The 72,089-nt window shown below is 31.2% G+C and overlaps 4 protein-coding genes, 1 long non-coding RNA gene and 1 pseudogene across 6 annotated transcripts; 1 reads left to right on the forward strand and 5 right to left on the reverse strand.

Annotated features, from left to right (window-relative positions):
- Positions 1 to 272: 272 nt before the first annotated feature.
- On the reverse strand, positions 273 to 12,053 carry LOC131666694 (run domain Beclin-1-interacting and cysteine-rich domain-containing protein). Of its 2 annotated transcripts, none has more exons than XM_058939553.1 (14): positions 11,943 to 12,053; positions 11,363 to 11,619; positions 11,058 to 11,209; positions 10,810 to 10,993; positions 3,877 to 4,309; positions 3,311 to 3,798; positions 3,032 to 3,215; positions 2,894 to 2,938; positions 2,525 to 2,730; positions 2,310 to 2,449; positions 2,054 to 2,236; positions 1,695 to 1,877; positions 1,475 to 1,628; positions 273 to 1,402 (listed from the first exon to the last, which is right to left on the reverse strand). In XM_058939553.1, exons 2-14 carry the CDS (start codon positions 11,552 to 11,554, stop codon positions 1,178 to 1,180), a joined length of 2,769 nt encoding a protein of 922 aa, XP_058795536.1. In that variant the 5' UTR covers positions 11,555 to 11,619; positions 11,943 to 12,053; the 3' UTR covers positions 273 to 1,177. The 2 variants fall into 2 exon arrangements, with proteins under 2 accessions (XP_058795536.1, XP_058795535.1); XM_058939552.1 differs by having other exon boundaries at positions 275 to 1,402; positions 2,807 to 2,938.
- A 5,524-nt stretch (positions 12,054 to 17,577) lies between these two features.
- LOC131666741 (protein ENL) lies at positions 17,578 to 28,006 on the reverse strand. The gene is made up of 8 exons (XM_058939620.1): positions 27,333 to 28,006; positions 27,029 to 27,109; positions 26,486 to 26,961; positions 26,099 to 26,364; positions 25,607 to 26,020; positions 22,733 to 23,395; positions 22,399 to 22,669; positions 17,578 to 21,986 (listed from the first exon to the last, which is right to left on the reverse strand). The coding sequence occupies exons 3-8, from the start codon at positions 26,622 to 26,624 to the stop codon at positions 21,544 to 21,546; spliced, it is 2,196 nt and encodes a 731-aa protein (XP_058795603.1). The 5' UTR covers positions 26,625 to 26,961; positions 27,029 to 27,109; positions 27,333 to 28,006; the 3' UTR covers positions 17,578 to 21,543.
- A 775-nt stretch (positions 28,007 to 28,781) lies between these two features.
- Positions 28,782 to 29,638, reverse strand: LOC131666701 (26S proteasome non-ATPase regulatory subunit 8-like; annotated as a pseudogene).
- Positions 29,639 to 32,253: 2,615 nt separating this feature from the next.
- Positions 32,254 to 34,365, reverse strand: LOC131666745 (uncharacterized). The gene is made up of 2 exons (XR_009302128.1): positions 34,302 to 34,365; positions 32,254 to 32,747 (listed from the first exon to the last, which is right to left on the reverse strand). It is a non-coding gene; the product is annotated as an uncharacterized LOC131666745 (long non-coding RNA).
- An 8,644-nt stretch (positions 34,366 to 43,009) lies between these two features.
- LOC131666676 (elongation factor 1-gamma) lies at positions 43,010 to 45,938 on the forward strand. The gene is made up of 8 exons (XM_058939511.1): positions 43,010 to 43,154; positions 43,298 to 43,447; positions 44,213 to 44,276; positions 44,362 to 44,504; positions 44,754 to 45,056; positions 45,132 to 45,422; positions 45,527 to 45,679; positions 45,760 to 45,938. Exons 1-8 carry the CDS (start codon positions 43,035 to 43,037, stop codon positions 45,913 to 45,915), a joined length of 1,380 nt encoding a protein of 459 aa, XP_058795494.1. The 5' UTR covers positions 43,010 to 43,034; the 3' UTR covers positions 45,916 to 45,938.
- Positions 45,939 to 46,258: 320 nt separating this feature from the next.
- Positions 46,259 to 47,537, reverse strand: LOC131666677 (large ribosomal subunit protein mL49). The gene is made up of 3 exons (XM_058939512.1): positions 47,271 to 47,537; positions 46,712 to 46,892; positions 46,259 to 46,561 (listed from the first exon to the last, which is right to left on the reverse strand). The coding sequence occupies exons 1-3, from the start codon at positions 47,376 to 47,378 to the stop codon at positions 46,275 to 46,277; spliced, it is 576 nt and encodes a 191-aa protein (XP_058795495.1). The 5' UTR covers positions 47,379 to 47,537; the 3' UTR covers positions 46,259 to 46,274.
- Positions 47,538 to 72,089: the final 24,552 nt, after the last annotated feature.

The following is a 72,089-nucleotide window of genomic DNA, read 5'->3' on the forward strand; positions in this document are numbered from 1 at the left end:
TCCTTGTTCCTATTCGAAAATTATTATTTCGGAAAAAATGTATATACATAGATATCGATGAGACATTTTAAATTTTGTTTTCGATTTCATTAATGCAGTAAACACGAGGATTATTAGAATTTTCTACAATGTTAATAAAATTCAAATTTCATATCCATAAAATGTTTATTCAATTATAAACATGACATCTTGATGAATAAATAACAAAAAATATATACAAATGTTTCTGGTAAGCCAGGTACGGAGATTAGATTTAAATATTTTTAAGAAAGTGCATAAAATGAGAATCTTAAATATTTATTTCCTACATATCACATTATACGCTTCATTTCAATTGTATTTGAAGGTATTTTTGAATTACTTGAAATTTTACAATGCGTGAGATTCAAAATTAGAAAATAATAAATTCAATGTTAATTAATACTCTGTTTACAATGAGTTTCTGAAAAAAACTTACAAAATAAAATATTTTCGACAAAAAAAAATATACTTTGTATTAAACTAAAAAAATAAAATACTAATTAATGTAAAAAGCGAGCGAACATCTTGTTCATTTATTTGAATTAATACTTTAAAATTCAAAAGTCAAATATCAATACATTGCAGTTAAATTTTGATTAAATATACGCCCGCTTGATATTTTCAAAATTTAGATATGATATTCCTCTATAATAACTTTTTGATCATTTTATTATTTCATGATTACTTATATTCTTGAAATTAGAAATTGACTTTAAAATTTGTACATTTTCATTGCAAAAATTTACTTGATTAACAATAATAAAACTACACTACAGATATTTCATGCACTTTCTCAAACATGACAATGACAATGCAAAAATACTAGTTTTAGATAGTTTTTTCTTAGATTAGTCTAAACATTTGCAATTACAATAACAAATTAGTCTTTTGGTTGCCTTTATAGTCAAGTGTAAATGACGTTCTTTTATAATAAATATTATCAATACTATAAATTAATAAGCAAACACATACAAATTTACAAATAAAACGTGTTGGTTAAACACTGTGTTCATTAAAACATAAGCATAATAGTTTCGTTCTTGAGTAACAGGCATATTTGATCACCAGAATGGAAAAGTTTGTGCTCAGTAACAAATAAAATTTCTGCAAATGCAGTCACATAAAAATAATTCAGCAAGAGATTTTTAGCCCTCAATCATCTTATTTCGGACGACGAATCCTCTTTGGATTCGTGTCGAGCACGCAACCTACTACACCTTTTGCAGTCTACTATTTTTTTTGTATTAGAATCAGGATTGGCGCAAGCTATGTGATAGCAAGTGCCACAATTATCGCACCTTGTTACTTTGTTCATTTCCCATGGATAAATAACATCTTTCGAATTGCACAGTTCACATATGAAGCCTCGAGCTTGACACAACTATAAAATTCACTGGTTTAGTATTTATCGAAGAATACAAATATATAGTATTAATTATAATTTTGATCTTACCACACAATTTGCCACATGATTACAGGATTCTTGAACCAATTTATTCAACTCAGTTGGAAGGATTCCTGTCTTAACCTGCACGAAGTTTTGTATTGAGTAAATGTGAGGTTCCGTTATAATATGACTTGGTTCTTTCTTTAATTCTTGCTGTATACTAAAAAAATGCTTTTGATTAAATGAAATATCAATATTAATATTTAATTAAAAAAAAATAACTCACATTGTAGCGAAGCGGCAGGTTAAAAGGAAATCTTTGAGATAGAATAACTGAGTTCGAAGCAGCCTTGTGCGATCCAATTGCTTTATTCTTCGATATAACGTAGGGTTCAGATCACTCACTTGGAAAAGCGGATCGACTGTCATTTGATCCAAAAGTCTGTAGGAAAAGTTCGAAACGGGATACCTGAAATCGATACAACAATCAAACATTCTAAAAATCACATTTGATTATGATACATTTTGATACTAGCGCTAGAAGGTAATGCAAGCCTCGTGTAGACATTTGTGCTCGAGTGAAGAGGTCACACGAGGATAAAATCACTTTCTTGCATCAATATCGAAATGTACTATTTCACTCACCTATTGAAATCCCACTTGGAAAGAATTCTTCCAGGTATCAAGGACACTTGATTGGTATGACAACCCGTACAAAAATATCTACCTAAATACTCGCAATAACGAAATCTGCTCGCATATTCTACCGCAACTTTCATACCACAGCCGGCACATCGGTAATTTTGTTTTGCTATGAGAATTCGCCGCCTAAAATCGCAGCCATATAGATTAAATATACAGAAAATATCGCGTGATAAGCCTGAATAATGTGATTTCGTACACAGGTGGTGGATGCGCAGTAAATATGATTTGTGGTCGCGGTGGGGCCCACTCGACTGTACCTCGTAAGTGTATTGAATTTCCGTCAATACCTTCGGCGTCATCGGGACTTATAGGCCAACTTTGTGGAAGAGGTAATAGCTAAGAAAAATATTGTTACAGTAATTATTAACTGAAGCTGTTTAAAATGCAAAAAAAAAGAAACTAGCAACTTACACATTGAGGAGCATCCTGTTCAGAAACGAGCCATTGTAATTCACTCGCTCGAGGCAAGTGTTTTTCGCTAAACCTACTGATGAGCGACAAGGCAACACCTTCCGCGGATACCGTATTGTCCGACATGTTTGATTCAGTTGCTTGCTTTGAAGATGATCTGTAAAGGTCAGCTTCGGAGTAAAGCGACGCCATTGACACCAACAAGCCTACAACAATTGCAATCGTATAACCGAGTTTATGTGACGTGAAAAACGAAATAAAAATGAGTAATATTTGAATTACTGGAATGTTTAAGATCAGATAAATTGCGCGTGTCGTTCATTTCATAATCATCCACATCGTCTGTAGAAATACTATCAGATGGCGTACCAGAGGACGTAGACATCGGACTAACGCTCTGATCCGTGGTCGTCGCTAGAAACAAGAATATTCAATGAATCACGGATCAACCCACACTTTGCAGCTAGACCAATTGACAGATTGGCATAAGGCGTAAAAGAAACTCACTGTCGGTTTTGCCGTCGCTCAGAAGATCGCGATTCCAAGTGCTGGCGGCAACTGCGCTTCCTTTTCGTCGCTCTTCCTGCCGTTGGCGCCGTCTCAGCCTTATCCTTTGCTTGAGACTGTTGATTTCCTCGTCGCTTTCCTCGGCGGCTTCATCCGCGAGTCTCAGCTGCTTGTTGCACTTGACCTGTAACGCAAAACAATCGTTGCGCGTACAGCTTATTTAGCCGACTTTCTCGGAAAACACTTGCAGCATTTTCCCGAACAAATTCTCGAACCAACCTGCTCGATAGCAGCAATCATCGCCTCGGAAATACTGAAATGTGCGTTCTCCCTGTCGAGCTCGGCATTTGCTCGAGCGAACTGTGCCGACGACAGAAAACTCGTGAGACTCTGACCCTCCTTAGGCTGAGGAAAGTAACCGGTTGCCATTGGTAAAACGCTACTTCCTCCGTCCTCGATAAAACTCTTCTTTGGCGTTCGTACGTCTTTCTGACCTTCGACCTCGGTGCTCCACGGCCCTGAAAATTCTGGCGCTGATCCACCGAGGAAAGACGATTTCCATTTCGGCTTTATCATTTCGATTTTTATCGAGTCCGTTACACTGTGTCCCGAGCCAAGCGACTTCGTCAGATGTGCGTTGGAGTTCGTCGATGGTTTCGGTGATTCTTCGTAGTTTAAGGTATCAGAACTACCACTATTCCGTTGTGATTTCTTTAATTTTGCTAGTCTCGTCTTTCTCCCCTTTCTCGACAAGAACTTTGGTTTTACTGTAGAGAATGAAATTTTTTTTTTATCGAATGTGCGTATCGCAATGACGCATTCAATTTCAAATAGTCTACACGAACCTGGACTAGTTTTAACTTCAGTAAACGTGGAAGCGCCGATGCTCGTCGTTTCGGTATAATCGACCTTGATCACGTCCGAAAGCTCGATGCTCTGCGCGACCCTCGGCTCTTTCGCGCCAAGCCCCTTTTCCGGCACCCCATTGCCGACGGCTACCACATCGGAACCATTCTCATTTAGATGGGGAAAGCTACTCCAAGCCTTGATGGATGCGTTGCTGCTCGTCTCCTCTTTTATCGCACGTGCGACCAATTCGTTTTTTATCAAGGCAACCGCATCCTTGTGCTCTGCACTGAAATCGTGAGCCGATCTCGACGGAGGAATCTCGTCAACAACCACGACGGGATGTGCACTGCTGCACAAATTCACCGGGTAAGAAGATGAACGACGATGCGCTCGCTTTGGGCTGTCTTTGCTATTCCAGCTCGGTAGAAACTGAAATTGAAAGTTTGGCGTGCTTTAATACGGTCGTTGACAAGTTTCTTCGTTTATTATATCAGAGGAGAAAGTTTTTATACAGGTGCAATGTGTGCAAGCGATTCAATGCGCTGGGTTGACAGTGAATATTAGACATGTCTTCCCCCTTTTACTCTCTATGTTGCAAAATAATATTCAGTCCATTTTCGTAGCTAAATGGAATGATGGGATGATGATTTATTTAATCAACTTACTAATACGGAAACAAGCGTGCGTGGCGCAGAGAAAACGGAGTTGCCAGAAGACCGAGCTGTTGACACTTCTGGAGTTACGATTGACTGTCGGTCAATGCCATCGACCCCGAACAGATTGGCTTGTCTCTCGAAAAAAATTGTGGTGGAAAAGGAAAGTCCCCCGCGAGGGCCACAAGGGCCGAGCTAAAAGGGATGCTTAGGTAGAAATTAGACGACACCCCAATTAACCTTGCTCCGAAATCAATAATAATAGGAGCAAACAATTTAACCACTGGGCGCACGTGGAACAATGGAAGCCTGTCATAGGTGATCATTAGGGTATGACTTGGAGTACCGACGCAACAAAGGCTGTCGACATTAAGCTAAGGGTTTTAATGCCTCATTGACTTTGAGAGAGTTTTTGTCACAGCAATAAACAATTAGTGCAATTGCTGACCCGCTCAGTACTACGTTCCGTATCAAGTAGCTGCCGAGAGCCAAAATAGGCAGAAGAGAAAGCATTTTGCCATACAATGGTTAGCAGCTAACCAATTTTATCATGACTTTACTATTACCAGTAAATGAAAATGTACATATATTTTCAGCTCACAACTTTTATTCGTTATAGTATATAACAATACTAGTGGCGTAATTGAGACTTAATGGCAAAACGAGTTGACACCCAAGCACAGCGAAGGCGGTAACGTCGCGTGCCGTTGAGTATCACTAATGGCACGCGTATCGTTCATCATTTTACAGCGCTGCCCTTAAATCCGCTCTTACGACTCGTCACTCAATAGTTCAAAACGGTGAGGTTATAAATCTAAAACATAGTGCCCTTATCAATTACCTACGCCACTGAAGAGCATTGCTTAAGTGCGGACTTTTAAGTCAGCTAGTTCTATAAATGTTAAGCAGCGTTTGAAAATTGCAGAAACGTTTTTTTCCGAATATGAAACGAAAACGAATGTAATATAAAAATGTAGTATATACTTAATCATAACAAATGAATATATACATTTAATTTACATTTTTTATAAATTTAACATCAACATATACTTATAAAAATAAATAAAAATAAAAAAGTAACAAAAAAGTTATTTATACCACGTTGAAACATTTTATTCACGGTTTGATTGGTTGAGATATGGTCACGTGATATAATGTTATGTGACGGCAAATAAAAGTGTTGGTATAGTTTTGAATTAAGATTTTAGTATTAAAAATTTAATTTATCATAATTGATACGGGTAATTTTGACGATAATGATAGTATAAACAGATTGGCTATAGTGCTATTGTTTTAACAGTCACTTTATGAAACTAGCATCGAGTAAATCGTTTCGTAAAAACAAAAAGTTATGCTTTGAAATTATTCTGATTTTGTTCTATTAATATTTGATAATCTGATTTTTAAATGCGTTAGATTGAAATAAATGTTATAATTTGGTCACAATCTTTATTCAAAGATTAGGATAAATGCTTAATAGCAATATAACCCGTATAGTAGAAAAGAACTAAAAAATTATCTTATGGGAGATTATACCTTTGTTTCTCGTTTGGAAGAGTACATTCCTTAAGAGCGTGTGGCATCATAAACCTTAGTTCGCAGAATTTACATACATTGGGTTCATTTTTTCTAAAATACGTAGATGGATCAGTAAGGGATGTCCAATTCTTAGCCGTGAAATGATTTTTTCTTCTTTACGAGTTAGTGTGTAATCTTGTAATTTTTTGAATATGTCGCCTCTAATAGAGTCAACGTAAGGTTAGAATCTTGCCATTGAGTTTACCAGTTTTGGTACACTTTATTTAATAAATAATTTTGTACATTTTTCTATCAGAAGGGAGAACTGAGTACTTGTATTTCGTTTTTTAGCTGCTTTTCTAAGACTAGGACATATACGCTCATTTGTTTGGAAATGTCAGGATCAGCTAAAGTGATTGCTACGTTTTAATTTATGTTTGTTAAGTGTATAATTTTGCTTTAAATCGAGTGGTTACTTATGTGTGGTTTCCTTAGTTTTTCTATTGTAAATTTCAAGTTAAGGAAGTTCTGTATTTTCCATTTTTTAGTAAGTCAAGAAAACAGAGTAGAGAGATAATCTTATCCTCTGTTTCCGAATAAGATTTATGTAGTGAAATTTACATTTCATCTATCGGAGCAATTATTACGACTCCCGAGCCTGTAGAATCACTGAATCTCTCATCGTAAAAAAGAAATTTATTTTATAACTATACCTTTCATAATCAACAGAATTTGTTCTTATTGTATTTCGATTGGGTTAACTGGCGGCATTTTGAGGAGAATCATCGGTAGATCCATGTTTATCTCTATCAGAGTGTCTTTTGGTTTCTTGAAAAAGATCTTGGCTAAATTTTCCTTTATGACGATTATTTTACATGCTGGGCTTACAAAACTTCCTGATAATTTACAGGTGTACTTAAAGATTAGAGCTTTGCGGTGAAAATTAAGTGGGGGTTAATTTACTTAGGTCAAAATGCTGGTTGTTGGACTTGTGTAGAAAGCTCTTATGATATTTTTAGATCTACATTATAGATTGGATTCAACATATGTGCTAAGCTTGAGGAATCGTAAAGGATGCTTCCATAATTTAGTTTAGGGAAGACTCTATCTTTATAAACATTTAGCAGAACTCTCATGTCACCTCCCTATCCTCTAGCAGTAATCGGTTTAATCAAGTTTAATCTTTGATTAGCTTCTGCTTTTAATTCCTATAGGTGGTATTTCCAGTGTAGTCTTGAGTCAAAGGTGCAACCTAGTATTTTCAATCGATCGGATTCTTTGATTTTAATATTTTTTATTTTTATATGAACAACTGGGAATAGTTTGTTATTTTTTGAAAAATCAATGAGTTCATATTTTGCTTCCGAAAAATTAATACCAAAGTTTTACGAGTATGGGTTTCCCCAATTTGAGCACTATTATTTTCAGCACGGAGCGTTAAAAAACGCAATTAGCATGGGGATGAAATGCGGGAAAATCTATAGGGTTTCTCAAAGAAATATTATTAAGAAATATTTCTCAAGAAATAATTATTCATTTCGTAACTACTAATTTAAAAGTTTTTCATATTTTTTTACGAACTTTTTTACGAACGAGGGAGGGCACCAGCCGAAACTTCCTTTCCTTCTCTTCCTGCTCACATAAACCTACTACACTCGAACTTCCCGCACTTGTGTGAAAAAATAGTGTACGTAACTTGTACGTGAAGTATGTGATATCCCGCACGTGTTACGTAATGTACTATTTTATTAAAAAAACCTTTAATCTCAAAAATGCTAATTACTCATACTCTTACTTTCTATTGGTGGCAACTGTCCGAACTTCATGCACGCGCGTTACCGACCGAGCGAAGCGTGGAATCCTCGCGCGTGCGGGAATCGCCTACTTCCCGCACTTGTATGGTAATGTACTATATTCTTTAACGGATGGTTATAATAATATTTTGATTGGATAGAAAAACTACGCGAGATTTTTGCTAACAATTGAACGGGTTTATTTATCTAAAAGCTTTATTAAAACTCTACGCAGATACAGTTATCGATGATCTGTGAGTGATCAACTTTGATAATCTTTTTATCAATGAAAATGAAATTGCGCGATGTTATAAATAACTTTTACTATCTTTGTTAACCACGCGCAGTTTTTCTATAATTTTTTCGGTCGATTTTCGTTCACTTCCTGCTGATTTCCTTTAGCCTTTAAACGCATAGTTCAAAACTAGAATTTGATAAATTACACTGAAGAGTTTTCTACGTCGTATACAATTAAATAAATTGTTTTAACTTATTTCTTTGACTAAGTAATTTACACTAGTTAAACCCAACACAGTTTCTTATAAAACAATATTAATATACCTTAAAGAATCATCATTTGATTCCTCTGGTTAGTGATTTGATTTCAACATGACTGCAAAGTTAACACCAGAATTTCTTGTATATGACTTTCACAATAATTATCTTGTTGTTCATTTTACAACTATATGAAAGAAAATACTTTTAAAAATAAATGCAATAATGATGTGTAATTTCAAGAGAAACAATAAAGATCACATGCTGACTGAATGTAATATTTAGCAAATTATAACTTTTTTTATATTATAGAATAAATGCTCTTGTTTTGTGATATTTATATATATTATGAAATGAAAATTTGTTTATACATAACAATTACCTATGATTAGAAAGTTCTTATGTAAAGAAAATCATATTAATGTATAAATATTAGGTGCAATAGTTCATAACTAAATACCAATGAATTAGTCATGAAACATATCAAATTGTTTTTATAAAAGTACACACCTAAACCAAGTGAAAAGTGCAATTAAGTTGAAAAATTATCTTTTTTCAGTCCTGGCTAAAAGTAAAACCACTGAAAAATGACATTTTTCGAAACTTTAGTAATTTCTCAAAAACCATAGGTCGCTCGTAAAAGGTACTGGATCTTTCGGGACTAATAGATAATATATTATTTATTTCCCGATCCCAATCCATGGTTATTACATTAATTTTTTCTAATCATGTATATAATTGATAATAAACTCTGTATGCACATTCTCTTATTGCGCCTTTTGTTCACGGTAAACCCATAAGTTTGAATTTAAACGTTTAATATGACGTCACCCACGAGAAATACATTGTCACTAATTTTAAACACTACTAAACGTTTAAATTCAGTAACAATGTATTTTTTATGGGTGACGTCAGAATTGCACACTTAAAACGTTTAAATTTAAACACATAGGATTTTAAGGTTTTGCCATGGTTATTGGTTAAAATTAACAAATAAATGTGGTGTTTACTTTAGCCTTACTAAAATGTAAATAACCACCCATGTAAAAATAAGTCTAGTTATAGTCTGGCTAAAGTTTGGCTTTAGCTACTATGTTGAACTTTTACCAGACTTGGTATTCTTCATATTGGTAAGTCTGAGAAAAAATCTGACTCATTTTACTAAACTTATATTTTTTTGAAAATTCTGAGACACTATTAAAATTTTTTTTGCGCAGTAACCATTTATTAATTTTAAACATTTGGTAAAACTAAATTACTTTCGTTTATGTAAGTGATTTTGCTTCTAATTATTCATGGGTTTCACACCGTGAATTTTTCCAGTCACAAATATCTTAAAGATATCATTAAAATATCTTTAACAGGGATAATAAAATTATTTTAGTCACCAGAGTTACTATGTGAATATAACTTTCAAAGTTGCTAAACTGATGTAGTAATGTGTTTACGGGCATATCTATCTATCGACAATTGCGTAACTATCATAAATACATACTTATCCTCGTTACATTCGGAACAATTTTATAAACATTTACACTGACATACTTTCATATATAGCTTAATTTCTCCAATTTGTATGTTAATATTGAATCTATAATATACATAACGCTTGATTTTATTTTTTCTGAACAATTGTAATTTAGTGATGCTATAAGCAGATATTTCTTATTTAATTTAAAAAAGATATCAATTTGTTTTTCCTCGGAATAGATATTTGACTTTGTTAAAGCATTTAAAACAAAATCGTACGAACGAATATCTATTTTTAGCAGTCCTATGGCGAAAAGTTCTACATTTTGATACTGTGTACTAAATTTTAATCTATTTTGATGATTTCAGTAGCAGAAATATGTTGTGTTGGAAACATATGTATGTTTTGATTAACTGATAATCATAAAAGTTAAAATATAATTAGTTACATGTTAACAATTATATGCCAAAAAAACTTTATTAATTAATCGAAGAGAATATGAATGCCATAAATATTTGATGACTTAAGAATCTTAAAAATTAAATCACATATTGTGAAATTATCATCATTCAATAATTGTAACCATCATTTTCTGGAAAATTGTGTAAATTAATATTATCCCAAGAATAAAATTATTAGTTTCCTTAAATAGTTTATCAGTGACTAACAATAAAGTCAGTTATTTTAATTTTTCTGTAAGATTTATTTCACCATGATGCAATAGAAAACAAATATTAAAGCATACAAATTCCACATATTTCATATGCTATGCTTGATGAGTTCTTTGAAAATTAAATGAACAAAGTACTGATAGTTCAATTTGTTTAATAGTCTCTTTTCTACTATAAATTTGAAAAAAAGCTAATATAGTAAATTAAAAAAATACAAAAGTTTATTTAAAATTTGTGTTTTATTCCAAATTAAAATAAGAAAAAATTCTAACATAATCTTTATTATAAGAAATCTATTAAAGGTTGTAGTAAAAAACATTATTCTTACCAAAGACGGGTCAATTTCAGTCAAGAGAGTTGGCTGATTTTTTTCAACAGCTCTCAAACAAACAAGCGTAGCTTCAGCAAGATTTTCTTGACAAAGAAAGGCCCACGGTTCAAGACAGGAAAGTAAATGCTCTTTATCAGACAAAAGCCATGATAATTTCTGAGATAAAGAATGATCTTCCAAACTGAAATTGATAAAAATTGAATTTGCAGATCATGAATATAGTTTTAATAAATGTAAATAAATACCTTTTATACAACCAGAGTATATCTTTGTGAGAAACTATTCTACTGCACAAATTTGCATGGTAATCATCACAGTCACGTATTGTCGGAGAAGTAGCTAATGAAGGTTGTAACCAATTCAACCCTTGAATAAAAGTCCAAAAATCAGGCTCTCCCTGTTATAAAAAACAATTATATGATATAAAATGATTGTTGAAATGTGAAATTATTTTCTCAACTACAGAATGAAAAATCTAATTGAAAATATGAATCACACTGGTAATCACAATTATGTATTTGAAATCAAGTTGTTAAGTGCAACAACTTACTTTAGTATCAAATATCCTGCAACCATGCTTGAATATTTTCTCCATAACGTTATGCAAGCGATTAAGGCCTCCATAAACATTCCAGACATTGGACACCCCATTAGTCAGGAGGCTTTCAACTGTAGAACGGAGACTCTGTAACAACTGCCATCTCTCTCTGGTGTAATTGTCAATAGTGGCTTCACTGGACATCCTGCTAGATAATGTAGTTGTCCTATCTCTGAGTCATCAGCAATGCAATTTCCTTGGGTAATATCCTATCATCGCGAAACATAACACGTTAAACGAGCACTCAGTTCACAGCAACAGCATCAGTCGTTTGTGTTTACAAATTAAAAATAGGAACGGCATGATGATTGAGCAAGGCTATTACTCATTTGAATTGTATGCACTTTCAGAAATCACCTAGAAAAACGCGTGCCCTCGCGTGCCTGACAATAAGCTAAACAATAGAGAACGAGAGTGAAAAAAAAAGAATGATAACGACCCACTGTCCAGCCGAGTTGCAATATTGCGCGATGATTCTACGATAAAAAACAAAACAAATGCTCGTGGTAAGGTTATCTCGCGGTATGTTTACCTTCGGTTAGGCTGTCAACGATCGTCAACGTGTCTGCGTTCAGTAGCCGGAGAAACGAGCAGTCCATGCATTGTAAACTGAATACATGTACATCGCCGACGACGGCTGTTCCTTCAGGTTCTGTTAAATCAGCTGATCGTCAAATACATATTATGCAGGTAGGCGTTTCACGGCACACACACGTACGCGTCATCTCTACAGTCTCATTCATGATCTGCACTCTCTACTCTTTCGCTCCCCGCGAAACGTTATGTTGCTTGATGCGTGCTAAATGTAGATCTTGCCATCAATTTTGTCGATTTGTTTTTCACTAGTATTAGTTTAAAAGAAATTGGTCAAGATTTTAAAAAAATTATCAATATTTTCGTGATTATACATTTATATATTTAATATACTGTAATAAGTGTACCGGTCTTGGACCGATTCTTTAATTAATAGTTCATTCTCGTGAACCTGCCTTCCAGATGAGAAAACTTATATTTTATATTTGAGCGTATGAACGCGATAAAATAATATGTTAGTTACTTACTTCTTAAATATTTGGTGCAAGCAACTGTCCTAACTGAGTATTTATGACGGATGAAGTTTTTCATCAAGTTGGAAATATATGCTGCAAAACATTTTTTAAGGTAATAAAAATTTCTTTATCACTATAATCATATTCCTCGACGCATATAATTTCTACATCAGTCACAAATTCTTCCAATCATCTTGCAAAAATCGCATAGAAACTTTAATTTATCCACAAGAAACCAATACAAATTAAAAGTTAATAAATGTAACAAAAAAATCGTATTTCAATTAAATTAATGTAACTATCATTTATAATGCAAACTATTAAAAATTTTTCACACAAATTAATTTAAACTAGTCCAAAAAATTGATTTGACTTTATTAGTTCATTGATGCTTAGACAGATGATATATTCGAAAATAGTACGTTGATATCCTATAGCTGTTTGTAAGTCACAAGCAAAATTGCGACTAGTAATTATATAAGATAAATCAGTCAGTGCGTTAACATGTTCAATTCTATAATTTCTAAATTGGCGCATAATTTTTGAAAACGTTATATTATGTGCGTAGGATGTACACTGGAAAACGCAGCAATAACTTTATTCTAATATAAAAAAAATTATAAATTAAATAAAATTATTCTCGACATCACACTTGTATTTTCTCTTCGACGATCATTAAAATAAATTATAAGGCTGTTTGTGATTAAAAACAGTTCTTCGTAGCTCTATACCAATTTTGTCAAAAGTTTAACTTTACACTTTATTGGTCATTGTGATCACAAAGGCTAAATTAACTGGAAACTATCTTTGTTTGAAAGTGAAAGGAAATACGTCTTCATAATATAAAGTTATAGAAAAAAGATACGTCAACTCCACTTTTTAAAAGCGTACAAAACCTCTGGTTTTTCTGACAATTTTCACGACTTTTGTCAGAGATTAAAACCAATATAATCATTGATACCTTTTTAGAGGTTTCCTCTCCTGGAATAGAAAACAATACAATACGTAATCGAACGTCTGAATTATATATATTCACGATATATACAATTCGTTTGAAAAACACAAAACCTCTTTCAAAAAGTTTACAATATTTTTTGTATTTTTTATTCATTGTTTACTCAAATACGTAAAAAACTGGAAAGATAAAACAATAACAAAAAATACCAAATAAAAAAAAACAAAAATAATAAAAAAAAAGACTAAAAAACTTACACAAAAATGTAGAAATAATTGTTTTTCAAGAACAACGAACTTATCAACAATGTCAATGTCTTAAAATTTGGTAAGGATCATTCTCAAATTTTTTTCAGAATTTTTCGACACAATTTTAATTTCTCCAAAAAGTCGGAAAAAAGATTTTTAAAAATGTTTTTAAAAAATGTTGAAAAAATTTTATCATGTTCTTTGACTAATTTTAAGACGATTTGATTTTTAGAACCTTCTTGCAAAAATTGATACTTTAGGAGAAAAACGATTGTGAAGTGTAAAAAAAATTTCATTTCGTTTCATTTTCATTAAAAGTTTAAGGAATTTGTGGCACTTTGTGACCATTTTGATTGAATAGATACATGAAATTTTTATAAAAAAATTTGATTTAAAAATTTGTTGGTCGATAAGCTATGACGGTTCTAAAACACGGATTGCGTTGATTGTAATAATAATAAATAAATTTTCGACTTTTTCATTGCTTTTTCAGAATATGGGCATCTTGACTAATAATAATATATTTCTTTTTCATGAATAACTGCATTCAGCTTTGTGAAAATTCTGGCGGTTCAAAAACACGGATTGCGTTATTTATAATAATAAATTAATTTTTGACTTTTTCATTGCATTTTTAGGATAGGGCATCTTGACTAACAATAATACATTTCTTTTTCATAAATAATTACATTCGGCTTCGCGAAAACCTTGTGGCGGTTTGAAAACACGGATTGTGTCATACGGGAGCTCTCAAATACTTTCAATAATGGAAAATATTAGATAGAAATTGAGAAATTGAAGTTTAAACCATAACATGACATAGCAGCACGAGCACGAACGAGCAAGACATGCCATCGACAGGTCCGCTGTACTATAACTGCAATATTTCAAATTCTGCTTAAAATTTTTCCGATTTGGAAATATCAATTGACTATTTCCAACTAATTACATAGATCAACAAAATTGAACTTGCTTTTGGCAATAGAAACTTGAATATATATTCCAGAAATATTTTCGTGTGAATTTAGCCCTAGAATTGCTCAATCAGGTCAATTCTTTGAAATATCCTAAAATAAAAATGCAAAAAACACTATTTTTCATCATATTTAAGGTTATATAGTAAAGACATTTATTTTCTAAAAATCAATACGTATGATCTTAAAGTGCAAGTTTCCCTCTATTGAATGTCATTAAGTTGGCCGAAATAGCTTTTTCTTATTAAGACGTCGCATATTAAAATTCCTAAGTTTTACAGTTTTTAAATGTTATCGACGCTAATGCATTCTAGAAACCATTTTTATGACTGAATTATAACAGATTTTTATTGGCTGACTGAGATGTGTAAGTTTAATATTTTTAAACTTATAAATATCGAATTTAGGGTGTGTGAATTTTATTTTGTTGGTATATACTTTATGTATTTCTTTCGGTAAAAAAATAGAAAATTCGAAAAGAAACTTGCTACTTTTGAAATTAATAATTATTTAAGCAACTCATTATAACATAGAGATCAATAAACCTATTTTGAATTTAAAATAATAGATTTTATACCTTGCAATTGACGATACCTTGTCGAAAACGGAAAAAAACGATGATTTTCAGATAATCGATATTTTTCACGTTTTGAACCTGCCATTTTGAATTTTGAAAAATTATAAATATCTTTCACATCCTTGTGATTCGTCCATTTGCACTGGACTACGTTAATATGCCCGCGAGCGGCAGGATGCGCGCTCGTTGCATTTATAAGACCGTACAATGACCCGCACATACCAAGCCTCGGAGGCAGGTGTTTGTGGCATGAACCTTTCTAACTTCTCTTATTCATCCCATTCTCTCGTATCGAGCCTGACTATAGCGAATGATACAAAAGTCCTGGAACGGCGGAATAACTTAGCAGGACTGCATTTTAGCGAAAAATGTTTCGAACAAAAGTTATAGGATTTTTCCTTAGCTATCTAGCGATGGCCCCGACCATGACCTTAACCAACCATGACCTTCATGGTCATTGAGAGGTCTAGGTGATTTTTTAAATGGATTCCCGTACTTTTTATCCATGAAATGAGAAGAGCATAACATTTTTGGTTTAGATATGGCCTTGACCACGAACTTCAAGCTGGGGCACCCAGTAAGATAAGAAGACAGTAAGACAAGTTCTCCCAGCAGGTTAAAGTGAGGTGGGAGATCTACCTAGCCAGTTAAGGCATGAATAGGCATGAACCGATCCAATCAAGACAAGATTATGCAATTGCCCAACCAGTTAAAGGAAAGGTTAAGATTCCAACCAGCCACTTAAAGCAAGATGGGGGTCTACCCAGTAAGTTAAGGCAAGATGGAGGATCTAACAACTGAGTTAAGGCAGAGTATTGTATTTATCAGTTAGTTAAGGCAAGGTTATTTATTTATCCAATCAATTAAGGCGAACTTATGAATTCTCCCAACCAGTCAAAGCAACGTTATGTATTAACTCAGCAAATTTAGGCAAGATAGAGGTCTACCCAGCCGGTAATCGCAAGGTCATATATTGACCTAACCAGTTATAGCAAGATAGAGGGTCTACCCAATCAGTTATAGCAACGAAGGGACTACCCAGACAATTCAGTCAAGGTTATGTATTTTTCCAGCCAATTAAGGCAACGTTATGCATTAACCCAGTCAGTTAAGGCATTTTATGGCATTAACCTAGTCATAAGGCAAGGTTAGCAATAACTTAACCAATTACGGCAAGGTTAATCTTTCACCCAGCCAGTTAAAGATAGATGGAGGATCTACCCAATCAATTAAGACAAGGTTAAACATTTACCCGCAGTCAATGAACGCAAGGTTGAGACTATCACTTTATAGCAAGTGTTCAAAATAATTACCGCCAACTTCTTGACAAATTGCCATGCGATCATAAAAGTTTGATACAGCCCTTATATCATGTCCGGTTCAATAGTAACAATTTCGTCCCGTATTCGCTGTTTCGGCCGTTCCGGGACTTTTGGATCACCGAGTATACGCTCAATAACTCAACCAAACATCATTTGAAAGAAATAGAACTAGATTACAATATTTAATCAAGTCGAAAATTTGGCTTGAAAAAAAAAATAGATTATGTACTTAGGCCGGGAAAGTATTGAAAAGTCCATAGCACATCTGGACAATTAAGGATATATCTAAAATACAAATAACTTACTCCTAATATACTATTAGGCAGGGCATAAGAAACGAAAAACTATTCCGACAACTTTGATCAATATCCTCTTTAAAATACTAAAAAATAGTATCCCAATGTAACATAAACGATCTTAGTCGTCTTGACACCGAATGATACTGATTACCTTACCAGCGATAGTAAATTCCTGGCAAAAATACGAGCGCGCGCAAAAAAGAAATCAAAGAAAATAAAAACATTGTATCAGAGATAAATAGAGATACGCTATACCAGAAAAATTGTCATTGAGGGTAAAATTCTACTTTTGATGAAATTCATTATAGCGCTCTTCTTCAGCTCTTTCTCACGAAATCACGCAATCATACTAAAAAATTTGAATTAAAATTATATATTGCTTCTATTCTTTCTTGAGCTCCCAATGCTTGCACATTTAATGAGCACATACCATAGTTTGTTGCAGTGTTATTTTTACGCTCGTCATTATTAATTCTTCATTGTCTTGATCGCCTTTGTTTTGATGAGCGACGTTGTATCTGCATTACTTTTTATTTCTGTTTAACTATACAAAAGCATAACTAGATGGAGTAATTTTGAATATAAATTTTTCATGCTTTATGTTATCCAGATTAATTAAATCATAGAATGTCAGGGTGCCTATATACAAATTGTTATAATGATTTGTTATTTAATATTGATGGAAGAAACGAAAAAGGTAAATATCCAGGTAAAAACTAAGAAGAACTGAATTATTTCACGGATTCGAACTTTATTTGTGTAGGTATATACTTAATTTAATAAATCTTACGTATTAATTTTATAAATTTCATTGCGTATAAACGAATGAATGTTTATTTTCTTCGAATGCGCTAGCCGTGGAAAATTGTTTTTTTTTAATTTTTTTATAGAACAAATGCCGAGAATCTTTTTAAAACTGATGATTTAAAGTCGTATGTATATAATTATATTCATATTATTCGTACATGTAATTAGGTACAATCATTCGTTAATCATTTATACTGTATTTATTGTGTTTAAATACTAAATAAAATAACAAAGAAAAAAAGAAAATAGAAATGAAAAAACACTGTACATTGATCAAGTCTTTCCTCTTTACGCAGACATCATTATGCCATCAGTCGAGAGAAACGTATATACGATAGTTGTTACGTGTATATCGAGCCGAGAATAGACATATCATGACAAAACTCAGCGAAATAACTTTTACATTTTTTCTCCCTTTTTCGTTCAATTTTGCTGTCTTTCAATTTGTTCGTACTTTTACGATTTAATTACCGTAGGATTATAACAGAAATAAATTATCCATCGGTTAGTGGAGACGCAACACAATATCAACGTTAATTATATATAACAACAAACACATACGGTACTCGAAAAGCACACATGCAAATTTGCTTCTAATGCGTATGTCGTCTGTGTTAATTTTTTTCTTTGCACTTCAGTGCGGGTAACATGAGCTAATTTATCTCGCATTACGATAGCATGCACTCAGAAAATAGCTGACAATTTATCCGTTTTATGTATATTTACCTATAGAAATATACAATGAACACAATCATCATATATATAAGCAACGGTAAACGCATTTGGAGATCTATGACATTTTCTAAAAATTAGTTTCTTATTTCTTAAGTACACTACATTGTGTGTTTACGAATGACTTCCACTTATCTGAACATAATTAAAAAGCTCAAAAAAGTAAACACTGTCGAAAAACCTCTCGATTGTTTTCTTTTTTCGTACAAATTTACTGTATACAAAAATTACGACCATTAGAAAATGCATTTCTCCCGATACCTATTTTTTCCGTTTTCTTTTTCTTTTTTTTGGTGCATGCATTAGCACGTGTACTTTTCCGTGTATATACAAGAGAAATTGTATAATGGTGACGCAGAGGAAAACGATCTCAATACGGCTATATTTAATTCTTTGGGAGATCATTCTTCTCATATTCATAATTTAAATTTTTTCGATGCAAGTATAATCTTAATTTAGATTTCGAGCATCATTCATCGCATTCGAATATTTTCCGACGGGTTCTTGCAGCACTGATTGTTTTATCAGTGCTTCATTAAATTCATATTTTATTTTTTGAGATTGATATTTTCGCGTAACTCCAGTATAATTATAGCTCATGACTTGATATTTTTATATTTAAAATGTATATTCGATCATATTTTTGAAATTTTCGGCGTTATAATCCAAATAAAAGATATTTTCAGCAGAGACTATGAATAGATTTCACATGTCTTTTCTCAAAACATCATTTGTAGACTCGTGTATATTTTGAGCTACCGACAACGAAAGTTAAAAAAAAATATATCCCCTAGATAAAGCGCTCAAACATGTAAGATTTTAATGATAGCTACTGATAAATGAATTTTCAAACTTTTTAAATATGCCACCGCTCCTACAACTTTTTCGATACATTTTGGCACATGAGCTTACAATATACTCAATACACATTATTACAGTATTACTCGCTGCCACATTACAGGTATTTTTAAATGGTACAAGATATTGTTGGTTGTACAAGAAATATTCATCTTTGTTTTGTAATAATTTAAAAGTGCCCTGAAAAAATATTTCTGTTTACATAAATTATAAGCTCTATTTATAATAGGCTCATATTTTTCTCGATTTCACATCCTATTTTTTATAAGATCATTTCAGTTATGTTGTTTGATTTCAATATCTATAACGCTCAAAGTTTTTGTTGTAACTTTACCAGATTATATCGAAGTTTTCTCTTAACAGATAATTTACATTAGCTGCTAAAAATTCACTCACAATGAGTAGCGCAAGTATATCCAAAAAGAATTACTAATGAAAGAAAAATTTTATTATAAATATTGAACAATGAAATTTATATTTATTATTATATATCTTTAGTAAAAAGCAATTCTACTTGTATAAGATCGTTTATATTTATAACATTCATGCATGAATCCAATATTAACATAATGCATATGGCATGGGTTCGACATAATATTCTAAAAACAATTATGAAAAAATTATTTTAGCTGCTTGAAAAATTTTCCCTGTGTATCTCATGTTGTACTACTAATATCTTCATCTTGATATTCTGTTTCGTTAAATATTACAAATAATAAGAAATTATCTATGTAACGTACAATTAAAACATGTTTTGAGATTTATTCGACATATGTTTCAAAAATCTGGATGCTTCATTGAAATCATTAAAATGCTCATAATATCTATCTATTTATATATACATTAAAATTTTGATCTATGTTGATGCATTGTTACATCCTTTATGTTTCTTTGTGCATTTAAATGCTTAGGGAACTGCCTTTTATGTTTACACCATGGTTCAATTATCAATCTCACTTATTTTGATTGACGGCAGAAGACTTAGAAAGTTTAGACTCGACAATTCATTACTGGTGTACTATGTCAAAAAAAAATGTTTTCTCAGTATTACTTTAAACGGATAGTAAGAGCTATCAGTATTAATTTTTGTTGTGTGCTAATTAATCTAACATTGTAATTTCAAAAATGTTACGAACATACTGAGAATATTATGAGTTATTTGTCTTACAATAATTTTACATATTTATTATTGTGATGTAGTTCTGTATAAATGTTAATTTCATCGTTGGTATGAAGAAACATCAGTGATAAAATTATTTTTCCTAAATAACATGATGTTATTAATTTAAAAACATTTTTAAAACGAAACTAAATTTTCCCTATTTTGTTTGACATAATATACAAAATAATCAATTCATTCTGTTTAATAAGATCAACAACACTTTTCTAACTATATAAAAGATAGAAGTTTCAAATAATTTTTTTGAGATAATATCACTGTATTTAGTTTTTCGACACTCCGTGCGGAAAGTGCGTTTTTTCCGTACGCTCGGCAAAAAACGTGCGTTAAAAATCGCACTTTCCACACGCCATATTAAAAAATACGGTACGGTGCATGTTCGGGAAAGAGTTTCTCGTCTCGTGTACCTTTCCACCCTCGCTTCGCTCGGGCGTAAACGCTACATGAGACAAGAATCTACTTTCCCGCACTTGTATCGTAATGTACTATTACCCGTTTGTTAAAGAAAAAATCTACTCCGGGATCAAATTTAATAATCTAATAATACGTGTTTTCGATGGGGTGCTGAATGAAATACTGAATACAGAAAAAGTTTGAAAGAAAATTTCGAAGTTAATTACGATAAGCTCTTATTGAATGAATATAATCTGCGCCTTATACACATTTAAATTATTTTGCCCTGCTTTCGATACATATAGCGAACCTCACAATGAATGGACTTAAATGTTTAATTATGGTAAAAGTCTATTTACAAATTTAAACCTATTATAGTGCGTTGAGAATTTTACGATTAAATTTGATAACAAACCAGTGATATGTAATGGAAATCTGTAAGTTCCAATTAAAACTTTGGTTAAACTTGAAATATCAAATTTTTTAGTTTCAACCATATTTTATAAGAAAATGGTAGAAAGTCAAATAAAATTAACGATATTTATTAGATAAAACATACCTGAAAATAAACGTAGATGAAATTAAAAAAAACTTTATTATATAAAATTTATTTTAAAGGTCATTAAGTAACCACTGATTCAGTATCAAAATCAACTCGTAAAGCTTCTATCCACAAAAGCTCTATCTCTCTTTGAATCTCTCTTCGTTAATGAGTTATCGTTTGAGGTTCAGTCGTCGGTCACGAGGCAAAAAACTGTTGCAGTCGCGCGACCGTTCTCCTATCCAGTGCACACAAATCGAAGTCAAAGGTTTTCTTCGTGATTTCGTATTGTCCAGTCTCGGCGATCACTTGCACAACTCTTTGAAGCTCCTGGTTATCCTGCAGAGTCATAATCTTCTGCTGAAGATCTTTCAGCTGAGATACATAGTCTTCGGAAAAGACCGGTGGTTCTTCTGTGTCAACCAGTGTACTGTTGGTCGAATCTGGAGCCACTTGTTCACTGTCGCCCATTGCTGGCTCTATATCCATCGTCATGTCAGCTTCATGTTTTATCTTCGAATGCAGTGCATCGAGGTTCGCCGCTATAGGCGATTGACTTGATGACACTGGTTCTACTAATGGCGAGGTTGAGTGATCACGTTCGGATTTTATTTTCTTGATTGAAACTTCATCGTCCAAGCCTAAAAAAAACATGAAAACAATTATACTCTCAGTCAACTTGAAGGATCATACAATATGATTTTAAATAAATATCGCGCAGGATAATTTCTTTGGCTGTATTGATAGTAGTAATCTAATTTTGTAAGACACATTTTGTAAGACGTCATTATTAGAATCATTTATTTATACAACGCTTTTGCTTATAACCATTAAGTTAAAAAAATATTTTGAGGATAAGAGGTATACAGTTTTGAAAACAGTCCCATTATAATTAGAATAAATTCAACAAAAATATTAGTGTATCGAAATTCAAAGAAAAATTAGTACGTTAAAACGTTTTTTTCTACTCGTCACCTCGGTTTTTATTTATTATATGAAGAAATTCCAAAAGTCATTATGTATTTAATCGAATTGTTATGGAATGAAACTGACCTTTACTTTCACTCCTTCTCTTTCTCTTTTTCTCCTTATCCTCTCGGCTACTCTTTGACTTTTCACGCTTTTTATCGCTCTTATCTTTTTTAGGATCATTAACCGGTGGTGGTGGAGGAGACATAGACCTAAGCATTTCTGACGGAGGAGACGGTGAGACCGATTCTTTTTTCACTGGGTTAGGCGTTCTATTTTTGCTAACTGAATCTTCATCATCGGATCCGGAATCGCTGCTTTCTCGACTTTGTGTCTCGGATACGCGAAGTGTGGCCTAAATATACATAATTAATCATTTTACATAATTACTAGACTCTAATTCATCAATTAAACTTACCGAAGAGGTAGAAGTATGATTGGTAACTTCGTTGTGCTTTTCCATGGAACTTTTTGATTTCTCTCGTTTTTCTTTTTTCTCTCTTTCTCTACTTCCATCTCTTCTATCTTTTTTGTCTCTTTTCTTGTGTTTGTGCTTTGATTTATCTGATTTTTCCCCTTTAGATTCTTTATGTTTTTCGATCTTCTCTGTTTTCACGATTTTTTCTTCCTTGACCTTCTCAACTTCCTTGACCAGCTTTGGCGACTTTCTTTCTTCTTTTGAATATTTCACTTCCAATAATTTCTCTTTTTCTGATTTTTCGAGTTTTTCGATCTTCTTTTCCGAGCTTTTCACGCTTTCTTTATCTCTACTTTTTTCTCTTTCTTTTTCTTTATGCTTCTCTTTCTTCTCTTTATCTCGATCTTCCTTATGTTTCTTCTTATCCTTCTTACGTTCACTTTTACTTTCTTTCTCATTTTTACTTTCGTCTGTATTACTTTTCATACTTTCTTTGGATCTTTCTTTTTCCTTTTCAGGCTCTGTTATTTTTCTACTTTCTTTTTCTTTCAATTTTGAAGACGGTGAAGATGGTCTTTTGGGGATTGGTGGTGGGGTTGTCGGTTTCTTCATCAATGTCGGTGATGAAGAAGGTCTTTTGCTTTCGGAACTATGATGACTTATCTAAAAAATGATAATGTCAATTTTCATTGTAATGTTTGCAATTACATGACTCAGCACTTCAGAAGTCGCAGTCTCAACACCACTCAGAATGGTTAATTCTTTTTTTTTCTCGTTATTTTAGATTCCTGCTGGTAAAATCAGTGAAAAAAAACTAAGCTAGCTATCGCTCACCAACCGGAAAAGTATATTTTTCGTTTTAGAGTGATTGATATGATTCGATGGCTGCATGATCTCAACGTCGTTGGTTGGAGCCATCATAGCTCGAAAATACTATTAATTCTTTTGCTGATTTTGACTTGTAAATAGTCTAGTAAATTATCTAGTAAATAGTCTAGTAAAATTAGTGGTAGCAAAAGAAACTAAATAGTTTCAAATAACCAGTAAGGCACATTTTGAATCTAAAGGGGTTATCGTAATATTTTATTTTTTTACCGATTAAATCCGACTAATGATTGTGTGTGTGTGCGTGTGCGTGTGAATGTGCGTATGTTTTATAATATTTTATTGTAATATTGCATTCAGTTTTTTTAGTAAAAAAATCAGTAACCGTTACAGAAATGTTTGCGTTTCATTTTTTATGAAAAACTCAAGAATATACTAGTGATATCAGACTATCTACAGCCATGATGTTTGTTATTTCGTATATTTTAAAATAAACAATCAACTGTATCATTGACAATTCTGAAGAATAATTTAAATAATGTACTCAATTGCGCTGGATCAATATAGGCCAAGACACAGTGAAAAAATTTTAACGTCTCGTTGGCGGATCTACCAATCTCTTTAGAAAACATTATTCAAACATAAATTTCAATATATTAGCAGATACATATCTAACAGCGCATATAAATTTTTCCAAGGGCATTTTTTTATTGTTTATGACTGAAACACAAAGAAAACGTATTCGCACTATTGATCGAATTTCGCGACTTTAGAACCGTAACTTGTATAAAAAGTGACTATACTGTTCTTGTTTACTTTGTAATATTATTTATGACTAATATAATAAATAGATTCGTTTGATAACTCCGCGATGACAAGTTTGACAAGCCAGTCAATAAAAAAAAAGAGTGAGTACATTATTGAAATTATTCTTAAAAATTATCGTTACGTTGTTATTCTTTTTAAGCGATTTTCTGTAAATATATATATGCGCGCGCGTGTGAGCGTATGTGTGTGCAAACTGTTATTGATTTTCTAAAAAACAAAATGAATACTTAAAACGGTACCAATATAACTGGCATAATACAAAAATAATATAATGTTTATCTGTACATAGAGATATCACTAAATTCTTAATTTTTATTTCATAAAAATCAAATGCAAACATTATTATAATTACTGATTTTTGAATAAAAAAATTTTATGAAATATTACAAAAAACATCAACACATATCAATATGGAAAAATTATTGCGATATTTATCAATAAAGTCGTAATAATTTGTTGAATGATGACTATTATAATAGTATATCATGTAACAAGTGCACTTCAATAATTGCCTAATATTATTTGTTCAGAGTAGACAGTAAAGATAACTTTTCCGCTTATTACAAACTATTTGCGATCGCTTATTATTTTCTACATTGAAAGTAAAAATTACAAAAAGAATAAGTAAATTCACGATTCGTTGATGAAATGACATCTGCAGCGCTCTTATTTTTTGTGACGTAAAACATTTCGGAAATCCATAATATGCTTTCTCGTTTGTTTAAATGCATTCTTGCGCTGTGTGACAATTTATCAATAGAAGTCAAAACCAACAAAAATAAAAATGATGTTTCAAGCTATAACAGCTGTGGCGCGCGAGACCTTATTCACCCACCATACCTGATAAAATGTTGCTTCAATTCAAAATACCCCTTACCGGTTACTAAAAACTAGTTAGTTTCTTTTGTTATCAGTAAATGTACGAGAAATCAATGAAAATTACAATCAGCAAATATCTTTCTAGTATTTTTTAACTATGACAGCTTTAGCCGTAACGTTGAGCGTTATTCAGCCAACGAACACGTAAATCGGTCTGGAAAAGAAAAAAAATACCTTTCCGGTTTTTGGGCAATGGACAATCCTATTTTTTATCACTAATTTTTATAAATAGCAAAAAATAAAAAATTAGTCATATCAACTTGTAACATTATGGCTATAAAACGTTCCGAACGCCAAAGTTATTGAAATTTAGATATTTTTAATAATAAAATATTATCTTACCTTATTACTACTGGGGCTCGATGACCTTTTGGATTTGTCTTTAATTTTATCTCTATCTTTAAGAGTATCCTTTTCTTTGTCCTTCTTTTCCTTCTTCTCTTCAAATGACTTATCCTTTTTGCTATCTTTATGTGGACTATGTTTTGGCTTTGTACTCTTATCAATTTTGTCAGACTTTTCAGGGACTGGGAGAGTGGTTTTAGAACTTACAGCTTTTTCTACAGGTTTCTTTTCTAAGGATACTTTAGCAGTCTTAACAGGGTCCCCAAATATATCCATAAAAGAATTGGTTAGCTTCTGCTCGGGTAACCGATGCTTTTTATTATCATTGCCACTAAGCTTAGGTTTTCCTACCATTGGTAGAGTTTTCACATCGCTTTTTTCTGATGCACTTTCAGTACTAGAAATAGGCGTCTGGAAAAGAATTTTATTATGAATATCAAATAGAAAATTACATAATAAACTCAAGATTAAAATGAAATAGTTACTTACAGCACCACCTTTGAGTAATTTTTTCCTAAATTCATCCGAAGGACTGTAGAACGTTTGATTATGATGCGATACATGACTTACTGCTGGACCACTTTGTTCCAAGTATAAGTTGTACATAATTTGGAACCTTTTAGGTTCATGTTTATTTTTCAAATAAATATCGATTGGAATATCAAACCCGGCATAGCCGGATTCTTTCAAAACATAAGGAGGTTCCTTAATTACTCGCTTTGGCTTTTGAAATGTTTCATGAAGATTAAAGATAACTGAAATAAAGCACGTGCAAACTTATCAATTAAATAACACACTTAATATTTTCAAATATTTATTTTTCATTATAAATTTATCTAAGAATAATATAATAATCATATTTCATATGTTGCATACCTTTATCGATGTAATGGTGGATTGGAGCGTTGTCAACTCCTCTTATAAACACTTCCCAGTCATGCGTATAACCTTCTTGGGTTTTTTTGGCTCTCAAGCAGGAGGAATCCCCACACTCCAAGGATATTCGATATGCCATCCTTTTGGAATAGAGTTATTTACTTGATTTGATATAGGACTCTATTTATATTTTGGAAAATTATTCCAAATTTTGCAATTTTCGTTAAATTGCAAGAGAACCATTTATATATCAATAAGCTGTCTTTCACTTAATACAAGTACCTTGTATTATATTTCTAAGATTGTACTTGGTATTACTAATCATAGGAAAACTGAGTAATTACAATAGCATTGTAATTTAGCAATTAACTTTTATACTCTAGTATTATTCATAAATGTGAATTCACATTTTTTTTTTCAAATCTTTTTAATGTCTCTTTGCCTGATTAGGAATAGTTTACCATGATACTTTTGACCTATAAATAAAAACGGATAAAACATATTGTTTTAATAATATTTATAAAAAAAATTACTGCTACTTACAATAACAATGTTGAAACGTATCTTTTTTAATTTTGATGAAACTTGTTTGCCAAAATAAATTTTTTTATACCAATTAATAATCTGAAACATTATTAAATAAATGTGTAAAATAATAAACAAATATTTCGTTCTTTTACTCATAATAATTGTGACAACAAATTTATTAGAAATTGCATTTTTTTTTAATTGAGAGCTCTATTTTAACAATTTTGATACAGCTACAAGTCTTAATATTAGAATTAATTTTTGTCTATAAAATACTTTTCATGTAAATAATTGAATAAAGCATAAATCATTCCAATACCTTTTTGACTCAGTTGTTTCCTAAGCACAGTCAATAAGAGAATATCTATCAATGGACATACAATCCCAAAATGCTTCATCAATAATGTTTCCACAAGCCAAAGTACTGGCTATTCACACAACAATCGAATTTCTTAACCTATCACAAAAAGCGTTGAAGCGTCAAAATGCTCTCAATCAACATCTTCAGAAGCAGGTGTACCTCGTCAACAAGTGATCAGCTTTTGCCGAGAGTGACTATTTAGACAGAGAGACAGAAAGAGAGAGAGAGGGAGGGAGAGAGAACACACACCGATAGCATCCAGAAATAGAATGTTTCTCGTCTCTATTCTTCTCTCTAGCAAGTTTCTCACACAAACTACTTGATTTCTTGGCAATATTGAACAGCTACTGTCCTAGAGAACCAAGAGGATAAGGACTTCGCGAAGGCGACGTCGTCGAATTATCTTCTTGGAGGCAGAACAACATTCTCTCTCTTTTCTCTAGGCGTTGTGTAAGTGTGTATGTGCGTGCGCGCGCGTGGCGTATAGTTTGCTGTATGGGCTTTCGAATTTTGTCCAGAAGCCAAAACACAACAGGTACTACTCGTCGTAAGATAGTAAAAAAGTCTGCGTACACAACGAACTTAACAGTCGAGCACTTTTCTTTCAGCTTCCATTTTTTTCCTCTCAAGTAGCACTACTAAACTACTAGCTGCTGCTGCTGCTATTGCTACTACTGCAGCGACAAGGCGCAGTAATGGAGTAGAGAGAAGAGAAGATTCCTTGGCTACGCGCGCGAGTGAGAAAGGGAGAGCAATGTGACTTACGAGTGATGAGTGTGCTTTAAATGTAGATGGCAAATGTATTTGCTTCGACTACCAAGAGAGAGCGAGAGAGAGAGAAAACAACCGATGCTGCCATCTATAATAAACACTGTAGCGATCGTTGTTTTGCGGCAGCTTTAATGTGTGTATGTTGTGAATTATGTAGAGAAGATATGGATACTTATTCACTTAAAAAAGATGAATTACCTTTTAAGGATTTTTTAATTTTCATAACAAATATTGAGTAGATAAATAGTTTTTTTTCAGCTATGCAATTATTGGTAATATGATTCTCTTTTTACGTTGAATTTTTACATTGCAAATTTGTTATTTATTAAAATTGATTTGATTTATAAATGAATGATTCACAAGTGAATTTGAAATTTCGTTATTGAAGGTTTTCTTATATAAAATTCATAATTACTCTTAAATGTATAAATGATTCACTAAATTGAACATTGATTTACAAGTAAAAAAATGACAAGAATATATGTACATGATATAATATATAGTATAATTTACAATGAATAATCACTATTAAATTAATATTCTAACTTTCATAATTAATTTAGTTTTTAAGTACAAAAATTAATATTATTCTATACTTTCAACATAATTAATAAAAATTTGTAGTTGCAAAAATTTTTATATAATCATTTCAAGTCCTCTTGCATAGCCAAGTAGTAAGAGTAACTAGATCAGAACTTAGGATTGGTTCTTACACTTTCTTTTCACTTGGTGCACTAAAATAAAGGTAATAATTTTCTTTTGAAAGATTCCAATTTTCTTTATTAGCATAAACAATCATTTCCTTCTTTGAAACTGAGTTCAACATCCTCTGAGCATCTTACATTAAAATTTTATAATAGGCATTATGGGCTCCATATATATTCCAGTTTCATTACTCACTGTGTTCAATAAAATATCAATGAAAAAATTGTAAGATGCTGTTGAAACATTTTCTTTGGCAAGAAAGATCTTGTAAGATCCTTCCATCAAACTTTGTTCTACACTAAGAAGATGTCTAACGTAGATATTGAACTGAGTCTGATCAGAGGGCAAAAGCTCCATGCAATTCGGTATGGAACTTGACAATTTTATAGCTGATAACAAAAACAATAGATTTAGTCCCAAGAGTCAATACTTAAAAGGAGATCCTGATAAACTGATTTATTATCAAAAGAATAAAACTTCAGTGAGCCATGTATCTTTCGAATGATGAAATATCTTCATCCATGGCTATACTCCATTGTACTGCTATTCTCAGAATATCTCCTTGAATAAGTAAGAAATAAATTTTACGTGTTTCTAAATAAACAGAAAATTTAAAATACTGTCTAAAATACTGTACTTTTAACTTACTTGCAATCAAAACATCTTTTTGAGAAACTTGACTATTTGATGGTAAAAATGTCAAACCTGTCAAATTACCTAAAAATATAAGAATAATAACTATAAAGCATAAAATTAACAAAAGTCTATTAACTTTTTTTTGGTGACATCCTTATAAACTAATTTACCAACAATACAATAATAGATTAAATTTATATATTAATAAATTATATTTTAGGCTAAATTGATAAAACTTTATTTTTTACAATTAAAATTGAATACTAGAGATTTGCTATATATATATATATATATATATATATATATATATATATATATATATATATATATATATATACACATATATATATATATAACGTTAACATTAAGCTACGTCAAAAGTTCATCATAATTTTTCAAATTACTTGGAGTTTTAGTTCAATTTTGTTGGAAATTTTCGTAAAGAGCAATAGTATTCTTGAGCATTGCTATTATGTTATACCACCAATATGAGAAATAATTTCAAATCATTAAAACAGTCAAGTTAATAAACTTATCACCGTTATATGATGAATACACCGTTATATGAATAGTTAGTTGGAATATTTTTTAAATAATTGAAAAATAATTTTACAATGTAGACAAATTTATTAAAAATTAATTTTATTTCTTTCCTAATATTTTTATCTCAATTTAAATATTTTTGATTGTCCGTAAAAAATAACGCTAAAAGTCAGTCCATTGTAAGAAAGTGCATTGAGTGTACCGTTCACGAAAACATTTTTTTAGTCTAACTTGGTATAATAAACATAAAAAACGTCTTTATTTAAATGTATGTTTCCGCATTTTTTAGAGCTTCTTGTTATTTCAATTAAATAATACAATGAAACAATATTGATGTTTGGTTCTCTATCACGACAGCGTTTCAAATGAACTAAACACCACATAAAACATAAGTCTCACTAAATAAGATGTCTTTTTATAAAGATTATAAGTATTAATGAGTCCCCTCGACTTGAATAGGAGTACTATGCGGATTGTATTCTAATAAAAAAAAGAAATATTATTTGTATAACTCCAAATCTGACTATATTTCTGGTGATAATATGTACTGCTAATACTGAATAATGTTACATGAAACTCTATTGAAAGCGTGGGTTTTTGGCTTCTCAGATGATTTCAGTTACTGCAAGAGAAGGTAATGACGTTAATTATTTTACAGCATTTCTCAAAATGTTATAGGAACTAAAATTTGAATCAATTACGTTGCATGGCAGTTACGTAGCTTTTGATGTGTACATAATTTTCGACTCAATGTAATAATGATCTAATTATACATTTTGTGACGTATTTAATTGAAAAATGATAATTTCACGACGGATATTGTCGTAAAATTATCACATATATTATTTAGCAGTGCGTCAGTTTTATGATGTGACTTGTTACCTACAGAACCTTTCTAGAGAGTTTTCGATACAATGCGTTATTTTACACATTTCAACACATAAATAAATAAAAACTTTCAAAAACGTTTCATACTTTTTCAGTTATATATTGAGTCACTCTTTCATACATCAGGCGATCGTCATATTAAAAAAATTCATCAAAGTTTGAGTTATAAAGTTGTTTCAAAATTTCTTCTAAACAAACAAAACTAAAATGTAGCGAAAAGCAAACAGTTCCAACGGTATTTTTAAATATATTTCAAGCGATCTCAGCAGCGCTATGCTTGATTTTCCGTAACCCAGTAGAACAACTGAAAATGTTTTTACGGCTAGCCGTTTAATTAACTCGGAAATCCTATGATGATGGTATATCATCTAATCAAGAATCATATAAACAATATTAAACTAGACATACACTCACTTCTATAACAGATAAGGAATGAAACTAGCTGCTTAATTTTGTTGTTTTCTATCCGTTGTCAATAATAGACACTCAGTTTACAATGACGAAGAATTGTTTAAATTTGAATTTTCCGTCCAATATCATGCGTGAAACTGTGAAAATCTGCATGTATCTGATGAAATATTCACGAATAATAAGATGGCATTAGATAGTAATAAACATGAACGGTGTACCTACTTCTGGATAAAAATTCACTGTGGATATCATTTTATGCTGCAAATCAGCGTTTAGAATAACTTCATGGGCCAATTGCTAAGGGCAATAGATAATCACAACTGAACGAATATAATAACATTTATAAATTGAGCAGACATTAATGAATTATAATTATTTATATCTATTTTAATAATTTATAAATATATACGCCACATGTTGACGTCACAAGTGAATATTACCAATCTATAGGTATTTTATAGTTGAAATGTGGTAAACAATATTTATATAGAATATTTATCTGTAAATATTTTTAATAAAAATTGAACATTATATTCATAAAATAACTATAATAAATAGACTAATTCAAATTAAAATAAATTTTTTTCTCGATTTTATTTATCGTAATAATTATTGCCAGTAATTGTGCAAAAAATATATGAAGTGAATGACATAGATGAAGTACAGAATTAAAAAAAAATAATACGTTATTTTTAAATAAAATTATGGTTTATTTACGTTCAATTTCAATAAAATCTTCATTTTTGAAGGAACTGCTTTTATAAATGATATTGCAGAACCGACTATATATATTCATATCAAATCTTTTGGTGATATACTTATATATACTTATATATGGTATTTACACACGTAGGATGAACGGTACTTAGTCTATTCAAACGATTTTAATTAGTCGGAGTGCTATGCTTACATATACAAACAAATATTCTTTAAATAATTACTTTATTGTCAAGCAGTTGCTGTCAATGCGCGCTAATAACATCAAAAGATCAAATTTCAGTAATAACTAAACAAAATATCAATGCTTTGTTTCTGTCCTTGAAAGTTCAAACCAAAATATGAGTAACAATGAAAACGTCGGATGAACCTGAATCTCTCAAGTTCAGTGTTGTTACAAAAGTAAAATTATAACGGCTCGGACGACTGTGAAGATACGTGACTCACTTCGCAGCCCTTCAGAACCCATTAAATTTTACTAGTAATCGTGCTATGCCGGATCATTGGTGGTACGGTGAATATCAGGTCCTGCTTCTATCCGTGGTTTCCTTGTTTTGATGAAACGGTCGTGACTGTGAGATCTTCCATATTTCTCCGATCGACTTTGACTGCCAATAGCCATAATATATTATGTACACTAGAAATACAGCTGCAGTCATGTATTCATATTATTTATTGTGGAATTCGAAAATGGGATTTGCTCTGAAAATAATAAAATTAAAGGTAATTTGAGAAATACAGAAAAAAATTGTCGATGTGATTGAAAGTTATTTAGTTCATTTGATTTGTCTATAATTTTTAACTCTATGCAATTATGATACAATTTCTCAATCTGTCATGCGTTTTATTGAGAAATAAACATATCGTGAGGGAAAATATTTTGAAATTTTCACGTTATTCAGGAGTACGTTGGACTTCTTGCGATGCATCATTTGTTTACTCACAAAATCTTTCATGAAAGTTGACGGTGCGACATATCCGAATAAAAGTTTTCACGAACGTCTTGTGATTTTATAGTTATGTAACACGTTTCTTACCGATATCAGTTTACGTTATCGTCAAAGCAAACGACTAAATTTTTTATTGTATCGTTTCAATCTTTCGACAGTGCAAAAAAATTGATCATGTATTTCAATGCGATTCCATTCGTGGTTATTAAATGAAATATTAAATGAAATTTCTGTGAAATGAAATATTAAATGAAATTTAATATTTCATTTCACAGAAAAGTCTTCAAAAAATTTTATGCGATTTCTCAGAGAATATGTAGACCGTTATTCTTTCTCAAAGTAGTTCTGAAACTAATAATAACAATAACAATATATTTCAAGTTATCTCTGCGGTATCATGTATCATAGAAAACAGATATAATTTGAATTATGAAGTGTCATTTGAAAATAAGCTATATATGCTGTAAAAATTATAAAAATTTCCCACACTTTATTTTCCGGATATTTGCCTAGTTATCAATAAAAACAACAAAGTTTAAGTAATGAGATGAAATATCATACTGCATTTTACAGTTACCCAACTTAAGCAAGAATAGAGTTACACTTGAATGTCGAAACGGAAACAAGCATGACACTAAATTATAATACTTACGAAAACGAAAATTATATTGGTAGATAATTTGACAATATTTTAACGATGAAGATTTCGTCGGGTAGAGATGTGAGTGTACGTCTAGTCACGATTAAAATAAACTACGTTTTATTAGACGTACGCTCGCCTCCAACAGACGAAGAATGAAGACTGCTTGGACCATTTATTGCGTTGCTTTTCCTTTGTCTATAACAGACGCTCACTCTAACGTACGATATATAGACAGATCATTTAAATTTGAATTGTTCGTTAAACATAATGTGACAGAATGAGTATTGACATGTAATATATATAGAAAAACAATATATACAGAAAAAATCAGTAATATCAGGATGATCGAGGCAAGTTGGCAATAGTGCACATAATTGTTATAGATATAAACTGTTGTGCACCGTAACATACCTGAAAATTGACGTATAGATATACTGTACCATATTTCCGGTGCACAATATTTCATGTGCATAAAAGTTATGTACACGATTGTCAACTTGCCATGATCATGAACAACAATAAACACGAAGGTTGTCATTACAATTAAATATAGGTTCACTAGCTGTTTGTACATACTTCAAACGCCCAAACAATTCCTTGAACCTATCGCCAAGAGTAATTATTAATCGCAATTGAACAAACAATTATATCACCTCTACTTACAAGAATCCACTCAGCCGTCGACTCCTCTGGATCATGACGCACAGAAGGATGAGATGCTGTCGCGTTACGCGCATGAATTTATATTCGTAGGCTCATGTGCGCCTTTAAAGCGCCAATAGGCTAAGGTTTTCGCGGAATTTTCGTCAATTACGCGGGATTAGAGAGTAATATTTGAATTCAACGGTTATTTGCCTTTCTTGACCTCTCTTGAGAGGTCAAGAAAGGCAAATAACCGTTGAAGACTTGAAGACATCTTCCGTTGAAGACATCTCTTGAGAGGTCAAGAAAGGCAAATAACCGTTGAATTCAAATATTACTTTCTAATGACGGTTAAGTTATGACTGTTAATGGAGAATTCAACGAATTGAATGTGCGCATGATTATGCAGTTGTACCTCACATTTAGACAATAATTTTCGTCACATATGAAAATTGTATATCTGCACTTGTAAAATTATTTGAAATCTGTAACAATCTTTGTACGATATAGTTTGCTGAGCTCTTAGCAATCATATTTTCATTTTCTGACGCCAATCATTACGTAATACTCCAACATTTCTACAACCAGCTATCAAAACGCTCTAACATTGCTGCGATGTTTCATTCATATTAATTATCCTTGACACCGCCCGTACTGTATATCGCTTAATAATATGTATAAACTTGAATTTTCGTTCAAGTTCATTTGATTATTTACCAAGCAATCATAGATATTTTTAACAGTTATAACTCACATTTACAATTTATCTATGAGGTAACAGTTAATAACAACATAAACTTTTTAGATTTAATGTTAGTTGGAAATAACAATCAAAATTATTACTTATTGGTTTGAAGTCATTTTATTCGTAATTTGATTGGCAGAATCAATGCTACAAAAGTGAGGCGTTTTCATTGTTTTATACTCAATCAATAAACGTGTCAAAATAAATAACAATTTGTAGGCATTGAAAAGACAATAACGCCCAAATTCTTTCAACGAGCTAACCTTAAAATAATACGATGGAGTAATCTTTCCACTCCAATTAAATTTATTGAATTTGAATATCTTTATTGTAAAGTTTAGTTTTGAATAAACATCACCAAGAATGAAGATAATTATAAATGAATTTGTCATATTAAATATAGTGTGAATTGATTTCAACGCATTCGGTACCGTTAATTTATTTGAAAAAAACTTCAAGTTACAATAAATAAACGAACTCTCCAAATGGTTACGGATAAATAGTTGAAAAAATAGATAAAAAAACATTTAAAATGTTATAAATGTTGATATGGAGGTATCCCACTAAAAGCTTGAAATCATAGACCAATTAATTTGTTAAAAAATAAAGTAAATTAAATCGACTAACGCAGCTAACGGTTTTATTTATTTGATAACGGAAAAAAGGAAAACAAATTTGGTGTGCTACCGATTACCTATATAACTAAATATTATTGGATTTTTATTTATCAATTAATATCGACCTACGGTGAAAGTTTCAAAGCATAGAATGGTGTTACATATATAGTATATTTTAGAATATTTTTATTCAATAAGTTAATAATATATAATAAGTTGGATTTGATGCAAGCGTGAAACTGAATATACTGAATACAAATAAGAGATGAATACACGAGACGCGTTTGACGACACCTAGACCCCTTTGAAAAAAACAATGACCGGATGTTGTGAAATATTTAATGCGTGCGCAATAGGTTGACATTTTTTTCGTTATTGGTTATACTTATAATTTCAAATAAAGAGAGATTGTGTTTTATACTAGGCAAGCAAATTATACGAATAGCTTAAAGAAAGAGGGCAGGCGAGTATAGCTCGAGAATAAATACTATTCGATAAAAAAAGAAAAGACAAAAAATAAACTAAGAAGTTAGGACTTACGTAATTAACGCTAATGTTCGTTGTATGCTTGATAAACTATTATTAATTTGAGATTATTGTAAAAAAATGCTTACAAAGAACTTTACAACTAAAAAACTCATAATTATTTTAATAATAGATTTACATATAAAAACAACAATAGAATATTTAAATAAATAAATGCTATTAAATGCAAAAACGCTTTCTATTTATTCGTCATATTTATGTACATATACATCCTGCATAACAACCTATTCAAACTTTAAAAATATATATTTCTTTACCCTTAGTAAAAAATTTAATATGTACATTTTTTAAATATTACTTTCATTAAAAAAAACGATATAATTATCAGATGGAAACAAATATTTATTTTCAAATAATTTAATAAATAAATTGAAGCTGCAAATAATAAGTTGTAAAAAGTTTCCTTTACTTGGTATATTGTTTAAACAAAGCTGCTCTAATCGTCATTATGTTATATAAAAAACGTAATTATACAACAACGCAAAGTAATAGCAACATTTAAAATGTTTTGTGCAAAACAATAGTTAACTGTCATATTTTTTTTTGTGTTGATTTTCATCACGGTTTTGGAAATAAAATTTTGTAATTTTTTGAAATATATTTTTTTAAAGCAAATATGACGTTATACAACTGTGGAATGATTTTATTACGCTAGGAATTTAGGGGTTGCAATGAACAAATGAAAATAGAACTAACAGGCAGAACTAAGAACCAAAATCATCATTTCTCACCAATATAATTCTATTTCAAAACGTGCTGTGTCGTCTCGCAGCCGAATTTTCTTTGAGATTACTCCGGGGCCGTGTTAGGTCCACCTCACTTTTCGAGATGTATCCCTATAATCTCAGACATATTTCACTGCCACGCTCGGTAATTTGGACGCTTAAACTTTCTCTCGCTCAAGGATGACTAGGCTCTTTCGATCTCTTTACTCTATTGCACACACATACATACAATTTATGTAATACAACTACAACCCCACGCAATTTTATTTTCTCCTACTTTTACGATAGTATACATTGGCGCAAACATGTTCAAAGTCCAAAAAGCAGTACTAAAAAAATGCGATTAAGATTTTGATGTTGTATAAAGTGTTACTGCGGGGGCTCTTGTAAGCTTTGTAGTGGGCGGAGACGGTTGCACAAAAGACAGTTGGATCCTCGAAAAGAGAATATTCAAATTTAAATTTCCGAATTTATGACCTCAGCGGCGTAGCTAGTTTGGAAAGTTTGGAAGCGTCATGCAACTACTGCAGTCTCGGCTAAGCTCTGCTCGAAAAACAAGTAGAAGTAGTGCTATTCAGAATAACTAGTAAAATTTCCTTTTCTTGTGGCGTCGTGCGAAGTTACATTTGCTGTGTTTTTGTAGAAATTTGTAAGGACTATGTCGATAACCGAGCGAAGAGATCGCATATCGACGCGTATGGAAAACGCTTCTGCATCGGTATTTTCTAAAATTAAAGACAAAAGGTATCTCAGGAAAGAATTATGCGGGTGGAAATTGCCAACTAATTTAGAAACGTTGCAGTGTTATTTTTATTGGACTATTAACGAAAAGAAGACATCCAGTGAAAGTTTACGGATCGTTGTCAGGAAGTGTTTAGTCTTTTGGAAAAAGGCCAACATTCCAACGAAAAGTGAAAGAGCGTGTATTTTCCACCTACAAAAATTGTACGACAAATGGAATGCCGTGCTGAAAAAAAAAGCTGTAAAACTTTTGTGCATCGAGTGAATAGGTTTGAGTTCACCAAGTCGCTCAAACGATTATTCGATATTTCGGCGAAGAACGCACTGGCTGAAATCCGAGACCGAAAAACAAAAGATTTTCTACTGGACCAGCAGACATTCGCAAAACGATTGTTGGATTTTGAAGTGGATACGAGTGTGCACATTTATCAGCCGCCAAAAGTTTCAAAGAACGGTCGTCAAGCTCGCAGAAGTATAAATTGCATATTATATTTAGAATTTTAATATTATTATTGTATAACTACTCATACTCCCGCGTTATGTTTACTGTTTTCGCATATCCCCACAAAGGGTCGACGTTGCACCTTCAGCAGGCGACATAGAAACGCATTAATTGTCTAAAAGTAAAGTGCTTCGCGTACACGCGATGTGTTGTCTGTTATACCAAACAGTACATTATGCACCAAGGGAGCAAAGTGGGCAATGGACGTACACTGTGTGATGTTTGAAATACCACGGCAATGAACATACTGTAGCGTGTTATACAGTGCGTGGTATTTATTCTCTACTCTTACAAGTCTTATTGTTATGTTGATCGTGCACTGCATTGTGAGCCGATTGGTTCATCACAAAACTAATTAACATCGATTACTTACTCCATTGGCAATATTTATATTGCTCTTTTGACAAACAGATCAGCGCACAATGTACTGCGCAGGGTCCCAATGCGAATAACCAACGCCACAAGTCCTCCTTTGTCCAGGCGATTCTATGCTCCCCGCTAAGAGGGGGCACCGTCGCCATTTTACGTTCGATTCGCGGAAAAATTATAGAACTAATTTTATTAAAAATATTTGTTAATAATTTAAACAAAAATGAGAAGTTGACAATATCTTAAATGAATGCGTACTTATGCTTTATTTACAGAGAAAACGGACGTGTTATCAAGCCTTCATAATTGTATTTTTTCAAACAGCCAAGATTTCGATGATTTACTGAATGAAACTCAAGATACATATGATCTTGATGGCTCTGTATCGATCATTAAAAACAACAGTTTTCAGATTGAAGAAAACAACGATAATATGAGCGGATAGGAAAAAGGACAAGGCTAAGATAATCGCCAGACAAATGTATTTCGTGTCTGGGACAAACAATTGTGTACGACTAATAGGTAGCATAAAAAATCATTAGAAGAGGCAATGAAAATTACACCACAAATGGAGATGTTAACGAGGAGAAAGGTTATTACCTATTACCGGCCCCTCACCTACTATCTGACCCCCTTTAATTTCATTTAAAAAGTTTAGGCAATGTATAAGCAAAATAATTAGTTTGACTTTAATCTAGGCAACCTATGTGATGGATTGAAACTTGTTTCGTCACATAAGGTTATCAAATATATTTATTTGACAAGAGTGTAAAAGCGAATAAGGGACGTTTTTCTCATTTTTTTCAGTTATGTGACCGTTTTCAATTGTGCTGCGGTACATATTACATAATTTGATATATTCATGTCCTATTATAACTTATTTACAAATTGAATACAGCTTAAAATACCGGTCATTGATACATTGATTTCTTGAGCTATAGGTAATTGGAACACGCTATAAATAGATATAAGTAATCTAGCCAGTATTATTGTAGGAACAGGAATATCTAAGTTTAAAAGCAAAGATGCAGAAAACTTTTTGTAGAAATTTCAATCAATACGTAGCCTTTTGTAATATATGAATAAACTGTTCATAAAATCAATGGGTGATTTAATACTAAAATAGATTGTCCAATATTTCGCAAAATAATAAATTGACTAAAATGTTCATTAGACATCCGGATGTGGCGAAGGAATGCAGAAAATGCAGGAATCCATAAAAAGTCAATTTTATTAAAAATGTATTTAAATCTCAGAAAAAAATCTCTTGAAAAAGATGTCATCGTTGTAGGATTGGATTTTTCTGAAAATTATTCATGAGAACTCAAGCTTCAATGCATTACAGTACATTTTTCATCGATAAACAACATAACTACTCATTCGTTTTCAATAAACAATAGAATAAATGATGAAATGAAAACTAAAAGTTTTGTACCTATTTGCAAAAGTACCAATAAAGATATCGTAGTGCTTTTTATAAAAAAAATTTGTATTTATTTTGATAAAAGAATTCAACAATAAATTCAGAAGAATTATTCGATGGAACAGAAAGTCAGTATAAAATTAAATATAACTTCATCAATTTGCTTACCGTTACGAAGAATATAACATTAGCTTAACTCAACATTGAATGTTGAGTTAATTTTTGACAGCTGGGGTATCCGGTTGCGCAGAGGCTCTATACAGCAACTGCGCACATTACGCACATTGCGCAGTTGCAGTATAGAGCCTCTGCGCAACCGGATACATTTATATCGGTAGTACCCCCAGTGTCAAAAATTAACTCAACTTCTAAATGGCCGACCTTGTCAGACATAAGTAAGGGACAAGAGTACCAACATAACGCTACAAAAAAATCAAAAATCAAATTTACTTAACCCGCGGAAATTCAAAATTCGCGATACTTTTTGAACAGACCACGTATATATAGAATAAACTAATTAAGCTTGAACAAAGTCGCTTGAATGCTCGGCATGCGCATGTTGGAGTATCTAAGAAGAAGCTGCGAGAAAATTTGTACCATTATACATTGAGTTACTCTTCTTTTCTTTATACTCTGCATAGCTGTTTATTGTCCTTTCACACCTCTACCGATATTTCTTGTATTTAGGGAATAAATATTTATTTATTTCCTAAATACAAATGATTAACAAATGATTGGCAAGGATAACAAAACTTATTAATAATTTTGTGCACTTGAGTTTTTATTACAAAAATATTTCGAAAATTAAACGTTTCCAGCTCAGTAGAAATTGAATCGCCTTAGCATTTTAATACCGTTTTTTATCGAAATAAATGTGTTGAATCGTTAAAAAAATTACGATCCATTAAAGAATAAATAATATTTCTTATAAGATTTTCAGCTATACGTGCATCTGAAAGATCAATCGATAATATAGATCTACACATTTGTAGGATAATACTCTCTCATGAGAAATATTGCGCAGCTATAATAAGAAATAGGTTGTAAAGTACTTGAAATTATTGGTTGTTAAAATAATAACCTATTCCTATGTTAAAATAGTTGATATTGCTGGATATTCGAAAAATAATCGATGCTTATATAGGTATGTACTTCTTGAGTTTACGTTACCTACTAATCTTTCGCAAGTACATGTATTTATAACTGTAACAATGCTATAATGAGATATAATATTTATTCTTTAACGGATAACTATAATAATATTTTGATTGGATAGAAAAATTACGCGTGACTTTTACTAATTAAAATTTTTTATAAAAACCGAATTAAAACGCTACCCAGATTCAATTTCTATCAATCTCGGAATGTTCAACAATTGCTTTATTAACAAAATCTTAAATGTGCGGAATTATTAATGAGTATTGTTATCTTTGCTAATCATGAACAGTTTTTCAATAATTTTTCCGGGTTGATTTTCATTGATTTCTCGGTGATTTCCTTTATCTTATTTAGAGATTTAAACTATTACTTTACTAAAATTGAGAAGTATATAATTTAAGTTATTAATTTGGATACTTTGAGTATAATAGTTTTACCGATATTTGCAAATTTGAATAAAATTCTAATTATAAATCTATACAGGAAATTGTATAGTTATGTATTTTGTTTTAGTATATATATCCAATTTTTGTTTTAGTCTATATATATCCAATTATAAGATTACATTTTATAAGTATATAAATGTCATAGTGTTATTCTTCCTAAGAGGATCAGCTAATGATAAACAGTAAAAATTAGAAATTTTCTTTACTGTGGTGTAAAAATTGTCCTAATTAAACTATTATCATAAATTTTTTTATCTTAAAGTTCTTGATACATGCTTTCATTTTATTTTGTGTAAATGCCAAAATCTTAATTAGATACCCTAAAAAGTCCCCTTATAAGAATCTGTTAACATTATCGACTGAACAAAAGTTTTTCCAGATTTTTTCTTAAACAAATAATAATTTTGTTTTTTTTAATTAGTCAACCTGAAACTTTTTCATAACATTCATTTCTGTACATAAAAATAGGGCTGTTAAAATCCGTTTTTTTTTCAAAGTTGCTTTGGAAATCGAGAAAATAAAATAAAAACTGCGAATAGAGTTTTAATTTTTTTTTCGTAATCTCCAAGGCAATTGAAACAAAACAGCTCTTTACGCTTTTTGGTTTATGAACGATCGATGTTCTGAAAAAGTTTCAAGTTGACTATTTCATTTAGAAAAATCCTGGAAAACCTTTTTTGCTCAATCGGTAAAGTTAACAGAGCGTTATTTTTTCGTAACACTTTATTTTAAAAAAAAGTGTTTTACCATTCTACCAAAATTATTTCTAAAGAGCTCATTTTCATCCTTTAGATCATTCTTCCAGATTAAGTGAATAAGGATTTTTCGAACTAGTCAATTTTACCATTTTTATGAAAGCTTTAGCAAATTTATCCAAAAAAAATTTTGAAAGAAATTTGTTAAAATTCTCGTAAAATTGGTAAAATTGACTATTTCGAAAAACTTTTTACTTAATCTTAATAAAAGTAATGATCTAAAAAAAAGACCCTTTAAAAATAAAAGCTAGTTTACTCTAATGTTGAGAAAAGTTTATTAAACCACTTTTTCTATAAAAATAAGGTGTTACAGTCAAGGGGACTTTCCAGGGCACCTAATTGAGATTTTTGGACTTAAAAAGATAAGCGTTTATGATCATAATTTCATTAAACTGATTTTTACTTCACAGTAAGGAAAACTTATAATTTTCATTGTTTAATGTTAGCTGGTCCCCTTCATTACAAGAAATTAATCGTATAATGAATTCGCTGCATTGTCATTTGAGTTATTTTGGTAAAAGAAATTTGAAGTCATTATTTAGTAAAAATATAAATAAGATATAAGATATAAGAACATACATATGGTCGAGTTCAGTATTTGAACAGGTTAACGCCAATTTAAATTTAATTAAAGCACTTCTAAATATATAGCTATATATAGTACCCGTTCGGAACTTCGGGTGACGGCCGAGTGCCGACGGCACGGCGGTGGACGGCCCACGGGGTGATGGGATTGCGCTTGCGCAGTGACAGAGTCTTGCGTGAGATATTTGACGACGTGAACGCGGTGAGTCGGTTTTTAGCCGGCCTTCGACTTCCTCTTCCCGTAGCGGCAATGGCGTCTGGTGTAAGTGTTTCGCGTGTGTCCAGCAACCTATTCAAGCACCCTAGAACATCTGTCCCAACTTTCCTAATCAAGTTCTCCAAAAATAACCATCTTCCAGGACACGAGTTTAGCTAGCTTATGGATCGACTATTTTTTGCTTGCAGACACTTTACACCTATCCGGAGAACTTCAGAGCCTACAAGGCCCTCATCGCGGCCCAATTCTCCGGGGCCAAGGTCAATCTCGCCAAGAATTTCGTCTTCGGTGAGACTAACAAGTCACCCGACTTCCTCAAGAAATTTCCACTTGGCAAGGTGAGTTAAATTCAATATCCTAGACAACTTATATCTTCTACATGCAATGATCTCGCTGCTTTCGCTTTTATTCTCTCATCTTTTTCTTCTTTCTTTCCACTGTCGCGAGGAATTCGAGGGCTGGCTTACTTTCCTCTCTCGCGAATTTGCTGATGTGTCCAGATTTAGAATTTCGTGGCACCGTTATATCTTTTGCTTCCTAGGAGGTTACTTTACTTACGATGTTTACGTACTTTTTTTAATTTTAAAAAGCTGATAAGCAACTTCTGTAAGATTGCATCAATTCCTTTCCTCAAACCGTCCAGATGTTGACTGATTTTGTCAAAAGGTTTGTCATAATTTTACAGGTCCTAACTGGAATAATCGACTTGATGATTCATTTGCAATACCATTGATTATTATAGCTCACGAAAATATATAAAATAATTGCGTAAAGTTGATTAAATATGTAATCTGTTAAAAATTGCGATTTTCGCAAGTAATTTGAAACTTTTCATTCGATAAAACGAAGTGTAATCAACATTTTTATCAAGAGAAATTTTTAATTCAGTAGAAATTAGATTAAAATATAGATTATTAAATAATATATTGCATAGTGTGTTCAAATTGTAAACAATTTGTAGCACAACTTTGTATTTTATCAATATATATTAAATTTATTAAATAACTTAAAATAATTGAAGGAAGATGCAAATTTAATTTTCACATTTCATTAATCATATTGTAAATAGCTTAATTCATTAGTAAGTAACTTTTTAATTATAGGTACCAGCTTTTGAAACAAGTGATGGCAAGTACATTACCGAAAGTAATGCAATTGCTTATTATGGTAAGTTGTTGGATTATTATATTGAGAATGATAAACTTGTGAATATATGTTAACACTGCTAATTTTTTTATTGTTATTCTTTCAGTCGCTAATGATCAGCTGAGAGGAAAGTCAGACTTGGAGCATGCTCAAGTCATGCAATGGCTGAGTTTTGCCGACTCTGAAATCTTGCCTGCTAGCAGTGCATGGGTTTTTCCTCTTCTTGGCATTATGCCTTATAATAAACAGGTATGATTGAATAATTATTACAAAATAATACCCTCTTCTAAAGGCGAGATTGAACATTTTAGTTCTATTTCGTAACAAAAAGAGGAATAGTAAATAGCATACACCGGTAGCATTTGCACTTATTTTGCTGGTGCTTTGTTGATCATGCTGACATTTTTGTATTTATATTATTTCGTCACAATAATCGAAAATATTTCCACATACAGTACAAACTAAATCAATAGTTAAAAAAAATTTTTTATATTGTAGAATGTCGAGGCAGCAAAGGATGACGTCAAAAAAACTCTAACGTTTTTGAATGACTATTTGCTGACTAGAACTTACCTTGTTGGCGAAAGAATATCATTAGCTGACATCAGCATGGCCATGACTCTTCTTTACTTGTATCAGTACATTCTGGAACCCAGTCTACGTAAACCCTACACAAATGTGAACAGATGGTTTCAAACCATTATCAACCAACCCCAAGTTATTGCCGTGATTGGTGCCTTCAAATTGGCTGACAAAACGCTAGAATACGACCCCAAAAAATACTCAGAAGCTCAAGGAAAGGTAATAAATAATCAATATTTTGTTTCTTATAATACTAATTAGTTATGGTGATTATAAGTTTGTGTTTTATTTCAGGGTAAAAAAGACAAGAAAGAAAAGGAGGCTAAGAAAGAGAAGGAATCCAAAAAAGATAAGAAGGAAGCGATAGAAGAACCTGATGAAGCTGAAACTATTTTGGCAGCAGAACCTAAGTCTTCAAATCCGTTTGACAGCATGCCAAAGGGTACCTTTGATATGGATGATTTCAAACGATGCTATAGTAATGAAGATGAAGCTAAATCTATCCCTTACTTCTGGGAGAAGTTTGACCCTGAAAACTACAGCATTTGGTTTTGTGAATACAAGTACCCAGATGAGCTTACAAAGGTATTATAATAAATTTAATAGAATATTATTATAATGAAAATTTGTAAATAGAAATTATATTAATCAATATTACAGAGAAAATAATTTTTATTGTTTTGTTTCAGGTATTTATGTCTTGCAATTTAATCAGTGGAATGTATCAACGCTTGGATAAAATGAGAAAGGCTGCCTTTGCCAGCGTTTGTCTTTTTGGCACAGACAACAATAGCACTATTAGTGGAATTTGGATATGGCGTGGACACGAACTAGCATTCCCGGTATGATTTATTGATTAAAAGATTAATTGATTAAAAGATTTATTGATTAAAAGACAAATAAATAACTTAAATTATTTTAGCTGTCCCCCGACTGGCAAATAGATTATGAATCTTACACTTGGAAAAAGTTGGACCCTAAAGATGAAAAGACTAAGGAACTTGTCAAACAATATCTCAGCTGGTCTGGTGCTGATAAGGATGGCCGCGAATTCAACCAAGGGAAAATTTTTAAATAAAAATAGTTTCGCATTTTAAAAACATTATTCGCATAAAATAAATTTAAAAACTCAGCACTTTGCTAAAAAAAAAATTCTGTATAATGTCCTCATTAGTTTCCCTCAATCTAGTGTACTTATGTTTGAATGAGTATTTTTACTTGAGAGAAAATGTTTTTAGTAGATAAAGACGTGTTTATTACTTCATTTGTTCTTGATCTGAAAACAAAAGACATTACAATTTATTTATTGCTCGTGGCGTCATGGTCATTTGTATAAAGTCATTTAAAGCGAATACATAATAATTTATCAAAAGAGAAGTTTTATTCGTTACAATGAGCAAGTTTTTGATAATAGTCAAATATACATTAATCCTTGTTCTAAAATCCTTTTATTTCCATCCACTTTTTAACATAAGCTACATAATCGCCTCTAAAGTGAATTTGTCTTGTCATTTCATTGACTCGACTACTAAGTCGAGCATATGTCAACTCTGGCAGCTGAGGTTTTAAAAATTTTCTAATATCTTTTTCACATTTCCATATATCTCCTTCAATTTTTCTAATGCATGTTACATGCTTACAACCTCTTTGTGATATCTTTAAATAAACTTGCATCATGTGATTTTTAGTCCGTGGAATATAGTATGGATGAGTCAGCCCTTCTTCTGAAATTTAAGTGAACAATCAATTTCTGACAAAAATTGTGAGTTACATTTTTTGCGTCAATGTTGAGTTTTTTTCTAGAAACTGATTGTTAAAAGATTTTCACATAATTTTAAATTGATTGAAGAGTTAATTTTTTTTATACAACATACCCTTTGGAGGTATCCATCCTGAAGGAGCTGGTCCATCAAAATATTTTGGTTGAGGCACTACCTTGAGAGGTATGAGGCGTTCCACATAATGCCATTCTTTATTTGACGTTTCATAATCAGGAAGTTTTGATTTATCTAATTCATAGACATTTGGTGAAATATCAGTATTGATATTCCTCACCTGGATTTTTAATAAAAAAAATTAAAAGATATTATTGAATGGAGATTAAACTCTATTGAACAATGAGATGATTATTAGCCATTAATTAATTATTGAATTAATTAATGATTGAAAGTGAATAAAAATTTATATTATTATGTTTTCTTATAAATACATCAAATTTGGTATCTCATTTCAGAACAGAAAAAAGTTTAATGTTCTTATCTTCACTCATTGTGAATAAAAAATTAAAATAATATCATGATCATACTTTTAATTCATTGTTGTTAATAAAAAAACAAAGCAAACATTGAAAACCAGTTTTATTCCATCTAACCTCTTTGTATGTTATCAACAACGATAAATAATATAATTCCGTTAGTGTAAAACGTAACTCACTTGAAATTTTGTTGCATTAAAAGGTGAAGGAGCAACGAGTGGCTCAGCCGCTTTCTGAAAAGATGTAAATTTCACTGTACGTATTAACAACCGAAAAGCTCCAGACATTTTTCGTCGACGATAAAGAATGAGCCGAAAACAGCAGACGGAATTAAAAGACTTTCTTTTATGAAAACTGCGTGCGCATCCAGAACGCACGTGGTGGTGTACACGAAGTATGTGACGTCAAATTACTTTTGTATCATCATAAAATGATAATATCGTGGGGACTCGGATAACTAGGAACGATGCATAATATGATGTGTTTATATATATATATATATAGATGTATGTATATAGTACTGTGCCCGGACATTCATTTGCAACCCGCGAAATTCAAAATCGGAATTATTTTCGATGATTGTGCATCGATGGCATCAAATGCATTTTTTTGGCAAGTTGAAGAGGGGGCATAACTCGCTAATTTGTTCTTGTATTCGTTTCCTTTTTGTTTTATTTACTTGTATTGACAATTTGATGTTGATAACACACGTTGTTAACCTATGAGTTTCAATAATAATAAACTCAATAATAACAATATAATTTTCAATAATAACAGTATTATATTAGTATTAATACATTTCAACGTCTAATGTTCTTTTGTTGCCTCATTGAAAACACCCGTGAACATTCTTCAAATTTTTTATTCTGATAATTAGTTTCCGTTCTATTCTATTCATTTCTTCTCTCTTCCAATCACATTTTAAGATAGCACTATTAATTTCACAGATGGTAATTAAATTATCCATTCATACTAATTATTCCAGCATAATTTGAATAGGTAGCCTCTTATTTCGGTAAAACGATTTGTCATCGACATATTTCTATTTTTGTAGATTATTAATCATATTAATTATTCATAAATTTTATTTACTGCTGAAATGTAAATCTTTCATTTCTAATACATAATACAACTATTTCCAAGTATACGGAAATAAAAAATTTCACGCTCTTTTTTTTTTTGCATCAACTAATTACAACACTGGAATGTCGACGACTCATCATTCTTTAAAGATAGGATTAGTTGTAACTATTTTTGCATGAGTGTGAAAGTGCAACATTTTGAAGCTTATCCGGGATAGTCGATTTGTTCCATGTCTTCGTCATTGAACATCCATATTCTACGTTTACGTGGTGGCTCGACGACTATTTCCCGTGCCACACCTGCTAAAGTCGAAATGCGCCGCGGAAGCTGATACTTACGTCCTATAATCATACATTTCCCAAACTATATTCTTAGGGTTTTTTCATACGCCACGAGGCCAGATCATAACTATGAGCATACGTAATAATGCGCTTACTTCAGCGTGAATGTTTAGGATAGATCTTATCCTTTCTTCTTCCATTAGAGCGATATCCCAATAACGGCTTACTCAGGATTCGACAAGTCAAATAAAAAGCAATCAATATATATATGACGTCGTTGTTCGATATCAATCTCTGGCAGTATACACTTATCACGATAATCGGCGTACATGCGGTTGATGCGGGGGTATTTATGATTATTATATACAGAAGCCGCTATTGTGTAAAAGGGTCAGAAAGATCCGCCATGGGCTCTTTTCACCTTAAATTTATTTCTCGATGATAGAAACTCGTCCCACCGCTTTCCAGCCATGTTATTGATGTTATTCTTCAAATACAGGCCCATATAGAATTGCCCTGTCGATGATCTTTTTTTTGCCATGTATAAATTGCATCTATGTCTGGCACGTACATATTCTCTGAAAACGCCTAATCGATTTTTGAAGGATTCAATGTTTTTTTATAAAATTGAAAATGTTTTATAAAATTTTGGCGTATAGGCTTACGGTTTGCACTAAATTTTATAAGTGGTTCTCTTCCAATTAATGATAAACCAATAAATATAAGAAGCTACATACGTAACCTAAAATTAAAACTTCCACGTTACAAGGAGAAATTTCAATATTTCTCTTTTACGAACAAAAAGAATCTGTGACAAGACAGCTCGTTATGTTTATTTCCTAAACGGTTAGAGAATCTGGTTTTACAATTGTCCATATACTAAGGGTAAAATACCAAAACTTCAAGGTCATTGGTATGTCAATATGAAGTTGAACAGTATTAAAGTAGGATAACTAGGACTGATCAAGCACACTTTTCATGGATAAATGTAGCCAATTTATACTTCTCTATGGGCTCAGAGGTGAGATTTATTCTTTTATTAGTAATTTGGCGCGACGCTGACGCGAGATAAAGATGCTTATAAAATTATGTTATGAATTGTGGAAATTCTGTATGATGCGAAGAAAATAAGACAAGACCAAACGTGTTGATGTTTTTTGAATTTATTCTGTTATCATTTGGGAATGTTGAAATGTTTGATACATGCGATTGATGGATTTGTCGCTGACTACTTTCTCAAAAATTACAAAAGTGATTTTAATTGCAATTGTAACTTTTATTTCTTTGACCACTGTTCTCGTCTGTTACAGTTTTATCTTTGTTGAGGTTATAGTGTTCGATCGATAGAAGCAATATGGAAAGAAAACAACTTTTGACGTTTCGTTAACAGATTCTTTAACTTCTTCAGAAACTTTATAATAACAGAATGAAAAAACGATATGAAAAAATAATTAAGATACAGAAATCAACAAATCAAAAAAACTACTTACAAGATAACAGTTAGAAAGTACTGTGGTCACAACAAATGCATATAGTTAACTGATCTTACTATTATGATTCGATCTTATATACTCTGCGCCCAATCTTTAATCCGTAGTAGGCTTGTAATACAATTGTATATGTTACTCAGTTCTGCTGTATCCTCTTTATAATTAACATTGTAATGAAAACTCTCTATATGTAATATTTCTGATTCTTCCAATTAGACTCAGCTGGTACCGATCTAATCAATAGAATTGGAAGTTAAAATAAATTGAATTTTTTAAGTACCACGGTTGTCAGAAGAGACAACAGAATTTTGACGAAGTGGTATCAGAAATCAACTTCATCAGACAGACTAACACAATTTTTTATGAACTTATTCAGTATCTTATAAGAATAATAATGTATACAATTAAGTAGATCGAGCGTTCTTATAGTCTGACAAATAAATAGACGAACAGACAAATAGACGCAATATCACTAATATCTTATTGGACAATCAATACTCAATACCCAGTTCATCTCAAAACACATAAACGTTAAATTAAAGAAAATCTCCTTTATTGATATGAATAAATATACAAATAACAGTCATATAAAAAGGACAGTGAGCATTCCGTCTAAAAACTTACAATATTGGCGCGATATCCTTATGAAACAAAATGTTGAGTGAAATAAGATTAGACAAGGATATAACTCCAAAGATGGATCGGACTAATTTAATCGATAAACTGAATCATAAACCATGCGATGGGGTTGGCGAACATATTTAAAAACTAAACTGACATTGAAAACACGCATTATTTAACATAGGAATAATAATGCGGTTATATATATATGGATAAATTCGAGTCTAACTGAAAGAAGCGTTTGGTCTTAGAAATACTACGTGCCAAGTATTTTTATCGCAACATTAATGATAAAGAGAATACTGCAAAACTAAGTAACGTGTACAATCCTATTACAAATCTATTACGGATTAAAGATCGGACGCAGAGTATATAAGACCGAATTATAATGGTAAGATAGTCAACTACATGCATTTGTTGTGACCACATTACTTTCGAACTGTTATCTTGTAAGTTATTTTATCGATTTTAATTGGTGTGTTTTAGTTGTTTTTTTTTTCATATTATTCTGTTTTCTTTTTGTTTTTTACTACAAAGTTTCTGAAGAGATTAAAGAATCTGCTAACTAAACATCATAAGTTTTCTTACCGTATTTCCTTCACCGAGCCAGTACAGCTTCGGCTAAGTTGAAACTTTCATGTATATTTATAAATATAAATGCTGCGATCAAGTTACCGAGCAATCTTGCGAGTGATCGTTCAATAGAAAAATTATATCCATTTTTTAACTTTATAAATTTATTATAATATGTCCAAAACTATGCCATCGATAATTTAAAAATAACAAATAAAAAATCCTTTTTTTCATAAGAAAATGCTAGATATGGTATAACTTGCTGTACTTAAAAAGTAATACGAATTATTTTTTTTTATCAACCTTATTAAATAATGGAATAAAAAAATCTTTAAAAATTATATTTCTTTAATTTTTCAAAGTTGAATGTTTTAATAATGTTAACAAATCAGAGATACCCTAAATAAAAATGCATTTTTCATCAACGACAAAAAAATATTATTTTTGACATATTTTAACATTTTTCTATAATTAATATATTTATTAGAATAGTTGAAACAGTTAAGAAAAGCAAAATCGATCTATTTATATTATTTTTTCAACTTTTTATTTATTGTATAATGAGTTTAAATAGTACTATTTTAATCCTTTTGGACGTAAATTGAAACAAATAATTTGGAATTAAAATATTTTATTATATAATCCAAAATAAATTGATTGACATTTACGAAATATATATATATATATATTCTAACTTTTTGATGATCCAGAACGGTTATTCTGAATTTTATCGAAAACAAAATATATAGAAACTTTCATTTTGATGTGATGTAAACAGTGATAGGCATTTCGAAGCAAAATCATATTTACAATCTCAATCAGTGAAATTTCCTTTCTAAATCGAAAATGTCGATAATTTATAGATAAATGCTTCATTCTTTTTAGACGAACATTGTTCATTCTTTTACAGTAATTTATTAGAATTATATACTGTAGTACATTTTTTTATTTAAATACCCGTAAAATCATCTTCTTTAATGAAATAAACTAAAATATTATGACGGCTATTATGCTGGTCGTGCAAAAAGATGTAACATTCTCTGTATTTAAAATAGTTACAAATTGTTGTGCTTTTATTACAAAAAGTAGCTGTAAATATGGATGTTCGAATTATACGTAATTGTTTTTGTTCATCGTACATATTCTACAGTTCTATAAATATGACGAACTTGTATATTCGAATGCGCATACAGAAATGTGGGGTCCATCAGCTAGCGCCTCTAGTGGTAGAAATTTTCGGATTTTTGTTGGATAAGTAGTTACGGATTAGGGATAGTCAGACGCGTACTGACACTAAAAATATTTTCTCATTTTTACAATTTTATTTTCATTTAGACTGAAAACTGATGTATTTATCTTGATATATATGACTATTTTCATCTAATTCACAAATTTTCGGTCGTTTAAATTATTAACTGCATAAATTTATATTCTCGTGATGCTACTTAATAAACATTAATAAAAATGAAAGGACATAATTATTTAACAACGTTTTTATCATTTCATTATTTGAATATGTTTATTATTTAATTCTGATTTTTCGGAGAAATATGAGAAAAGACGTAAATTGATTATTCATGATATACACGGTTTTCAAAATATAACAATAAATGCTGCTCTGCTCATATTAAGCTAAGTTGAAATATGAAAATATCTCCATAATAATATATATATATACAAAATAGATGAATGAATGTATGGAAGACGTATAGATACTTATATAGTCATGTATCATTGCTGGCCAAATGCAGAACTAGCTTATGACGTATAACTGCGGGTATTACATGCAACGCGTGGCACAAGCCACGCTTACTAAGGTTATGTTTTTAGAAATTCGATTTCACTGAACGATTTTATTAACTTAAATATTATCATTATTTATCGATAAACATTTAGATTGAAAAAATTTTTAATATATAAATTATATAAATAATTAATTAATGCGCAGCCATTGAATTAATTTCTTACGTATTGAACATTGTTAAATAATTTATTTTATTTTATATTTTTAGTTTAAAGTTCTAAGGTATTACATTTTTATTATAAAAAACGAATTTTACCGATAAACTAATAAGTAAATAAAAATTTTCAGTTAAGTCTAATAGAGCTGTTTATGCAAATAAATATGTTACTAATTAAAATGTAACTATTAGAAGTATTTATTGTTCTTAAATAATGCACCTGATGAAAAATAAGATCAATAATATGGATAATTTTATTTCATTTAGCTTAATAAATGGTTCGTTTATGTGGTATAATTAATATGCTATGGGTATTTTAATCACCAATACTAAAATGCTGCTCATACCAGAATATTCACACGACTTTATTAACTCTTTAGGGATAACTGATACACATTGAAACATGACCTCTAATATTTTTTTCAATCGTACAATTCAGCCTATCTAAAAAGAACGGAAATTTATTTGGGCAATTAAGGGTTGATTATATAATGATTCGTTTAGTTTATTGAACCAACTTTTATTGATCAATTAATTTTCAATAGTTGTTTTTCATTTATATAGGCGAAAAAGCAAGTCAGAAAATAGAACTTTTTACAAAATACTTGAGAAAGGCTCGATTTTAAATGTATGTATTCATACAAATGTATTCATTTTAAGAACGTATAAATTACTAATAATCCCTTGTTTTTTGCGAGCTTCCCGTAAGAAACTGTTTTCCTTCATGTTTTTGTAATTTTTGAATAGAAATACCTTAGAATGTTGTCACTTAAGTTTATAAAAATACTTAAAAATATATTATTAGTGTATTTTGTTATGTTCGCTGCTTAAATTACAAAGTCAATACATGGGGCCCGGCGGCAAACTCAATCTCAACTAATGGATTCCTAATAGCCATCAAAACAATCTATTTACATACAGTAAAACATTGATTCTACGGCAAACACATATTAGCAGTTATAATATTTTTTTTATGCAAAAATACACCTGATGAAAATTAGTAAGATTTATTACATCAGCTCAGTTCTGCTTGCAATGATCATACTTTTTCGCGCCGTTGGTAGCATATCAATTTGTATCTATGCATTAATTGCAATTCAGTTTACATTAAACTGTTAAATATCGTTTTAGAAATTGTGTAACCTTTGCAAAAGTAACGAATCAAGTTGCCCTGTTTTTTTCCAGTCACTTTCGTGACAAATCCTGCAGCATATTAATGTTACACAATAATTAATTACTTGACGTTGCTATACTGTACTACATCAGTGATATTTCTCACGCTCTATTTTTTTCTACTCTATCCATAGAGTCCGTGGTTATCACAGAGGGAAAACAATATTTCTTATCAGTGAGAATGACCATACAACGTTAAATTTCAGCAGAATTGTTGCAATGTCATTTTTATCATTTTACGTTAAGTCAAGTTATTCAATAGCTACTTGTCGATGTTTCTTGTCGTTATTTACAAAATTACGAAACATTGCAAATGCAATATGATATGTTGGTTTTGTCAAAATTCGGTTTGACGTCGCACAGCTAAATAATAGTTAATGTAGTTCCAAATAAAAAAATAAAAACTAAGAAATCAAGCTATTGTAGTGCTTTGCTTTATTCATCTTTTAGCATTAATAAGAATTTTACATTTAAATGTGAATATTAATATCGTCATTAACGTAGCCAGCAACGTACACTGGTAAGCCACAAGTTGATTGAGCCACAATAAATTCATTTTTACATCACTATACTTGAAAGAACGAGACTTGCAAGGGTTTCAATCGAGCTGAACGTGACTTATTCAAATCACATTTAGACCGAGTTGATGCAGTTCATTGTTATCCGTCTGGTTCTGCCGCCTGCCGGCAACGCTAGTAACTGACAACTGTCCCAGCTATGTACCGGAGTAAAGTAGCTCTCTCGTGGAAAAATAAATCAAAGAATAAAGATGGATGGCTTCTCATTTAGTCCGCAGTTCGGATCGAGTTTCATTTTCAGAGGTCGCCGCTAGAATACGATAAAGCAAGATTTTCTCATCTCCGAATAAAATTTGTTAGCAGAGTAATTCCAATGATTTCTCTGCTTCTGATGAAAATTCAACTATGCATTCGACAATGAACCGCGCGTCTCTATTTACAGATTTTTCGATATTGCAAGATATGTTGTTGATGGGTATCATGATTATCAAAATTATTCGTTACAACTAGTTGTCAGAAAAAATAATTTAACGACAATTGTAAATATTGGTTCCCTTTTATTTTTCACGTATTTATAAGTGATTCATCTATCAATCTGATATTTGTTAATCATTCAGGTCAACCTGAAAGCTCCTCTTCGACTCTTCTTACAGTAGCTCGATAAAGTTCATCATTATACACGCAATATCACGCAGATATCACTTAAATACTACAATCTTTAATTGATGCTCTGGATTCAACATTCTATTTCAGTTAGATTGATCTTGCTAGTAAAACTCCGAATACACCTAAAAGCCTAGCATAAACATTACGGGACATTGAAAATTAAAGTCGTGATCACATTCCATGCACTTAATCGACTGAAGACATTAATACTTCAATTTCCAATCTTTGCTTTTGTGTCAATCGCATTTGAATCTCTTGAATCATTACATGATTGAACTTTCGAGATTTAATGATAACATCAAATATGTACGTCATTGTCACAGATGGTTGAAGGCCCACTTTGTAATGTCAATAACAATATATTTATACATTAAAAAAAGTCAAATTCAAATCATTAAATATGTCAATACTATGTTTATTGCATATAATACGATATACTTTCATTAACATTTTTTGGTGCGATATTATTTGCGAAGGATTTCGGTTAAGAGTTTGTGTCATAAAACTCATTTTTTGAAGGCAAGTCAAACAGCAGTATTTCGATCAATAATCATAAATTTACACACACGACTTTCCCTATCTATAACTGCTTGCAACTTCGACTGTGTACACATTTATTAGACCTATTGTTAAAAGAAATAGATTAGATATCAAATGATAGAATGGACATATTGAAGTCTAATAAGATTATGTTAAATATTCTTTAAAATTAATAAAACAATAATCTGTAAGTTTCCATAATCTTAAATTATAGTTGGACATTATGACAACTTGTGACTATGCGCTGAAAATAAACTAGTACTGGTATTGAACATGGGGCTGTTGTTTGTATTTATACGTTCACGTATACATTTACTGATGTTGAATATACGCCAGTAGCTCCGTAAAGAAAAAATTTTAATTACAACTGATTTTTATTTATGTCTTTACTGATCAATATAACTGTAGTGACCATCTGAAATACAGAACGTAACTTCTACCTACTTTCTGGAATCTGTAACGTATAATTACGTTTTTTTTATGTATTCGCTATCCCTTTAGGGCTTTTAGGATCAATACTTCTTTTCGTTTACAACCTTTAAAATTTCGAAAAGCATTGGACAATTGCATTCCGAAACAGTCATTTTTCGGTGCTGCCACCGGGTATTGTTCACTTTATATTCAATGTACATAGATAAGATGCATACATGAATATTATATTCAATGTACATAGATAAGATGGATACATGAATATTTTCAAAATAACTAATTCAAGTTTTTTAAACGAAATATTTCTAATTCAGTTTGAAATAATTATATTACAGTTTTCATTTCAAGACTAAAATTTATTGTGCACTTTTTGCTGCATAAGTTATATTAGATTTACCAATCTCACTTGCGTAGAAAATCCACCCCCAAAACTAATCTCCGACTCTATTCTTTTGTTACTAAACTTATGATCTTTTACAGATTATACAAATTAGAGATGTTTGTAATGTTTAGAAAAAAGTCCAATTTTTTAAATATTTGAGGTGTATTCAATTTCACATTTTTAGGCATACGTAATGTTAGACATATCTTACGAGCAAATTTTATGTTAAAAAAGTTTTTCGTATAATTCATAGTAAAAGCTTACGACATAAAGCAGGTTGGGAATAACGTCGCTATATTTCGGCAAACTGCCAACAATAGTTAGAAGGGATTTATAGATCTATAAACCTATGGAACATCCCATTTCCAATTGCATTCGGATAGAATCACCTTTGTATTTATGAAAAGATTACGACAACAAGAATTTTGAGTGAAAAATTATTTAATGTCGAATAAATAAATATTTTTTACACGTACCCGTGTAAAAAAAAAGATCTTACCAAGATTTTTTAAAGATCATCTTATTTGGCGAACCTACACAGATAGTTTAAGGATGATTTCAAGATCGAAAATTTTTTTGGCAAATCTATACAGATGGTTTGAAGATGATTTGAAGATCGAAAATTTTTTTGGAGAACCTATACAGATGTACTTTAAAAGATCTTGGTAAGATCTTTTTTTTATGCAGGCAATCATCAGAAAGAAAACTTTTTTTCTGTGAAATGTTTCACAGCGTATTTCCATCATCTTTTCGAAGCATAGCACGTGTTTTTCACTGAATGTCAATGGCATTCATCCATGTTTTTTGGTAATGTTTATGAACATTGAAAGCTTTCCGTATATTTTTTCATTTCATTTTTGATCTTTATACTCATATGTGTATAATTTATGGTATCACACTAATTATTAAACTAAACCAAAAAAAACCTAAATCAAATTTATTTTCAGTTGTGACCATAAAAAACAAACTTGGAAGTTGAGGCTTTTTCTGAAGAACGTCTGCACAAAGCAATCTTACATTGATCTGCCGTAATCTAAATATAGACATTTAACGACGGTAATTTTTCTTGAGCAACTGTCATCTACAATTTGGGTAAACAATTGGAAGGAAGCTACGACTAATTTCCCATATTTACTATTTCTACCCATATTTAAGTATATTATTACTATAATGATTGATGGGGAAATCTTAATTTTTTTCAATTTATGATACCGAATCCTCGCATAAAACCGTCTGTAGTACAATTTTTCATTCATTACGCTTTTAAATTTATAAAATGCATTAAATAAATAAAAAAGTTAATAATTATATTTTCATGGATATCATCCATAGTTAATTATATGAATTTTGAGTTTTAAGACAAAGTACTTTGATACGAATCAAAATTATTTCTCTCTAACAAATATTAAATAAATCCAACGGCTAAGTTAGATTTATTCATGTATTTATCTTTAATTAATTTTTATTGCTCAGTCTTAATGACGCTTTACTTGTAAAAGTGTTTTGAATTTTCTGTGAAACGTTCATTTTTTTTGATAAATAAACAAAGTCAAAATTAAAATATGTCGAATAGAATTTTTGTTTTACAACATTTACCTAGAAGTGCTACATTTTTAGGTCGCTGATTTACATACAACTTTGGAGAATTTTCTTATCCACGAAATTATATAAAGCCATAATTGTTACTTTAATCCAATACTCGATTTCACCACTTGATTTTAAGATAGTTGTATGAATTTCGACCGTTTCGCCGAAAATTGCCTCGATTATGTGAAAAAATGAATATTTAATCGAATGGTTAAGATACTTTTTCAAACTTTTATGCATGAAAATATTTTCCAAAATTGCAGACAAATCGGCAACTCAAAGAAATATTTGAATAAAAATATTCGAAAATATTTGTTTACTTGTACAGTCGGTTTTTTTCAACACTGAAAACCATGATGCAAATCATAAAATGTTGAAAACTTATGCACATGTACCCAAGACAAATTTCAATAAAAATTTTCTACATCGATGAGATATGAAGTTTTTCCGTGGATTCAAACTTTGCTTATTAAAAGCCATTCAAAATTATTTCGTGAAATCGTTTAATTAAGATAGTTTTTACATTCCCCAGCACATTAGAAATGCATTAAGGTGACGGAACGTGTTTGTAAATGTGTAAGACGAACGTGTGCAGAATATACATGAAGTCAGATACACTGATGCAAGTATTGAAATCGTGCTGATGTAGATTTCAAAATGTATTAGACCAATCATTGTTAATTATTTAGTAATCTATTTGCACGAATGATCCGTCTTAGTTACAAGCCTACATTGTCTTCAACTGACTTTATTAATGATTCCTCCCGTAGTTATGCAACTATCAACATACGCTCAAACGATCATGATATTTATTTGTTCTGATAATCAAATTTAACTGTACTCTACGTATTTCTATAGGTTCCTCAATAATAGTGCCAAATGCAGGTCACATGACCATTACATTATTAATATTTTTTATAAGTAATCCTCATACCAATACAACCACAATTCATGAGAAGAATTTTATGCTTCTTAATTATTCGTATAACTGAACATTGGTTAAATGTTCTTATGTAATGTGTCTTATTGTTACGAAAAATGTTACTCCTTTCTTCTATAGTGATTTTCCGTGAATATATATTTGAAAAAAATGTCTCCATAGTGCTTATTGTATGATTCTTACTTGCAGAAAATCAAAGAGTAGTACAAGTAGTGTAATACAATTTTGATTTAGGCAAAATTAAGTCAGAAACGTCGTTCTATTAAGGAACTTTTAGGGATTTATTTTTCAAAAAATAATTAATAACTAACTAAACATCACTTTAAAACAGTTGAAAACGTTTACTATGCATAATTTTTAATGACGTCTTTAAATAGAACTTATTTTTAAGCTTATTATGTTTAGAAAAGCTTTCTAAAATTATTATTTGATAAAATAGACGTCAATTTGTCTAACATATCAGATTAAAATCTGTTAATTCACTGCTAATTATAAACATTGGAATTTCGCCATTATTATTATAATAAAGAGGTCTCAGAGTTGCCAAACTTATGGATGACATATATCGTAGTAGCTTCAAGATTTTTATTAACAATTTTATATTCGAGGTCGTAAAATGTATACAATCTAATTAATTACTTTTAACATTCATATATTAAAAATACTATACATATTTTTTACGAAGGGATATATATTTTTTCACATTAGAGTAAATTTTCTCCGAATAGTTGTAAAATCGTTGAACAAGTATATCCTTGGATTGACTCTTGTAAATAGCAACTCGGCCTGTCAATGGCTGTATCGAATTTTAATTTCATAAAAATATAGCTGAGAAAATGCAATATAGTGAACAAAATATTAATGCACCAAAACAGATGCAACAGTTCTGAAATTCCATTAATTCAATTGAAACAGCGAGCTGACATAAAAGGCAACTGAAATGGACAGTATCTGATCAGCTAGTCACAGAAGCAAAGCTATGCGCGACGCTACATCAAAAATACACAAGACAGGGGTTTTAGGCAACAAAGGAATCGCCGATGACGGTCACGATACCAGCAAACATGTCTGCCAGAAGCAAAGCGTTAGCTTAATAGCTCGCCGCCCCTTTCCCTGACAGGACCTGCGAAAATGCGCTCTGTAGCCCTAACCTACCATGTATGTGTACAGTAATACAAACGCTTATACTGCGCGTCGTTTTCTTGCAAACGCAAGCGCGCGCGTCCTCTCTCCCGCCCCTCGCTCACAGCCAAGAGACTCTCCTTCTCTCTCACTCTCTTTCTTTCTCTCTCTCTCTCTCTCTCTCGAAAGTTTCACATATATGCTGTGCTTGGTTGCGCCACGCCACACGAGCCAGAAATTGGCACTGCGCAACAAGTTATAGGAGGACGCTCGCTTGAACACTCGTTCCTCTTCTTCATTCTTTTTCTTTCGCTCTTTCTCTCATTCTCTCATTCTTTGCTGTCTAAAGTGATTTTCAAGGGAAACGTCTAGGAAATACAAAAGTCCGATGAAACGCTGTTGTAGAGCGATCGGAGAGAGAACATGGCTGAATCAAGAGAGGGAGAGAGCTCTAGCTTGGCTTAGTTGTATGTATAGCGATGTGCTGCGCGAGCGATTGCGTCAACTCGAGAGATGGTTACGTAACCGGACGAGCGATCGTATGATGCGCGTAAATTTTATAGCTTTTACTTATAACGCGAGATATCAGCTTTTAAGTATTTATTCGCGTGCATGTAGAGCTGCGCCGAAACTGCGCAGTTTTCGCTTGCACAATCGACGCCGAACCGAGGAAAAATGTGACTTATGGAAGCGAATCCTGGAAGAGTGGACGTATGCGGTGTAGTTTTCGTGGAAAACTGCCTGTCACGAGATTTTAGCTCAGTTCTGTTTCTGCCGCGTGCGCGAACTGAGAGAGAAACAAAAAGAGAGAGGGCTTATATAAGCTGTTTAGTATGCAAATTCATGCACAAAAGCAAACTACTCTGCGAGTGCTTTTTTGTTGTTGACGTGCTTTTGCGACTCAACGTTGAGAGTCGTGGAAAGAGACGCGGCTTTTCCTGGCAAACGCAGCCGCGCAACATGAAGCGCGAGAGAAGGAACGAAAAGAATGCGCGCAACAGCGTTCTCTCTCTCTCTCTCTCTCTCTCTCTTTCCGTCTCTCTCGCTCGCTCGGATTAGCAGCTCTCTCTCGCTCTCTCTGAATGTGTATCGCGTGAGAGAGAAACAAGAGGGAAGCGACGCCAACAGATAGCTGCGCAAAGAAGGGGCCGCTCGCCAGCTTGATGTTGCTGTAAGCTACGATTCCTCACTCTGCATTATAGTGTTCCCAAAGGAACGGCGGCCTGGCGTCCGTCTTCAACCCCCTGTTTCTCTGCTTCTCAGTGGCTCGCTGCCGCTGCTGCAGGCTCCCTTTTAGTCCGCCATTTACATGGCATTATGCTCTGCAACGAGTATGGAAATTTTTAAAGGACGCAGTACTTTTTAGCTTTGCCACCTAGCTCTTGACGAGTGGCTTTGCTGCGAAGTACTTATGGGTACTCAAGGGCGATGAAAGTGGTAAAAACTGATTACTGCGAGACATGCATGGACAACGGAAGTGCAGTTCGCTAAGTATTTGATTTGATTTCCGCGTTGTCTGTATAACGGAAAATGGCGTAGCGAGCGGCATGGTCTAGTCTATTTCAAATAAAACGTTGGTGGTTCTGAGGTGTTCAATAATCCAACGTACAATAATAGTTTTCAAACTTAATTTCCGAAAGTTCCTCGTATCGATATTTTAATGATTACAATGTTCGAGTTTACGATCAACAATTCGTGCTCGAAGCATGTCTCGGCTGTTAGTTAAACTCAGAATGTCGATTGAATTTTTTAATGATGATTAGAAAAGCAACATAACGATAGATATATATACTCGTATGATTGAACTTTAAAACAAAGTAATATGCATGCACAAGTTGTCTGTTGTCCTGCGAACTTTCACTATGATTAAATCGTCTCAAGACACTTTTTAACTGTCAAAACACAAAATTTATTTTTTCAAACTACTTTTAACTGTAAACAGAGTGATTTTCGTTATTTTATTATTACTTTCTACAGATAATTCTCTAGAAGTTCGGTAAATTGCGGTATACAAATTTTGGGTCAACTATAAATAACCAATGCAGGTATGTTTGCATGTGATTATTGTATAGTTTTAAAATTCCATATCTAAATGAACCTCTTTACAAAGCAGTTAAATTGTAGGTAGCTTAAAAAGTAACTAATTTACTTTCGATCAATACCAATTATTTCGAGATTAGTAAGGCTATGGTACTAAAAAAGATCTCTTACGTTAAACTACTTTTAGCTTTCTCTCTTTGTATCGTTTGATAATAAATTATAAATTTCTAAATTTACACGTATTGTTATTATGTGCTTAGATTCTATTAGAATAGCCCCACCTGACCCCTATATAACACAATACAATACAGATAGTAAGTGGGCGATCCTTTACGTGGTGATTGTTCTTTGGTGGAGCAACGTCGGGGTCTGAAAAAATTATCACGGATATATTTTAAGGCTTAACAACTGCTAAAATTGTCCTGGACAATTCTGCGCAATCATTTTACAAACGAAATCCAGCTATTTGTAACACATATTTTGTAAATATGCAAATTGTCAATAATTTTTTTATAAAGAAACTTACAAAATGTCCATCATAGCTGTAAGAAATGGGCACTATTTTTTCAAATGTTGTATAACTTCAGAGCTAGGTAATATTTTTTTTATTCGTGTGATTGACGGAAAAATTGTTAATGGCCAATAATAATATAAATAAATCTTTTAAGAATTTATTCATGTTAAAAAGTGAGATCTTTTCTGTTGTTTTTACATAAATGACAACTGGATCTAATGTTCAATGTATAAAACTGTTTTGATAAAACAGCTGTGTAACATTGTACAGGGTTGCTTCAGTAGTAATTAATTTTTAGAAAGAATCCATGATAATTTGATGCTCACATTGCTCCATCACAGAATAAACCACGTAAAATATCGTTCATTTACTATGTTTGTATTTTGAAGTTTTATGGAAAGTCACAGGGAGTTTTAGCAGTACTCTAACATACGATTACTTCAAGTGATTACGATGTAGTCACGTTTTTTTAAAAATTGATTTTGAAAAAATATTCTACCTGATAAGAAAGGACTAAGAAAAGTACCGTAATTTATAAATAACAAAGAACAAAATTTTCATTAAATCTAAGTTTTTCCTATAGATAGCAAAAAATCAATGAATAAAGTCAGATTGATATTGAGAAAAAGGATATGGTTATAGATAAAACTACATTTCTGCATGAAAATTATAAATTCTTAACTTCAAATGTTATTCAAATTTTAAAATAAAAATAAATATTTTAGGGTCATTTTTCATTTTTTCGAAATACTGTGTTTTCTCGTCATTCTGTACAAAATTGTATTTCTTGGACTAAAAACCTTTCTAATTCCTCATCGTAAATACATCACATAGAGTTTACAAATCTTTCAAGTTTTTAAAGCGTTTTTTGGTCAAAGTTCCATTTTTTATGCATAGCCATTTCAATACTTCTTTATACGGTATGATACTACTAATTTTGGCACTTTCATTCAGTATTTAATAAATTTTTGCATAAATTGGTCCTACACACTGAAAATAATGATAAATGGTTAAGAAACCTATTTTTTCTTATTCTCGTAGACCATCAACAGCTAAAGTGCTTAACAATTTCGATTTCTATAAAGATCAAGAGATAGCTTATGCTATTGACTATTTCAAAAGCTGCAGTCAGAACAATATAAAATAAGTAAACTTTCTATATATAAATAGTGAATTTTTTGCCACAAGAAAACTTTCGAGATTTAAACAATTTTAAAACACTTTCGAGATAAATTTAAACAACGAACTAATACTTTTAAAGTAAATTATGTTTTTCAGTGTATAAAAGTTAGTGTATTTATAGCCACGTATGTAATATGCAGAAAAGCTTTTTTCAAAGCTGAGAATTATATCCAGAACTCAACTTTTCAAGTTCCAATATCGAAATGTGCTTATGAAATTATACATTTTCTATAGATAAACTCTGTGACAATATTTAACTTAAAAATAGAATTAATTATTTAATAGATATATAATTTAAAAGAATAAAAAATAAGTAAAAATAGGTATTTCTACTTTAATTGAGAATACAATTGAATATTTCTTAATGCCACTTTTTTATTCCTATTTTTATTATTTTCAATTGATCTTATGAAAAAGTGTAATAAAAATGCCGTCTGAAACGGTACGTACTTGTGAAAATGTTAGAAAAGTTTTTTGTAAAATGTTTAAATGATTCCAATGACATATATTCAGGTAAGGAAAAGAGCTTTAAAATCGTAGCAAGGGGCTTGCTTAACAGAAATTAATAATTTCGTACATGTTCAAGTAAGGGATCCAACATCCTTATAAAAGCTTTAATTAGCTTAACTTAATTGTATTTTGTATTTAAACATTTAACCCTTAACAACTTATCGAATCTACGAGTTTTATTTAAAACAAGTTTATGATTCACAAAACTTTTTCTTTTTGAATTATTGTCAATGTGATAAACATTATAACGGTGATGTGCTAATCCTAAAATGTACAACTCTTGATAAAAAATTACTACATTCCTATCCAAAACTTTAGAAACAATAAACCAAAGTAAGACAAATAAAATTTTATCAAGGTACAAAAAATAGTACATCATTATTGTCTCGATTACAGCTGAAAAAGAAAACGTTATTTTTAACGTATCTTTGCAGGTACTTCAGTAATCATCTTCGCACAAAAGGTTTTTTTAAATATAATAACTATTTAGTACTTTTGTAAATAGAATGAGAAAACATAACTTGTAATGTAAATACAATTGTAAATGGTATCAAAGGAGTGAGAAAATAACAGTCTTAATCAATACAAACAGTTTAGAATGAATAATTCGATAGATAATTGGAATCAATGAAAAATATACTAAATACTGACAATAATAAAATGTCCATTATAATGTTAAGAAGTCAATTGGTAGAAAGTGTAATAGTTAAAATAGTTTATCGATTGTTAAGGTTAAATTAGAATAAAGTATTTTTGTTAATTCAAACTCAAAATTCAAAATTCAGATAATAAAGCAGAGATTTAGAAGAAAAGAACCATCCTTTAACATCATTTAATAATATACTTTCAAGCTGTTACAGAAAATTATTTCTGATAATAAAGAAACGAATATAGCTTTGTGTTATAGAAAAAATATGTTATAGAAAATATAAAATAATTCACTTGTTTCGACTTATTATTTGAATTATTGTCAATTATAATGCTAAAAGTTTACATTGCACTAAATGATTTTCAATTGCGCAATAAATTTTTGCTGCCTAAATTCATCAATTTTATAAACCTCACACATGCATATGCGAAGAAGATTCTTTCTATTATACATATTACATCTATTGAAAACAGTTTTTATATTATTATAAGAATTGGATAGAATATAAAGCTCATTACTGTGCTCATTTAGATCTAACTTAAAGGAATAAAAAAATGTCCTTTTTTTAAGTAATGCAATCAATAGTAACTCTAGTATAGCCTATATTTATGCATTTCATTGTTTTTAATAAAACTAGAAGGGATTAAATTGTTTAATTAGAATAAGAGGTTGTACTTTAGAATTATTCTAATTGTTTTATATTATTAATCGAAAATATATGACACATGAATATGCGAGATTGAAATAAATGTTACAATGTTGCAATTTTTATTCAATTAGGAGGATAAACGTTTCACGTTTTATTTGACCCGTATAATGGAAAAGAACTAAATGATTATTTATAATAGTTTTTGATATTATAAATCATGAATTTTGAATGCTCGTAACAGTTTTACTAATTCATATTCTTCCGCTGTGATATGTGTTTTGTACAAAAATTGGAAAATTCATGTTTAAAAAGAGTAATTTATACCAAATATATTAATTAATATAACAAGAAATGAAAAAGAAGATAAGAGTGCGGGAAGTGTGTTTGACGTCACTAGTCCAGTAAAATCGATATTTCACTGTAAGATCTGTAATACTGTGAACTGATAGGTAAATGTGACTCAAATACGTGACAGTGTGAATGACGCACACATTTTGTTATTTTAGCTAAAATTGTGTCCAAATCACTGAAATTACATGGTATTCACTAATAACCACGTGGTATTCCTGTCTATTAAAAATAGATATTTAAATTTGATTAGTTCCTGTTAAATTGTATTGATTCATTTGATCTAATGCTAATAACTTTACATGATAAAGAACAGTATAATAAATGATAAAATGCTGTTGAACATAAATAGATGATAATTTGTCTGATCAAGACAATGAAATATTTTTTATTTACCAACGTGATTGTTAATCAAATCAGTCGAAAATCGAGTTTAGGAAATTCCTTAGATTTTAACACACGTAGAAACTACTTGAAAGAAAGACTCATGTGACTGGATATAAAAGAAGCAAGCAATGTTCCCGGAAAAAAGCTGGGGAAACGAGTATTTTCAGTGAAAGAAAAATGGGCTCGAGAAGTGGAATCGTGGTGTGCGTTGAATGAAGGTGTTCCAGCACCGGAACGCCCGAGCAACGCGCGAGTCACGGGACCTCGCTAAGCTAAACGCACGAGCAAGGCCACGTGGCAAGCTATGGTCTCATAAAGTACATCGAACGTCTCATCATTTTGATATTATCATTCTGTATTTTACTCTTAGTTTCTTGTAGTTGATTTCTTTTCTGAGGAAAATCACAGCTTTCGCTTGACATTCAGTCCCCAATAGCAACTAGCTGACTCAGGTGAAAATGATTACTTCTGTTAATTGAAATACAAAATGCGAAATCGTGTAATGCCACAGTCTATTTAATATTGGAAGTTACTTGTCTTATATGCACAGGCGTACAAAACATTGATCCCTATTTCAGCATTTGGCGTATTAAATTTTGTTACTTTTTCACTTGACAAGATTTTCTTTCCAAAAATCGACAATTATTTAAGTCACAAGTAAAATATGATATCGAAACTTCAAATTAATCGGGCCCTGACACGTTACAAAGCATATTTTTGATAGATTAGATAAGCAACTTATCGTCAGTATCTGTAAAATCGAGAGTGAAATATAGGTTTCCAAAAGTAAATAATACGTCTAGATACATTGTGTATCTGTACGATAAATAAATATAAGATTTCGAAGACCCCTACAAATACTTGTACGCATTTTACCATCAAGAATATGCGTTAATGTTAGTTTCAATAAATTATTGGATTGTATTTGGCGCAGTCCTCCCTCAGCAGAAACACGTTACAAGATCGATTGATAGCGTGAGAGTAAACCCAAACGATAAGACATAAAATAGAATCGCTTACGTAAGTAAAAGACGATTGACGGCGATCAAGCAAGCAAGAGTTGATAAAAGAAGAACCTTACATGAATTTTCGCAGAAGCAAAGGCAGGAAGTAAAATACGAGAGTAGCAACGATCGCGCGAGTCGCTGTTAGTAATTGAAACTTTCAGAGGTAGTTGCGAAGAGAAAAAGGGCCTTGGGGCTTTGCCAAACATACCCGTCGGCAGCGTCATTGCTATTGTCCTCGCGCGCGCAGGTAGTCCATTCGTTCTCTCTTTTGACCGAGTCCTAAAAGCCGTGTGGCCACGCAAGTTCAGGGAAAAAAAACAGACACCCCACTGGCTCTAAGGCAGCATCGGCGTTTTGCCATGCAGATGTTTCCGAAAGCCAGTGTACCATTCAGTTATTTCCGATTCGGTTTTGGAAATAGCGTCTACACAAAGCTTGATTTGAATGCTCGTTACCTATATGCTAGTAGCTCAATAGTAGAACATAGTTGTTTTGTTTGACTGCAAAAATTAAAAAATATTTTATCAAATTCTGTTACCTTGAGTTTAGGTTGTTGATCGTTACCTTTTTTTGAAATGTTTCCTTATATCGATTGACACGTGGTTTTTAACGCTTAATAAAAATTTCAGTTGGCAGTTTCATGCTTTAAACGTGCCTTCCTTAGCAGATTATTAACAGTAATTTGACAGTTGTAAACAGTATGTTTTTTTTAATAATAAAGCAATAACCATAGATCTTTCTTGTATTTTTTCAAACAGGTATGAAAAAAAACCTTTAAAAAAGCTTAGTTCAGTAAACTGAGATTGTTTCTAGAAAAGCACATTTTCAGAATTCTAAAACGATTCTTTTTTAATGAATAAACTTACATGTTAATGCATATCTTGAAAGAACATAATTGTAAAATAAAATGGTACAAGTACGCTTCGGTTTACATCAAAGCATCGGTGTAAGTTCTAAATTTTTAACGACAATAAAAAGATTTTATAAATTTTAACATTAAAATTGCAAGCTTATAGGTATATTAAAGACTGCGTATTTAAAAAAGAACGTTTTTTAAAAATTATACCGACTTTAGATTTACTAAAAACTGATATCATAGTTTAATTATTTTCATTTAAAAATTTAAGTTTACCATGAATTTCCATATCCGTATAGTAACAAATTATTATATTATGCACAGCGTAAGCAAATTTTTTATAAAACGATGGAAGTAACTATAACTCTGAAGAATAGTGCAGTAGGATTAGCAAACACACGACATTTAAATATATTGTTATTAATCTTCGGTGATAGGGATAGAACGTCACCCTTAAACCACTGATCGAAATATCTGAAGATCGAAGAAAACCAGATTTAATGACCACAATGAGAAGATTCGATCTGGTAATAGATGTTCACATTGTCGGCGAGCAGTCTAATCTGGAAAAGGCCAAAGAGTGCTGAAGATTCGGAAATACAGCGATAATCTCGACATCAACGAGCCGATCTCTCGAGAAATACGTGTCATCAACGAGCCGATCTCTCGGGAAATAGATGCCATAAACATCAAGGATTGTCTCTTTATGATGTTCTGGCATGGCATTTGATATAAATCCTTAGCATCAAATTTGCTCCAGTTAGAAATCTGCAATAGAAAAGACTTGTCTATCATCGTGATCAGAGTCGTTATTGCGCACCGGAAGGTAAGGTCAACAGCAACGAGTCGAGAATGAGTGCCCATAAAGAAAGTGCTACTGTCCTTCAACGGTATGATAAGTTAAGAATTAGAGAAATATGTACAATGTAATATATGTACATATAAAGTTGGAGAAATATATGTATGTGCATTGTATAATGAAATATTCGTATGTATAAGGTAAACAGTAAAGATAAATTTTTATCCAAATGCTTCGTCGTCAAATTAGTTACATACGTGAATGGGTTCACGAGATTCCCACTAGCAAATATGACTCCTCATGCCAAAAGCTAAGTCCTAATAGATCACAACGTAGTAGCTGCTCTACCGAGTACAACATAGTTTGTTTTATATCGTATAATATATTTGAGACTAGTGTAGTATTAGTATCAATGATAAATTACAATAATAAATAAATTAAAAATGGAAACATAACTAAGGGATTATTCTAGTTATTGTTTCAGTCAATCTTATGTGAATATTTAAACAAGTAGCTACTTATGTCATATATTTTTTCACGTACTTTAAAAAACGGTAGTCGTTCATTCGAAAATATCGTGACGTGGTAATATCGGCTTTTCTAGGAAACTGCGTCATACATCAAGACCGAACAAAGTTATGAGCTTTGCGTCACGAGATTTATGAGCGATCTTTACTACTGACTTAGTGCAGTGAATCTTGATGCTATTAGAGAAGCCGAATAAATTCTGAAATGTACAAACAAACTTGACAAATTAAATGAACTTCTCTGCGTTATTGATAATGATAATGACGTTATATAAGGAAACAGCTGGTGTTAAACAGTGAAAATTATAAGTTTTCTTCACTGTGGTGTAAGAATCCTTCTAATAAAGTTATCAACATGAATATTTTTTAATTATGATTAATTTTAATCATAATTTTTTAATTTCTTAATTTTAATTATCAAAAATTTCAATTACGGGCTTTAGAAAGTCATTTTAACTATAACGCATTATTTTTTTGAAAAAGTATAGTTTACTGTGCTTTTCTGAATGTTCGAGTGACCGCTGGCTTTTCTGTTGATTAATACTCCAAGTTAAGTGGAACATTTGTCGAACTAGTCGATTTTACTATTTTTATGAGAACTTTCTTAAATTTTTTCAAGATTCTTTCCGGATAAATGTGATAAAGTTCTTATAGAAATGATCAAATTGACTTTTTCTAAAAATTCTTCGCTTAATCTAGAATAAAGACGTAAAGGAAGACAATGTACCTCCAACAATGATTTTTTTCACTCTAATATTCAGAAAAATGTGATAAACCATATTAATAAAACAATGTTTTACGTTTAAGGGGATTTTCTAGATTTAATAAGAACCAAATGAAAGCATTGACCAAAGTACTTGAAAATGAAAAAATGTTCATGATTTTTAAACCACAGTAGAAAATGCTTATAATTTTTACTGTTTTATTACAGCAGCTTACTTCCTTAATAAATGGGTTTATAATAATTGTTTTTATATGGTTTTTTGTGGTACTACAATAACATATGCAGAAATAATCATTTCAATAACGTTACATAATTATATTAAAAAATTGAATAATATACTAATACAAGTTAAATTTACAAGTAGTGCACGGTTTGTTTGATTTATAATTAAAGATATTGAATAGTATTTAGCTGATTATCGTTTTCTACTACCATTCATACTAAAACATCTTACTTAAAAGAAATTTTTGAAATTGATGATGAGAAATTATACAAAGCTTAAGCTGCAAAAACATTGACATAATTTTGCATACATCTGGTTAAAGTGAAATTTGTCTTTTGAAAACCTTGTGTTCGTTATATTTAGCCTTTCATGATGTCGTTTTAGATGAATTTTAATAATATACTGGATATATGCTTAATGCTGGCATATTTATAATGAAAGCACATTAAGTTACTGCTAATTTCCGCTTGATTTAACAGAACTAATAGCATAACTATAAAATAAACTGCGGGTTGTTTTAAAGTTTTATAAAGATTTACAAAAAAAGGCGTAGAAAGCATGATGGATAAACATATTTTCAAAAATATTAGGAGTATCCAACGATAAAACCAACGTTAAATGTGATAGCGTATTTCTTATTATCTTTTGAGAAATTTCCCAGATCGTAATTTACTTTAAGTAATATTAAAATATACTATTGTCATTATTTATTTGAAAGATACATTTCAACGGATACTGACATTGAACTATATATTATGTTAGTTTTTAGTTAGTAATTGGTTTGTAATTGGTTGTATAAATGTCTCAAGGTATATGTTCGCTGCCTTTTCATTCGAAAGTAAATGTTTTGAAATGATTTAAATTACTTTTCTATTACCTACGAGAAAACTAACGTATTGTAGTACAACGAATTGAAACTTTCTTTTTTTACAACTTTTTAAAACTCATTTTATGACATAATTTAAAGTAAAATTATTCAACAAGATTTTAATTTATATATTAGGTTAAGAGAGCAATTTGAGTTAAAAGCTTTCAATATTATTTAAAAATCATTCTTACGATGGCTTTGAAAGTAACAAGAATAAAAAAGTAATAAAATTAAGAAATTTTGTATTAACAATTGCTAAAGTCATGGAACAGGAAAAATTTTTTCTATAAGGGGTGAATAATATAAAAGCACAGCTTTATTCAGTACGTTTTCAGTTGCAGATTTATAT

This window comes from Phymastichus coffea, unplaced genomic scaffold (assembly GCF_024137745.1).
Source record: "Phymastichus coffea isolate CEN01 unplaced genomic scaffold, Cenicafe_Pcof_1.1 PCOF00060, whole genome shotgun sequence".
In the NCBI taxonomy this organism is placed as follows: domain Eukaryota; kingdom Metazoa; phylum Arthropoda; class Insecta; order Hymenoptera; family Eulophidae; genus Phymastichus; species Phymastichus coffea.

Bases quoted from the DNA above. Each gene is read 5' to 3' on its own strand.
- LOC131666694 (XM_058939552.1), bottom strand. From the start codon at position 11,554: ATGTCCAGTGAAGCCACTATTGACAATTACACCAGAGAGAGATGGCAG. The intron at 4,310-10,809 runs GTAAGAATAATG...TTTCAATTTCAG, and splicing joins CTGAAATTGACCCGTCTTTG to TTTCTACCGAGCTGGAATAG. The intron at 2,237-2,309 runs GTACGAAATCAC...CTGCGATTTTAG, and splicing joins ACTGCGCATCCACCACCTGT to GCGGCGAATTCTCATAGCAA.
- LOC131666741 (XM_058939620.1), bottom strand. From the start codon at position 26,624: ATGGCATATCGAATATCCTTGGAGTGTGGGGATTCCTCCTGCTTGAGA. The intron at 26,365-26,485 runs GTATGCAACATA...GCTTTATTTCAG, and splicing joins CCACCATTACATCGATAAAG to TTATCTTTAATCTTCATGAA. The intron at 26,021-26,098 runs GTAAGTAACTAT...ATTCTTTTCCAG, and splicing joins AATTACTCAAAGGTGGTGCT to ACGCCTATTTCTAGTACTGA.
- LOC131666676 (XM_058939511.1), top strand. From the start codon at position 43,035: ATGGGATTGCGCTTGCGCAGTGACAGAGTCTTGCGTGAGATATTTGAC. The intron at 43,448-44,212 runs GTGAGTTAAATT...TTTTAATTATAG, and splicing joins AGAAATTTCCACTTGGCAAG to GTACCAGCTTTTGAAACAAG. The intron at 44,277-44,361 runs GTAAGTTGTTGG...TTATTCTTTCAG, and splicing joins TAATGCAATTGCTTATTATG to TCGCTAATGATCAGCTGAGA.
- LOC131666677 (XM_058939512.1), bottom strand. From the start codon at position 47,378: ATGTCTGGAGCTTTTCGGTTGTTAATACGTACAGTGAAATTTACATCT. The intron at 46,893-47,270 runs GTGAGTTACGTT...TTAAAAATCCAG, and splicing joins TTAATGCAACAAAATTTCAA to GTGAGGAATATCAATACTGA. The intron at 46,562-46,711 runs GTATGTTGTATA...CTTAAATTTCAG, and splicing joins AGGATGGATACCTCCAAAGG to AAGAAGGGCTGACTCATCCA.